This window comes from Lepisosteus oculatus, chromosome 3, assembly GCF_040954835.1.
Source record: "Lepisosteus oculatus isolate fLepOcu1 chromosome 3, fLepOcu1.hap2, whole genome shotgun sequence".
Lineage (NCBI taxonomy): Eukaryota > Metazoa > Chordata > Actinopteri > Semionotiformes > Lepisosteidae > Lepisosteus > Lepisosteus oculatus.
Window position 1 is genome coordinate 62,851,329 of NC_090698.1, and position 72,089 is coordinate 62,923,417.

At 35.1% G+C, this 72,089-nt stretch overlaps 1 protein-coding gene across 1 annotated transcript; it reads right to left on the reverse strand.

Moving 5' to 3' along the window:
* Positions 1-24,447: 24,447 nt before the first annotated feature.
* On the reverse strand, positions 24,448-49,699 carry si:ch211-161h7.4 (enolase-phosphatase E1). Its single transcript, XM_015364043.2, has 17 exons — positions 49,428-49,699; positions 46,866-46,912; positions 46,497-46,561; positions 41,486-41,619; positions 39,384-39,432; positions 38,824-39,028; positions 38,375-38,491; positions 37,067-37,285; positions 36,086-36,795; positions 32,462-33,283; positions 29,185-30,130; positions 28,947-29,015; positions 28,738-28,832; positions 28,502-28,636; positions 27,804-27,967; positions 27,178-27,268; positions 24,448-24,709 (listed from the first exon to the last, which is right to left on the reverse strand). Exons 1-17 carry the CDS (start codon positions 49,449-49,451, stop codon positions 24,612-24,614), a joined length of 3,990 nt encoding a protein of 1,329 aa, XP_015219529.2. The 5' UTR covers positions 49,452-49,699; the 3' UTR covers positions 24,448-24,611.
* Between the last annotated feature and the right edge of the window lie 22,390 nt (positions 49,700-72,089).

The window sequence follows — 72,089 nt, forward strand, 5'->3', positions numbered from 1 at the left end:
TTAAGACATTTTTCCAGTATTTACTTTGTTAAGTCAACTGGTTTGTCTCATCATGTGTCACTAAATCAGCCTCATACCAGCAACTGTATAATGTTCAACCATCCTAAAACTTTTTGTATGTTTTCCCTGTTGATGTTTTCACAATAACTTTGTTAACATTTAATTTTCTGAGACACTGTTCACTATAAGCAGAGCATGATGACAAACGTGTTGGTTATGAAATCTTTATTGTAGCTTGAGACCATAGGTTTACCAATACAGATGAAAACAGCTACAAGTCCTGAAACCTGGGTTAATTGTGGTGCTTTCGCTCAAGTACAGAACACTGAATTATGGGGTCATGCTGTGAGTCTACAAGCAAATCCAAACCACATACAGCCCTGCAGAATGCATCCTTCATGGCATAACTGTGCATAGTCACGTGTATACTGTATGCAGGAGTAGCTTTCACTGAAAAAAAAAAATAATCCTTAAAATGTGTGTGCACACTTTAATGGATGGAAAAAATGATCCACATAAAATTCCTAGGACCCATTTATTCTCTGTTGTTTTTATTTTCTTTAGAAAAGTAATTGTTCTATGTTTCAGCAGCTAGTTAAAGAAATACTTAAATTATAAAGCATTTGAAGCATTTCTACAGATGTGGAGTCTTATAAAAGTCTAAAATGAGCACTGTGGGAGGATTGAATCTGGCATTGAGGACCATTATGATCAAATGACTAGTGCCTCTGTAACTGAAAAGAAAAATACTTCTTGTTAAATATTTCTTGTTAAATACTCTAAGACATTTCAGGCACACACAAATATAAAGTATTATACTGCACACAGGTGACCCATAAAATAATTAAATACACCTGACAGATACTGTAGGTTTAATTTGAGACATGTTCTGACTATCGATGTTCTTTATTCTCCGGCATCATGCAAACAAATATTTATCGACAATAACACAAAACTAAATGACACAAAATTGTGCACTCATTTTACTATTTACAAAACAAAGCATCTCAGAGGCCTGTGCTCTTAAGACCCAGATGACCAATAATGCTAACACTGGAACCTGAAACACTATACAAAGCCTAAGTAGGCCAGCAAAAGAGATAAACCTTGTATCCTAAGTAAAAGAATATGGCCAAGCGCTAAATCGCTAATTCTGATGGCCAGCGTTAATGAGAATCTCTCCCCCTGTTCTAGATGCATCATCAACATGGAGAGTATGTTTTTTGCCTGAGGATTCCACAATAAAGGACATCAGAATTTATTTTATTTATAAGAATTCCTAAAACAAAGCTAGGCAATCTCACTAAAAAACATGTCTCAAATCACTTAACCAGAATCTTGTCTCCAAAATTGATCAGAACAAAGTACTCTCGCATGGTACAAACTTGGGTGATGGTCATTCTTCTCTCTCTATCTTTCTTCCTTCCATTCTTTCCCTCTTTTTCTATTCTTCCCACCTCTCCTTGTTATGCTGTCTTTCTGTGTGCTGAATATTTATTATGATTAAACAAAGTAATTCACCAGAATTAATTTGATCATTTGTATTGACCTTTCCTGTAGCTGGGCAAACACCTTGAGCTTTACTCATTGTTTTTAGGCTCTGAGAACTTGGAGATGTGATCTTTCAAGTTATGACCACCGTAGTACAGTGGTAACAATATTATAAGAAAAGACAAGAGAAGACTTGGTCCCCTTGTCTCTCTGTTTTTTTATTTACTCGGTTGTTTGACCTTAAATCCACTGACATGTGAAAGGGTGAGCTGGACAGGGCAATGAAAAAGATTACTGCAAGCAACATAAATGCGCTCTGGGAAACGGTGAGGGCTCAATAGGTAACAATGGAGAAAATGCACATTTCTACAGTTGTGTGATGGAATACCTAGATAGTGTGCAACTACCATGGTTAACAAGTGGCTGAATTCTGATGAGAAAAATGTTAGGTATAGCATAACCACTATTCCATTTGTGCAAGATTAATAAATAAATATTTTCTTATTTCAACATTAGTAAAACACATACCAATAATTACAAATAATTATGTATCATGAAGATGTATAATGTATATGTATAATGTAATTATACTCAATATGTATACTGCATATACACTATACATATCACATGTATAGAGACATTGATTGATATGCTTTTGATTGACACTTTTCCTCACAAAGCAAAAAAAATGATACTTCTTTTTTATGCCCCCTGCCACCTCATTCAGTTTTCAAGTGTCATGAAAAGACTGTTTTCAGGTCGTTGTTGGAGGTGTATAAGGAAATCAATATGCTATGAAATGAGGCATGTGGCGTTCTGCATGTATTGATCTGTCTGTTTACGTGATATAGTGTTCTTCATGAAACACCATTTTGCTGCTTCTTATCACATTATGAGTATCATAACCACAGGAATCTGCTATCCTGCTGGTTACAGACACCTTTAAAAGGAGTTTGTTAATATTTAGAAATGAATCTACTGGGCAGGTATTAACATGGAACACTGTTGTGCTTTATTTGTCAATGATTCTTAAGTATATTCACAGCATGTCAGACCAATCCAAAGTGATTCATACAGTAAGTTTAAATTTAAAAAAATCATCTTCAAAGGAGAGTTTAACCATAATGTTCTGTGAATTTTCCAGGCCTTCTGTGGATGTCTGGGTTCACATCATTTTACGGAGTCCTGCTGAGTACAATTAGGAAAGGCTTGTTGGACTAAGTTTAAATAGTAAATGCAGGGTAAATGCAGACATCATCACAGCTACAAGGCAGGACTCTCAAGGTTTATCATATTCATTTCTAGATGTCAACAGTTGCTAAAGTTTTATGAGCACTATTTCACAAGTCCTGAGAGAAAATATTAATCAATTAATTTGTGTTATGAGCAACACAGAAAGCCTTAAGAAAATATATCAGCTAGGCCAAATATCTTTGGAGTATTAAATAATTTGCCCACAGATTATATTATAAGAATTAATTCAACTCTAAACAATGGTTCATATAATGTATATAGTTATGACAAATCCATAATTAGTCATAGTACAATTAAACTGAGATATGTTATAGATTGCCTTCCACACATTTTCACTTTACTTAAGCTTGTTTCACTAAGGCAGCATGGTCAGTATAAAGAAAGATCTTTTTCTTCTATCACAGATTCCAGCGTTACCAGACCAGCCAGTAATAAGCTTAAAAATACTATCACAAGATCTAATTGTGAACTTTTTAACTTGACAGCTTTCCTAACTAGTGCCAGTTTGTCTTAAAGTTGTCACCAGGAGAGGTACAAGCCACCAAGCCACAGGTTTTTGAGACCCAACAATCAAGCACCTGGTCCATTCAAATTAAATACTAAAGATCGCACCTGGACAAAATAAGGTTTTCCATAAGTGGGAGCTGATTTTTGGATCTAATCCACCACCTACTGGTGATCATTTTACAGCTCTGCCACTCCTTTAAACAAGTGTTTGAATTGTCACAATGTTCTATAGTACCTGAAGCACTTATTGGCACTTTTTTTAAAATATGGTTGTCATTATAGAAAATCCATGCCAGCACATGAGTACAAAAATAACTCACTGTTCAGAGTCAGTTAATGAGTGTTGATTTTCCCCATCAACCCCTTCCATGTATCTCCTTCACCAAAAGGGGCAAAATCTCTGAATTGTATTGGGTGGATAATTGCTGTTGCCCTGTTATCTACTGGAATAAATTCCATTTGTACAGTATCCAAGTGAAAGCCTGTGTATATCTCCACACCTGCAACTCTGGAGTAAGAAAGAAATCAGCTGAGGTTTTTGGTTCCAGAGCCAATGCTATTGTGAGAAGGGAGACCAATGATATCTTAAAAATACTTTTCCATTTCTTCCACCATCTTGATTCTATCTCCACTAGAGAAGTGACATTCCACATTCCTGTAGCCATTCTTCATTACTAAAGTCAGTCCATTGTGGCCAATTCCTCTTAATACCATATTGTACATGATTCTTACTCCATGTTGTTTAGATGACTGTGGGTGGCTAGTTTCCTGGACCGTTCCTGTGAAACATCTCCAAAACCTTGATCCAGATGGGTTCCAGTACTCATGGCAAGGTTCTAGAGGTCTTTTATTAACCTTGAACATACTGTAATGTCCTTTTTCCTAAGATTGGTTTAAATATACTGTAGCTCAAGATTTGAATGTCTAGTTTAAAGAAAAGTTAGTTTACTAATGCAATTACCATAAGACCATAAAACAGGTTGTGAGGTTCAGCTCATCTGTTGGTTGCTATTTATTCAATATGATAAGAATCTTAATGAGTCACTTCTTAGAGGATGACAGAGAATCTGCTTCAAGTCCATGACTTGTTAGCCTTTTCCAAAATAAGACCTGAACGTGATGCAAGTGTTGTTGTTCTGTCAGCACCCATATACTGTCTTTAGCCTGCATCAACTGACCTTTTTAGCTATCCAATGTTCCAGGTGTGTATTAGCGACAGACGTTTGATAAGTGGACAACTACAAAGATTATACTAAACAATCCTCCAATGTTACATCTGGATCCAGTATACATAGCTCTCTAGACACAGTGGAGCCACTCAGCAGGTGATCTGTGTGCACTATCTGTGCGCCATCATTGTTTAACCCTGGTTATTTGTTTTTATGGGACAAAATATTCAATGACTATACCATAATCCAAACGTGTATTCCCCAAAGCACCTAGAAAGATATTGTGGAATTATTTTAGAAAAACTTGGACATTTCATAAACACTGTCATAAAAATGTCATAACCGTTGCTTATTGTTCAAAGTTGCCATTTTACAGTTTAAGTTAAACCACTGCAAAACAAGAAATTAGTAAATTTTTAAACAATAATATTGGTCATTTTTATGAAAGCCTGCTTCTGTTTCTTTTTTGAACAGCTTGCTTGAAAACAGCTCAGATTACATTATGAAATGTTAGCCATTACCAGCCTAGCTTGAAGATTCATAAACGTGCCATGAAAATAAATTACTAAGTTAGATATGCATTACACATACTATGGTAAATACCCTTGCATTTTTATTTTGTATGTAGAGCTACAGATTTCTACTCTTATGAAACCCCACAGGTGCAGAATGAATGTAACTAAATGAGTGCAATTACAGTAGCAAATGTATTTGTTAGATAAAGGAAAGATAGAGAAAAGCACCAACTCAGCTCTTGGCTCTAGAATTAAATAGACAACCAGTTTTCATGTTTATATTGTATATTCAATACATTTCTGCAAATGTTTGGGTAATTATTTAATGCATACAAGTTGGTGTTAATCATTTGAAGACAATGATTGTGAATAAAATATCAGAATAGATAACTGTTAGAAGAATGTTTTACTACTTTTATTCAAATTAAAAAGGAATCTCAGCACACATGTGACCTACAGTTAGAATACACCCCTGGGAGGAAACTAGCCAATCACAGGGCACACATACAGTACATGCAAATGGACAAACTAGAGATGCCTGTTAGCCTATGATGTTTTTGAACTGTGGGAGGAAACCAGAGCACTGGCAAAGAACTAGGACTAGGACTATTGGTAACAATATAACTTTACATAGAAGGCACCCCAGACCATGATTAAACCTAGGACCCATGAGCTGTGAACAGAGCTAAACCACACATTCATGAAATGAAAAAATACTATGCATGATTCAAATTTTAACATACTTTAATACCTTCCAAATAGACTTGAAACACAAAATATGGAACAGGATGCAGAGCCTTGTGTCACCTTTGACATCAGCTTGCGCATGGGAGGAGTAGAAGACACTGAACCGAACACTGAAATGAAATGAAAATTTTTGGTAAATCCTGTCTAATGATAAAATGGGTTAGAATTATATACAGTTTAGGCTAGTGATAGATCACACAGGGTGTAAGATGTGCACAAAAAATGCTTTCAGTGTAAATTTGGTTTAATTGTGAATTTGACACATTGTTCATGTAAAATGACCAAAAGGCAATCAAATAAACTTTTTCAGTTTTTCAGTCAGTAAAACTACCAGAACCATTTTTTTATTAATCTGGACCAGTGTTGAAATTACCTAGAAACCGAGAAAGCTACAAGCAGCATGGGAGTTGTGCTTCCGATGTGGTCATGACTAATGCTGATACTCTGGAAAATGAGGAGCACGGTGTACCACTCGATGCATTCAATGAAGAGGACAACACAACTCAGGTGCTTCTGACTGTTGGGACTACTGAACAGTTTAAATTTCACCAAACCAAACATACATGGCTATTTATGGAAAGCTAATCTCAACAGGTTGACATGGTTAATGGTAGGCCCTCTGGGTCCAGCAAAATAGCCAGGCACAAAACTACTGTACATATAGAGAGGGTAACATCCACTGTGATCTTATATCTGCCAGATTTTCAAAGAAACATAGGCACATGGGAAAGTTGTGAAAAAAAGTTGTGCAACACACTCGAACGAAGGTGCATTTAGAATTTAAAATTTAGAAAGCTAAAGGGGACACTTTAGTGCAGAGCATCAATGCTCACTATGAACAAAATATACACCACTGCAAGGGTTTACTGCACAATTTACTATACAAAGAAGCTAAATACCATAAATAAACCATACACCCACATTCAGTATTGTTTTCAATGTGAAATTGTCAAGAATTGAATAAGATCAATAGGGGACAGATCTTACATTTAAGTCCTCAAACATTGAACAGCACATTTGCTCAGAATATTGTTTGAGAACGTTCTCCTTAATTCTGTTTTACGACAGATAGAATTAGAATGTCAGATATGAGCTATATACAGTATAGTATAGGCTGGTGGTAGATCACACAGATCACACATTATGAAACTCTACTGACCTGATGAGAAGTTCATCAGAGTATGATTGCTTCAAAAATAAAGTCGATCTGATAGCATATGATTTTGGTATTTGAAATTACTTATTAAAATATATGTATATATGTTATATATTATATTACTTTGTTTACATGATATTGACATTGGTGACAGTGGTTATAGTGCATTACAGTACATTAATATTACTTGCATGTCACAGTATAGCACCTTGGTACCGCCAGTGTCCCTCACAAAATCCATTCTCTCCAGTTTATATTGAGCTCTGAAACCTTGTGATTTACAAATTAGACTGTGAAGTATCAGAATAACCCACCACAACACCCAATCTCAACTAACAGGCTTCTAAAAATCACTGTGAGTGACACAATGATAACTTAAGAATAGTTGTGCGCATTTTGAAGTTTAATCAGGTTAGCAAAATGTGCAAAACAGAAATGGATACAACCATTTATATTTCAATAACAAAGGAATATAATACACCAGTAAAATTTAAACGAATATCAGAAAACAGTGTGTGATATTAGAAAATTGTGTCACAGCTGCTTTGAATCACACATTTTGGTGACATGCACATCTAAATAAAGGAAATTCAGATTCTAATGCGTAAATATTTATTTATATTTATTAGAATTCCTTCTCTCATTGCAGAGAAATTAATTAAAATAATTTGTATACTTGAACTTCAAGTAATTGATTAATTTCTATATTGGTATTAAAAAACTAGAATTTTTCACGTGCATTGCATCTTTGTGTGATTGTTTTATTTAATTGCTTTTTATAATTGTCTTGCCTACAAAGCAAAACAAGTACTATACTGTACCCTACATCTGTTTAAATATTATACAGTACATGTGTTTGTTTGCAGAAAAGTATACTTAAATGTCGGGCATTTTTTAAAGTGGTATTCCTATTGTCATCTTTCGGTCTGTAAATAATTTTCCAAGATAAACAATATTACTTTTGTAATATATTCTAGCTTTATACATAAAGTTATTACAATCAACTAATTTGTCCTCAATATCATTTATGATGAATGAAAAATGTTAGACATTATCACAAAAGCCCTGCAGCCATTGTATATGCTTTACTAAATTACTGATTTACAGTATGCAGAACATTTTATCTTTAAATGTTCAATTGGTGATCTTTCCTTGTTTGTGAAGGACATCCTGTAAAACTTTGAGGACCTTTAATCTTTATTTCCCAAATTAGACTGTAAAAGGCAACTAAATAAACTGCATTGCTTACTCTTTAAATAGATCTAAGTTGGTGTATTAAAGATACATTTATTTTGGAGCATGGTGTGAGATTTTTGAAAACCTTACTCCTAATTAAAAGTTAGGTAATACTTAACTTGCATTACTAATTGGACATTCTCATATTTGGGAAATACATTAAGAAATAGAATAGCCAGTACAGACTGTATATAAGTATAGGCTATATATATGCCCTGAGAGAAAAAAAAAAGTTGATTGGCTACTTAAAGATATTCATTCCACAGAGAAATTGAAGGCAGATGGGCAACTTACCCTACAGTACCTCCTTATTCTACTCGGTCAAGAATGACTCTGATACCATTCTGTTCAATACCTGAATGTGAGTATGGGTCTATGCAATATTATTGATATAAAAGAGGTGATGTACACCCGTGCCGCTTTTATTAATCACCAAAAAGTTAAGTATATAATAATGGTATCACAGAATATGTTTAAAAATGTTTCAAAATTTTTGTCTTAAAAAATAACACCAAGAGAGAAGTGAGACGCAAGAATAAAGAGAAGTAATAAGTAGAAAGCAAAACAAGATTAAAAATGGCAAAAAAGGTGGTTAAGCTATAGAAATTGCTGCTAAGCTTTTATAGAGTTAGAAATCACTTCTTGTAAGTGGCTTATGCCTATTATAATCACCTTTTGCTACATTGAGGCTTTTAGTTCCAACAAGAATGAACAAGTTCCTAGGGGATTCCTTTGTATGCCATAATGTTTCCCCCAGGTAATCTAATTGGTTTATTGGCCTGCTGGAGTCATCCTCCTCAAATTCTCAGGCAGATCAATCGCATAATAAAAACGCTCATTGTTGAATTCTACTTTCAGCCACAAATAAAAGGGATAGTGCCAAACAAAATTTTATTTTTGTGTTTATAAACTTACATATATAAACCCTTTTAATTTTATGCATTCATATATACCTTAGAACACATACAATTTAAAAGAGACATTCACACTTTACTAAAATAAATATTTTCTAACCTATATTTCAGTAGTTTGGACTAACCCCGATATAAGATACAGGAGTAAACAGGTGAGATTGAATTAGTATGTGTAAAACATACAGTACTTACAATCTCAATGAAGACATGGATGTCAGAAAAAGTCCCCTCCCTCTATGAGCCATGAAACTGCTACAAAGGCAAAGATTGCAAAATTAGAGGAGGGAGGATTGCAAAATTAAACACACAAGCTATTAAGCCAGAAACTAAATATTTACAAGTAGGTAGGCAGAAGTGGGCAAGATTAAAATTTGACCACTTCCTGAATTTTCATGGAATATTTCATAAATATAAACTGCAGGTACTATTATAATGTGAATGAATTTAACTTAAAAAAAAACAATTAGTGGAACTTCACCAGTCTTTCCTTTTAATCTGTAGAAACGTGTTTCTTTCAATTCTGGGGGAATAAATGAATGAAAGACATCCATAACAATGAGTCCATAGGGGACATTCAGTACAAATCCGGGTCCATAAATGCACCATTGAGCCAGTTTTGAAAGAGCCACAACATGTGATTTAACAAATGTGGCAGCAAGAGTTCCTTATGGGTGTCACTTCATGCTTGTTATCAGATTTGTCACATGACATTTATACAAAAACAAAGATTGTTTTCAGCCTTTTGGATTTCTGTATCCCCCTACATTTTTGTCAGATCATTAGGCTTCAATGAATCACCAATTAATTCTACCATGGTTGCTGTTGCCATCCTGATTGATAGGTGTCCTTGGATCTCTCTCTAGGACAAGCCACAACGGCAGGTCCTTGTCACTGTCAATCATTTCTCCCCTCCTGGTGTCCTGTGCCTCACTTCATTTAACACTAGCAGCATGTCACTCCTAATATAGACCAAGGAAAACAATTAGCCATGAGAGGAGGTTAAGAGATAGCTCGTCTTTCTCAATCCCCGGTCACAAATTGCCTCATTTAAAACAGGAAGAGTTGTAGATTACCTTTTAACACTTAATATTTCAGCACTCTGTTTCCTACATTGCTTGGGGGTATTTGAGACCTGGATAATGTTTTGTTCAATAGGAAGCTGCTGTTCTTATGTCTTGCAGAGAAGAACATCAAAGAAGAAAACTATACCATCTTATAAAATATGAATAAATAAAACATACAACATGTTTTATATGTACAGATTTATATTACAGTTCAGTAATTTTGTGAAATAATAGGGGAAATGGTTAATACATAATGCAGCAGTATTTTTTAATTTCTACCATGTGTTATATTACTTGTTCTGTACCCCTATGTATATGATTCTGAAGTGTAGGGAATCACTGTTTAACATATTGTGCTGTTGATTCAGATTTTTCTAACGCAATCATGACCTTAATCTCACTGAATAGGCATTGAGCATGAAAAGAGTACACTGCAACTACCAAAAATATGTTCTTTGAGGTAATTGTAACTGAATGGATTAAAAACTGCACATTCAGTATTTGCATACAAATCAATGTTTTATGCTGATTCCTTTTTATAATTCATATGTCATCCACCAGTGAAGTGCGACACCCTCTGTGGAATGTAATTGTGCACCTCCAGATCACTACATAACACATATAGTAGGAAAAAATATTGTTTGAACTAGCTAACCTAAATAGAGAATTTGTAAGTAGAAATAATTGAAAACTAGTTAGTGCAGTATATAGGATTCATTGAACAATTCTTCTGAAATGTGTAATTTGTCAGGACCTCTTTTTACATTCTAAAGCGTAAAACCCCCATTTATTTTAATTTTTGTGATGCGGAATTAAAATTGACGCTTGTTGGTCTAAAACCACCCCCAGGAGCATTCATCTGTTTTTTTTAATTCAAGGTTCCCTTCTACATACTGACTATATTCCTTCTTTATTTAGATTTCTGACAAAATCAGGCTTCAATAATGAATGATTAGAAGCGAATCTATTTAAAAATTTAGCCTTAGAAGAAGAAATCATGTCATTGACTATAAACTGGTCTTTCCAATCCATCTCAGATAGGACATTGCAATATGTACAAAATAAAAGGATAAATGGACTTCATGCTGAAACAAGGTTTCAAAACAGAGAAAAAATAAATAACTGAACACAGGTACATATATTTTAAACAAATAAACCAAAACGTTACATGTGATTTTTTCTTTCATCACTATTCACACACTGTTAATCTGATAGAATGTGCTACTGTATAAATAGTTCATAAAAATCTTTATCCACTGCATTTAGTAATTTGTAACATCCATACCAGCTTCCTAGTATTACATCTACCAGGATAACTGGAGCTGCCATGTTGGCTATTGTGGGAAGGAATTCTGATATTAATTTGGTTCTCTCACCAAATCAAATCCTGCCCACCTTTTCACATAGGCCGTGAATGATAAAGTCTCTAAACATTACTTTCTTTTGTTACTGCAATATACTGTATAACAAATTATAATATTATTCAGATACTTTACAATAACGGACAGTAATTTTACAATATGAGATTAAGCAAATGACCAAGACTTGCTTGTATAAAATGACACAGGTGGTCATCAGAATCTGTAAAGCCACTGCTGTATTTTAACTATAATATTCTACTGTTGAAAATTTACAAATCTACAGTACTCAATAGTATGGTCTCACATATTTGACATTACTGACCATATTACTATGGTCAAATAATCAGGAATGTTTTTAACTAGTTGAAATAAAGTAATGGTGTGCTTTCCTTAACAGACATACAATATGTAATATATGTAATATGACCAACTCCATATATTAAAATGTAATAAGTACTGAAAATTTAATGCCATTCTATATGTGTCTAAGATTGTGAAAAATGATATCAACATCCCCTTAAACATACTGTACTTTGCTATGCACAAATATAACATATCTAAGACACAATTGAGAGTTACAATATGTACTGTATAGGTTATAAGCTTCAACTATTTACTCAAAAGCACCCTCCAGTGTTGTCTACTGTAATCACACCTTCGTTACTAATGAATAGTGTTTATTAGACAGACTTACGGGAGGAGGTCAAATTCTAATCTTGCATTTTCACTCTCCTGCAAAACAAATACTCCCTAGCTGGTCATGGTTTTGCATGCATCTTTTCTAGCACTCAACATTTTGTTTCATTAAACAGACATACTCTATTTTGCGCTCATTGATGCTAGGACCTTACTTTTATTGCATTTGACTTCTACAAGTCATGACTGGAGTCACTTTCTCACATATTCAATCTCAGACCTTCTACTGAAAATAAGCATCTCTGCTGCTGCCACACTATCTGTGCTTTTCTTTTAGTTCTCCTGATGTCAGTGCTTCCAGGAACTCCAAACAATGTAGCCATTTTGTCTGTTCTCCCTTTCTGTTTCTGATTTTCCACTGAATGGGGGCTTCCACGCTCACACCCCTCACTGTCCCAAGCCCATGTGGGCCAGGCTGGTACAGTGATGGGCTTGCCCCCTGACCCCTTTACTCCCTCCCTTGGTTGGTGTCCAACTGACATAGTGTCAACCCTCGACTTTTCTACTTCTCTGAAAAACTTCCATCTGAGAATATAGCTGATATTTCTTCTTCTTTTGATGATAAAACTTCAAATATGTCCACATCCATTCCATCTAGTAAATTTTAGCAAGTGATAGCTCACTTTCTACTTCTATGTCGTTATTTGTCTGGGTCACCACAGTTTCTTCCACGGCCTACCACAGAAGTCTTATCTCAAGATAGCTACTGCTGCTAATGCTGTAACATGATTACTTACTGGCATTCACATCATAGGGGATTCTCAAGGACTTTTTTCTCCAATAATGTTACTCCAAAACACTTTCCAAATTTACTTAGTCAAACAAGCTCAAGTCTGCATCATACGCACTTCTTATTCATTCTATGCTAGATGCACCCTTACTTAGCTCTTAGCTCTTGGGGATACTTTTGAGGGAATGTGACAACACAAATCACTGGCCAGGGCTAGAACTACCATTTTCTCATAAATTTGAGATAAATTATATACAAGCAGCCAATATGAAGTGGAGAAGATAATCCATCATATTTACCAATTAAATGTAAATGACTCATAGCCAGGTGTTCATGGTTATTAGCATTATTTATTCCTCTCCTCACAACCTTGAAGCTAGAAGGCTACATTTCACTACAGAACACAGATCTATAAGGAGAAAAATTAACAAATTGGTTAATATTTCAGCAAGAAATTGCCATATAATTTTATTCTGCAGAAAGAACTGGATAAAGGCATTTGACACAAAAAATGTTGAACATTTTTTGCACTGGTACCATATGTTATGTCATAGTTTAATAGAAACAGATTTTGAACATAGCAGGTGGGCTTTATAAGATTGTTGTTAGAGAATTAGGAAATATAAAAAGGAAAATTAAACAATATTATGTTATTTTTCAAAAAAACACAACTTATGGTTTAGACTTGAATTATAACACACAAGTATTCTCAACAGCTACTGTATGTTGCTTTCATTCTTCGAATGGCTGATCTGCAAAGAAAGCACATACAGTATACAGTCTTTTCTCACTCCTTCTTTACCAGTCATCGGAAATGTATGCAACATCTCCCCCTTGTGGTGCAATTTAGTTATAGGAACATGAATTTCAAAATGAAAAGAAGACATTCCATCCTTCTAGCTAATTTGGTAGAAAGTAGCTAAGAGAACAGAGAGGACCTCATCTAACCAGGATATTGGGTTCAACAATATAGCTGGTTAGTGTGTTTCAGCTCCCACAGCCCTTTATGTTAAATTTCCTCTGAAGAATTCCAGAGGCTTGGCTTTGAATTCTTGAATTAGCATCTATTAAAGGCAGTTACAGTAGATGACCTAAAACAAGTTAACTTTTTTCTGTCCATTATTTCTGGTGTCACATTACTTATTTTATCTTATTTTTGCAATTGTCATTTATGCAATAATATTCAGATTCAATATCAAAGGAACATTAATTATAGTTGTTTCACTTTCTATTACACAAACTAAGCAGTTACAAAAGAGTTGTATTTTTTCTAAGACAATTGTAACACAAATAAAACACACATAATACACCTGGTTAACAAGGATACCACACTATGAAATTGTAATTATTTTAAATGATATGTTTGAAACTTTTAGCTGCCTATATGCGTGATAAACTGTGACATGCCCGAGAATTAAAGAAAAACTATTGAAATGCATTTTTATGGTGATGGTATATTAAAAATATTATACGGACAGTTATAATCCCATTCAAAACGTAACTCCTCCACATACTGTACCACATTATGAAAATACAGACAAAATGGTTACAATGTTATAATGGAAAGGCAAAATACAAGCTTTGAAGGAAAAACGAGAGATTATTCCTTTAGGTATACTGTATATGCATATTATACATGTACAGTATAGTATTAACTCAGTTCTGGTTTCCCTTTTGCTTTTTTTTCCTATCTTTATCTAAAGAGACTTCCATTTGTACTTCCTTCTTATACAAGTGACTAACATGGAACTTTAACAAAGAACTTTAACATAATAATATAAACAACAGAATGTTAATCATTTTAATCAGTGCCATTTACCCTTGATGGATTGTAACATTTGACTGTTTCACTTAACGAGGATCGTTAAGCTGAACAATATCTTCTGTCATTGCAAAAGTTAGACTTCTTGTACTGCAAGAAAACTATATACACCCTCCTTCAACAGTACTATAGTGATATTTGTATAACACCTCTCTTGCCTGCCCTCTTGTAAGTCCTTTGTCATACAATAGCTTCATGTTAGTAGCAATAAAGTGGCACAGAATAGAATCAACACTTTCTTAACAAGGCATTAGAAGGCCAACTGGGAATGTTCACACAGAAGTCCATTACTTAGTCACTGGGTCATATATCTATGTCTCCAGATGGCTTTTAAATCCTTCCCTTTTAAGTGTCACACGACACCTTTGCTACTTTGATACAGATCCCTCAGCTTACTTAGTCATTACTCTTTTTTGGCTCTGCATAACTGAAATAAAGCTGTTAAATCTATCGTCCTGTATTCAGGGACATATGCCTGGTTTGCAGTTTTTTAGAAGATGTATTATGGACTTCAAGACACATTTCCAGTGCATTCTGATGAACTAATTCAAAATTTGTTAGCACTTTCAAACAAAGTGGGTAGCCTAAGGAAACACAGAAAATTCTGATTTCTTTGGATAATAAAAGCAACTCAATTGTAAATTAATAATATCAATATATTATTAATATCAGCTAATTGTAAATTCGTGATATAAATATGATTCATTTACAATCATGGTGAAAATGAAATGATTAAAAGAATCCTTACGAGCAAGTGTGGAAAATCTTCTGGGGTATTACTGTCTGAAACGGACGGTTTTGTTTTGCTTCTCAGGACCCTTTGATTAGGTCAGTGGAGTCAACCTACAATATAACCAACAATGCGTAATGTGTAATTTATTAGCTCTGGATCTGTGTATGGTTGAGCTCTGATCTGCTGTCTCATGGACAGAAAGCTAAAACACAGGTATCTTGGCCTTTTGATGCTCAGTGCACTTGAGAGTCTCGAAGAGTGATGTCACTGTTACACAGTGTTCGATTTTCACAATTTACACAAGACCTCTTCCTCCCTCTCTATAATCCACACTAAAATCAGTGATTGTCAAGTATTAGTCCCATTGATTTTGGTCACAGCAGCAAAAGGGGTCCTGACTACTTCATCATTAAAGATCCTGTGGAACAGAGTAGGCCAAGAGGAGAGGTGTTAACTCCAATGTCCTGGATAAATTTAACTTTTTAAAGTTTTGCTCAATCTGGCTTTTCTACATTACCCCATTAATTCAATTAGTGAAGAATTTTCCCAGATCTCCAGTAGATTTATTATGCTGTGGGACTACGAGATTGTAGACGTCAATCTCCATGCAGGTGGGTGTTGCACTGTGGTTACCCCTTCACAGTATATTCAAAGCACGTTGGGGTCATCAAAAGAACAAACCACATCAAATTAACATTTTAAAATACTTTACTCATATCTTTTCATGTCAAACACAATAAATATGTTTGTACAACATAAACATTTTTTAATACAAATGTTCATCCATTACATTAAATATTCCCTTACATTTCTACATTATTGTTTCTGTATGCTTTTAAAGCATATTAAGAAATCTATAATTCAGTGAATTGTTAAAGATAAAAAAAGCAGTCTTTAAGTCACATTAATCAAAATCTTTATCACAACAAAATTAAATAAACTCATTGTCAGGTATTCTTCATCATCAATATAAGTTATTTCAATCTACATAGCCAAAAAGCAAAAAATGATACATTGGAATATGAGAATTGTTACCTGTTTAATATATCATGTGATATATATACAGTATGTCTGTATATACAAGCACTGACACAGTTTTCAATAAATATACAGTAACACAAAAGGTTTCAACCATCCAGTTTCAACACAAACCTCATAATTTTCAAGAATAGAAGTAAACATTCCATAAATATTGATAGTTTCTTGCTATTCTAAATATGGAAATCATCTGCATGCAAATCAACTCTATGAAAATCTAAAGATTTATTCATTATTCCTTTATTTTACCTTGGTAATCAATTAAGAGCAGGCTTTCATGTCTAATTTCCTTGGAGTTGAACTCATAATTCTACTGTTTCCATGCTGCTGCCTTGAATTTTAAGTATGTTGTTATACAGTAGTGAAAACAAATGGTGTTCTTATTTTAACACATCAGTCTTTGAGTCCAATCGCTCTGCAATGTTTTCCTTTCCTTGCTCAAAGAAATCAATAATTCACTTTTGCAAGCATCTTTGTTCTTCCACTCTCAGTCACACACACTTTAGACTTCTGCTCTTTCACTCAATATAATGCAGGAAAGTATTGAAAACTTTCTTGTCTCTGTCAATGGGGTCATTCCAGTATGTGTGAGGTCAACTATCAGCAGGCTATCAACTAAATTATCTCCAGTATGCAGTACAGCAGGGACATGCACACACTTCTAAAGGTCAGACTGAAATTTAATGGAAGGATTTTTTTCCTACAGAGTTTTATACAGTATGCTAGTGTGGAATGTACACTTAAACAACTCAGTATGGACTTAAGTCTTATTATATTGTTATACTGTATATAGTGCATTGTATAAAAAATATTTTACAGAGGTTTTAAACATTTAGAACACCTAGCATTTATCCAACTACAAGACTGTTGGAGGTACTGTGGGTCTTGCTTTAACAGCTTATTATCACCCTAACTTCACTGCCTACAACAATTTGGAATATACCACGTAACACTGGTAGGCAGTCTTTTCCAGTCTCTTTGAGTGTCTTTTAAGATGCAACAGAAAGCCACTAACTAGTTTGAATGTACAGTAGATTAGTTTGCTAAGCAAGGTATAGTTTAAATCATTTCAACTTATGCAATCAGGCCTTTACATTGGTTACAAAAGAACAAGTAATAGGTTTATTCCATGAAAACACAACATTTTGGCCGTGGTGCCTTCTTCAGGTGTGAGCAACCTGTGCTTCTGTCTTCTCTTTTCAGCATGGAATAAACCTTTACTTGTTCCTTTGCAGCTTACGCATGCTGACGCAGCTACCCATCTGAACTTTACATTGGTTATACTGGCATTTTAATAGTTGTGCCCAAACATAAAAATTAAGGAAAGCTTTACTCTCCAGGATTTAGTCTGAATCAACTTCTTGGACTTTCTATATACACAATGTGTTACTAGCATAAAGGTACAAATTAATACCGACTATTATTTTTCCGGAAAAAAAAAATGTCTTCTAGGTGGATGTTACCCACAAAAACATGTACAGTATAGCAATGTATTGCATTTTATTAGGACAGTTTAGATGACGTACATTATAGTATGTACATTTTGCTCAGTTGATTCTTTTTTGGGCTATTTTGCTAATTTCACTTTTAAGACAGCCTTAATGGAGTTTCAAGTTTTTTAAACAAAATTATCATGCAGTAGCATGACTTGCAAAACAATTTTTCTCTCTGTCAGTGTAGAGCTTGCCCAGGTTGGGGAGAAAATCGGGACTAATATGTTGTCTGAAATTTGGTTTAGTTTGTTCCAGTGCAACTAGCTGATTTTGTGTCCTAAATACAAATTACATTTTCATTTAAGATTTGTTTCAATACAGTGGAAACTAAACGTCTTTTTAAAAAAAAAAAGCTTTCCAAAAGAAGCAGACGCTATAATATTCCTTATTGGTGCACTACACAGTGTGATTTGTAGTATTAAGACAAGGTTAATGAAATATTGACAATTGACTTTTTAATTACAATGATTAAAAAGACATTTAAGAGTTCACTTAGTGTATTCATTTTGAATTATATCATTTTCTAGAGTCCTTAAAATCTTCAAATTTGGACAGATCAAATTAATATTTAGGCCAAAAGGCCTTGTTAAAAATAATTTAACATTTGCTATTTCCTGTAAGCTAAAAAGAAAATATGATTTTAAGCAGAAACTAGATATTGGCAGCAGGATATTTATTGCCCCTTTACACTTCACCCTTAAGGAATAAAATATTGCTCTTGGGACATATACTTCCTATGAAGAAAAAAATGGATTATGTATTAATCTGAACCCAAATCAAAATCTATAAATTCTATTTATTTTATTAGTTTAAAAATCATCAACTAGTCTATTGTAGTACTGTATTTGATTGTCCAGGTTTTCGTTTTACGACAGCTGTAAGTCGTAATTTTAGATAAATATTACGACTGCTGAAAGGGGCATCACTGAAATACAGGAGTTGGGAAGGCTTCAGAATACGGTATGCAAAGTTGTTAGCTCAAAATGCTTTGTTAAAAACCCATACTCGACAATTTCAGTGATTTTTTTTTTGCCTGCCTATGTGTTTATACTGTACTGTATTTTAAAGGGGAATGTTTATTTTGAGTAAAATACGCAGCATGTTGCATGCAATATTATAATCTTTTATAATATTGCAACCAAGTTGCCAGACATCGATTAGGCACAATTCAAATCTAGAGACTGTTTAAGTCATTACCCTACAGTACTGTAAACACGGGATGTTCATAGATATAGAGTACTGTTAAGCTGGTTGAGTTACAGAAGTATTTATTTTTTGTTTGATCTCTCATTTGAAATATGTGCTGGAAAAGGCATTGGTTTAGAATACGAAATGCCAAACTGTTAGCAGGTGGGTGCAAAGTTCTGCGTTCATGTTGTTTTGTTAAATGGCGACACTCCCATCTTTCATTAAGTCTCCTTTTTACCTGTATGTGCGTGCCTAAAATACCATTCTCATAACAGTTTGTGATCTGAGACTAAGAACTCTTACTGGATAACAAGCCACCTGTGTTTTAGATGTTGGAGAGAGATTGTCATTTATTATTTCGTCTAAAATGTTACTTGGACTAAATGGATCGTTTTGTGCATACTTTATTGAAGACCAAAGATCATTATGTTGTTTCTGATACATTACCTTCCTGAGGCATAGGGGACATATTTTTTTAATCATATACTGTATGTTAGGGATTCGGTAAGAGAAACCGAAACTGGCGAATGAACCCACTTGCAGGAGCTGATAAAGCCTAGCCGTGATCCAAAGAAAGCCGTAGTCGAAGAAACAAGCCGAGAGTCCAGGGGAACCCAGAGATCCAAAACTAAGCGTGAGCACCGAAGCCAAGCCGTGCTCCAAAAAAACGTCGTCAAAGGAGGAAAATCCGTAATCCGAAAACCAAGAATGATACAAGACAGAAGAAGGAGCAGCACAACCAGGAAGCTCGAAAGGAAAACCAATACTGAGCAAGGAGGTAGGGAAAGACAGGTGTTTAAGTACAGGATGAGACGGCGGTGTGGTGGTGAATAAGAAAACTGATAGGTAAACTGATGGAGTAAGGCTATGCCTTCTTCTGCCTCTTCCGTTGCCGGGAGGCAGGGATCGTAACATTATCCCCCCCGTCTACGGGCGGCTCCTGATGCCCTAGCGGGACAATCAGGGAAGTTGAGGTGGAAGTCTCGGATGAGGTTGGGATCCAGAATATCCTTCTCTGGAACCCACGAACGCTCCTCTGGACCGTAGCCTTCCCAATCAACTAGATATTGCAGGGATCCACGAGACCATCGGGAATCCAGGATCTTATTGACAGTGTAAGCAGGGAGTCCATCAATTACACGAGGCGGTGGGGGTTTTTGTAGTGGTTTCGACAGGGTGGATCTGTGAAAGGGCTTAAGGAGGGAAACATGGAAAGTAGGGTTGATCCGAAGGTTAGGAGGCAAGGCCAGCCGATAAGTTACTGGGGTAATCTGGGTGAGGACACGAAAAGGACCAATGTACCTGGGAACAAGCTTGCCAGAAGGTTGCTTTAGAGGAAGGTTACGGGTAGATAACCAAACAAACTGACCACGTCGAAATCTGGGTGGGATTCGACGGCACCGATCAGTCACCAACACTGTAGGCCTACATCGGATGGTGGTGCACGATATAAAGAAAAAAAAAGCTTATAGAGTATATTGGCGAATTTGAGTAGGTCTACTTGCATTTTCACATGATAATTGTGAATTTATTAATTCGCATCTAAGTTCATACACGAGATATTACTCTCCTTTTCTGTACCTTCATACTAAATAGAGGGGTATTTCAAGTTTCCTTTGTTTACATCATAAAAAACGTGGTAAACTGATATTTGATTCAAACTAAATCACTTGGTTTAACTAAAGTGCGCTTCAGTTAAAAATACACAATTCTTAATTTTGAACGCAAGATAGTGTACCTGTCTCTGACCCTGGAAATAAAATTATATTTAACCACCTACAATACTGAATGTATTACTTGCTATTCTTTAGCCATAAGTACATTACTTCTTTCAGTTGTTTTCAAATTAAAACAGTTTTTTAGTTTAAATAGTAAATACACACAAGTATATTTCAGAAAGAGGCAACACTTGTCGTCTCTGCTGCTAAGTAAGCGCTCCTTCTAGAATTTAGTGTGTGTATACTGCCCTCTTGAGGTTTAGTATTCACTTAGATTTAGCTTCCTAAAAATTGAAATGGGATTGCTGAGAAATTCTTCTGAAAATGATTCGATTTTGGTTTGCATTCATATATATAATACAGTATAAGACAGTATAAAAGCCTATAATAGTGTGAACAAATAATCTCCTTAAGATGCTTTTCCATTTATTGCTTTATGGTTTGAGAGAGTTCAGGTTATAGCAGATTAAAATAAATCAGTTTGTATAATGTACAAGTGGAACAACATTAGGTAATGTGAATAGTTTTGAAGTAAAACCCATGTTAAGAAAGAATGAGGGTGAAAAAGTTTGCCTGCTTTTCCTAGTGTATTCACCTCTCCACCCTGACAAGCACATTACTTGGAAAATAATCCAAAAATAATAAAAAGTATATCAGTAAAAATATTTCACGCACAATAGGATGAGCCAAACTAAAACAAAGCTTTCTTGATGGTGATGCTTCCACTGAATGCAACATAATCGATTAATGCTTCAATTCTCCAGTCATGCATCATCCATGACCTCTGCTGTCATCTTATGTAGGCTCCTTAAGGAACCAGGTATAGACAGGTCACAGGGGAAGCAAGTCAGTGCTGAATGGACAATGCTGTTACCTCAGCAACACCACCTACAGAATTGTTCTTGGAACTCATCTGTTATATGTCCTCACAGGAAATGCTCTTACCCTCAGCTTGCCCTCACTTCAGCACCTTTTCAAATGGAATAATTACTGTTCTTGGCTCAATATGACATTGGTTTTGCCTAATTAGTCCCATAGCTGACTTAACAGTTTGTCAGTATGTGGACCAGGTCCATGGATGATAAATTGTAGGAAATAAAAATACTTTAGAATATCCCTGTCAGTAATGCAGATATCCCTCTCAATTTCTGTATACAAAGGAGAACTTGCAGCATATGAGGCTGACATTTAATATAACTTTTTTAAAATTTGTATGTAGTGTCTTTTCGGAAACAAAAGGACAAAACTTTAGTTAATGACTCAGAGAAGTTAAAGAGACCTGGCTTTCAGAAGTACCATTATTTTTTTATATCCAGAAGCAAATTAGTTCTTACATATTGCATAGTGTGAGACACAGGGATGTTTTTCTAGGAAGGTTAAAATGCTATGTAGCATCCTGATAATGAAATAATTCAAGACAGCAGTCCCTGCCATAAGCACATTGAACATGTCCTTCCTTGCTTCATGTTATTTTATGTATAAATATATACAAATAGAGATCCAGAATGTGATCTATGCATAAACAGCACAGAATCAATATACTGTACTAATAAGGACAGGAAATATTAGGTGTTAATATCAAAGGTTGTAATATCAAACATACACAATGCACAGTAGCCCCTACAGGTTCTCGCTAAACCTCTCCTTTTAACATCTATTTTTGGTATATTAGTGTTATTGTGTGTAATTGTATGCTATTATTGCCATTTTCAATAAACATGTTGTAGTTAGCATCAGTAGTACTGACACTGTAAATTTACAGCACTACTATCCACAAATTAAGTGGAATTCAGTGAATTGATTTGTTAATCTGTGTTCAACAATTATAGAGATTATAGAGATTTGGTGAGCTGATCGAATTGAGAATTGAGATACACTTACATACCCCCCTTTTCAGGACACTCTACCCAGAGGAAATGGGGACTCCCCTCCACCACCACCAATGGACAGCATTCACCTGGATGATGCAACGGCAGCCATAGTGCACCTGAAGACCCACCACACATCAGCTATCAGCGGGGAGGAGAACAGAGTAATGAAGCCAAATCATAGAAGGGGATTATTAGGAGGCCATGTTTGGTAAAGGCCAATGGGAAATTTGGCCTTACTCTTTTCGAGAAACACCCTAGGATTTTTAATGACCACAGAGAGTCAGGACCTCAGTTTTACGTCTCATCCGAAGGACGGCTCCTTTTTACAGTGTCCCCGTCACTAAACTGGGGCATTAGGACCCACACAGACAGCAGGGTGAGCACCCCCTGCTGGCCCCACTAACACCTCTCCCAGCAGCAACCTTAGATTTTCCCAGGAGTACCTGGTCCCCCATCCAGGTACTGGCCAGGCTCACACCTACTTACTGTAGCTTCAGTGGGCAGCCAGTTGTGAGTTGCAGCGTGATATGGCTCCTGGCAGAATGTTCTTTGGCAATGTAAATTAGAGTTCCACAGAGATCTGTACCAGTTCTGCTGATCTCCCAGATTTATTTCAATGATCTAGACTGTAATATAATCAATAAAATAGGCAGGTTTGCAGACCATACCAAAAGAGGAGGATTAGTCAACTACTGTATATAAGCAGCAAATTAAATTGAAAAAGTTGTTGTTGATAACATTCAAACTGGAAAACCATCTGGCAGATGACAGTTAATATAGAGCAAAACGGAATATTACACACAGTTGGCAAATACAAACTAAACAATGGGTATCATTGATTTTGAAGAGGCTATATATGAAAAGGGTATTTTTTGTTGACATCATTTACATCTTTTAGACAGGGGAATAAAAAAGAAAAAACATTAGGATACATAATGCTAAGCATAGAATGTAAACCAAGATATGTTACAATGAACAAGTTAGATCACCTTAAAAACACTATATAGAATGTTATAATATCACCATATTATAAGTACAGTCCTGGGTTTAAAGGAATGTCTGAATGTCTTTATTAGTCTTGAACAGAGAAGACTGTCACCTTGAACAGATTGGAGACCTGATCCCATCATTCAAAATAATCAAAAGAATTAGAAAAAAGTCAAGCCAATGGTCACAAACCAGGGGACACAAGTGGAAACTGTGTGCAAGTGCATTTAAAAAAAGGTACTTCTTTGTGCAAGGCTGAATAAGCTAACCAGCCATGTTGTCAAAACCAATACATTGGCTTCTTTCAATAAATCACTAGTTAAGATCCTGAAATCAATGAGCAAATTACCAAATGGGCTAGAGGAGCAAAACTAAATTGTCTCATTTGTAAACATTCTTCTGTTCCTACATAAGGCAATGAGAGCAATGTGCTTTAACCAGTAGCAGTTATCTATTGACCATAACATGTTTTTGTTACTAATTTTTCTATGCTTTACCAATGCAAGGCACATAACAGATACACAAAATATATAGAGGTTGGAAAGTCTGTAGTAGGCCACCTATTTTCCATTTGTCCAAACTCCAGCTACTAGTGGAAACTAAATGTAATAAGGAATAATCACAGAACTGAATCAATAAGAAAGGCAAGGTGTATCCTGAATGTAGCTCCTAAAAGGTAATTTAATTCTTAAACCACTGAACACTTTTCATGTGACAAACTGCTATATCTAATGGAAACAAACAAGTTCACAAGAGGTGATGTAAAATTTTATTTTACATGTACAAAATAACCATTAACATTTTCAGAAAACCAGTTCTCATTCAAATTTAAAAGGTTTAGCTGTTTTAAAAAGTTATACATGGCTCTTATGAAAGCAGGTTTTGCATATTTACAACTTACATTAAATTAACATTGTTTTTTTAACAGCCCTCCATGTTGTTAGTTTTGGAATACTTCATCTGTGTGTACAGGAGCAATGCAGGTTCTTCACACATATTTAGCACACTGTACATCTGCCCTAAAACGATAAAAGGGGATACAATTTTGAATGACAACAAATGTTATAAAACATGGAACAAAACTCAAAAGATTTAATTAAACCTGCAAGAGCTAACATCTGAATTTTATATCACTTAAGCTATTTATGATTACAGCGAGTATACAGAATTAAATTTATTAAGACACAAGTCAGTAAAACACAAAGCATTTTTTATACAGTCATAATGACAAATACTTCTAAGGCGTGTTTTGTAGTGCAGGGACAAATATTAAGATATTCAAAAACATATACACTCATACTCCTGTATAAGAATGTTCGGTATAAGAATTTTCTCTAAGGCAAACATGAAAAATGTGTACCTCGTCATTCGTTATAAAAACGAAATTTCACTAATCTGAACTTTGAAGTTTGAAAGTGACTGACTTTGGCCGAGAACCTTCTGCAAACATTTGAATTCAGTGCCACCGAACAGCTGTTTCTTTCTGCGCGGACACAAAGCATTATGGTTAAGGACACTGAGGAAGCAGTCCTTTGTTTATGATCACAGCTAAAGCTTGTGCTCTCATTTTCAAAGTGTTTTTTTGTGTATGTTTTGTGTTTTTTTGTAGTTTCTGTTCATTATGGGCCCTAAGGAAGAGAAAGATTCTTTAGCATAATAGTAACAGTATGTACATCATTCTAGCTGATAGCTTGGATAGAGGTCTATTATGAAAGAATAAATGCGAATGACTAATTATTTTACAGCTATAGTTTATAGTTATTTAAGTAAAACTGTGCTGTTCACTAAGCTTGCTATAATGGTCTGTATGGTATTATGTTTAGAGGTTTTTGACATCCTTGTTTAAAACAAAATTTTTTTTTTTTAAATCTTTAGAAATATAACCCATCAGAAGCTTTAGTTAATTTTGTTTAGAATTCATATAAATAACACTGTTAAGTGACCAACAGATACATTATAGATGGGCATGGTAAAATTGATCTCCATGTACAGTATACAATTTACATACACATTCGCATCTCTACATATTTGTCTCTTTTTTACACGTTTCCCAGCTAAGGTGTGTACAAGTGAAAATTTACTTTCTACAGATATATACTGCCTCAAACTACAAAAAGACAATATTGCAATACAAGGAACATCCAGAAAAGTTGGGTGTAATTTTTTGTACCCAAATTCGGCTCAGCTTAAGATGACAAAAGAATGGTTTAAAAGTTTCCTCCAGAATTATCTAACATAAGGGCAATTTCATGGCTGTCAATGATGGTAAGTTTTGTAGTGCAGGGACAAATATTCAGATATTCAAACATCTGAGGTCCTGAGGCAAAAACAAAACATTGGGGCAGCTTTTCCACCTCAAGAAATGTATGGCTTCTTCTGTGGGAAAACTGTTTGGTTTTTACCCAGCAAAATTTAACATGTTTCTCAATGACTCACAACTTCTTCATGCTGACTGAAGAGGCTGACTTTTGTCTCATCTGTCTAGAGAAAATTCTTCCAATAGTCTTGTGGATTGTCCAGATGGGATGTAATTCCCATAAATATATACTGGGAGTTATTAATTTTTCACAGCACTCTTACTACTATGGGAGTTGTACTTCAAATACTATTTTGACACAGTTTACTGGTTGAAATAACCTATGAAAAGTATAAGTGACTTTGCCAGGAATGCAAAAATTTAATTCCCAAGAAACTAAATCTTAGCATTAACCGATCAGAAAACTGTGACTGTATATGAAATAAAGGTTTGTAATGTAAAAGGCTTGTAAAATAAGAGCCAGCTATATGATATACCAATTACACAATATAGAAATGGGTAAGAGTTGTGACAGTGGAACACACCTCCCACTGCACAGCGCATGGGAATGCGCAGCTACCACACCGGAGGCTAATCAAGGCTGCGCTTTAAAGATCCCCATGCGCCTGCAGATGGGGTTCTTCGTAGAACCAAATGTGTTCCCCTCACAGGTGACACAAACATTTACTCCGATCCACGAAAGGATTCTCTCTTATACTAGAGAACAGAAACATCTGCAGACGACTGCACAGAAAACAACAAGCGCTCTGCAGGTGCTCAGGCAGCTTCCTATTACATCCAACACTATCACAGAGTTAATCCTGAACAATGGAAAGAAGGCTCTCAGTACAGAAAAATATTCTGTTAGGGAATTTGTTTAAACATTCTTTCAGGCTATAAAAGAAACTCAATTGTAACAAAAAGGTCACATTTTTATGTGCCTGTAAAAAAACAAACAACAACACAATCAGAAAGTCTTATTAACATATTAGGGCAAAACATACCATTACCATTTTTAATATTTACACCTCCTCATTAAAGTTATAGGATCTTAAATCAAGTATCAGCCAAAGATGGTGTCCAATGCTGGATATTTTTTTACAAAACTATAGCATTGCTAGCAATTACTTGTGTAGCGGCTTACTATAAAAAGTTCTTTAGCAATTACTTTGGTCAACAAAATTCCCATACCAGGTGAAATGCAGAAAACATCTCCTGAAGAAAGATTTTGTTCCTGAAGATCAATTTTTACATGGACAGTCCCAGCCAGAACATTGAAAATCTGAAATAAAAACAGAACCGCTTTTCTTAGAACTGTGATTGAATTAAGTCCAGCAGACAGTATATCCTAGCTTTTTCAACATAAAAGCACACATTCTATAATAAAACTGCTATATGGCAAACCATCCACCTGCTCACCTCCCTGTGTATGAACATATAAATTACAAACGCTGTGTGAGTGACAATAAAGACAATTTCATGGGCAACAGAGATTTATGTCCATCTAATGCTGAACTCCGTTTAGCAGCTGTGACACTGCCAGCCCACACTAGCTGTGTCATGTGTTAGTTTTGGGGTTTAATATTTTTTTAGCTGATATTGATTGGTTTAAGCATAATTGTGTCTTTTGTAGTCAGATTATTACAAACTTTATTACAAAATCTTAAATATATCTAATTCAAGCAACTAAAATTGAGCAGCAAAATAACATGCATGCACAAGGACCTGGAATCAATTTAAATAGAGTACATCAACTTACAAAAAAGCATAAGTCATGTAATTTTGAATTAAGCAGAAGAATTTGTAATACTACTCACCATCGCATCACTGACAACTAACTGACTATTTTTTTTCATGAATGGCCCCAACAGGATTTTCCCTTGTGAGAATAAGGGGCATTTAACATTTTTAACCAGCCCCACAAATTTTCCAGAAGATTCATACCAGTCAAAATCATCAAGAACAACAGATTCAGCAAAACCTAGAAAAAATGGAAACAAAAAAAATCTTCATGCTGCCTACTAAAAATCATATCATATGCACACCTTTTCTTCATACTGCAGCATACTCTCGGACTCATAATTGTTCTTAGACTTCTGGCCTCTTATTATTGCCTACAATATCTTGCAATGTTTTTGCTTAATTGTACTGTGCTGTATTCTGTAATACAGTAGTAGGAATACAGCAATAGGAATAATTGTAGTAATATAGCTACATATTTAATTATTTACTGGGCTACATAATTAACACTTAATTGCACATTTTAATATACCATAATCTATTTCACAATTGTACAGAGATCACTGATGCCACTAAAAACTCAAAATATTTATAGCCCAAATTAACACCAAAGACAGTTTTACTTATTCTGCCATAGTGGTGTCTGTGTATTAATTTTTTTTTCCAAGAAAACTTAAATGCAGATTTAATGCATTAATAAAAATTTGCAAATCTGATACAAATTAAGGATTTCCTAAACATTTATTACTATAAAAAGCAATGGTAATTGTATTACATGTGATTGTTGTTGTCCAAGATTTTTTTAGCCAAAGATAAATCCTTTCTTTTTCTGCTGTGGTCAGTTCCATCTGATTTAGTGACATCCCACTTGCTGGATTCTCTGAAACTTGGAGGCAGGATTTTTTGCCAGCTGATGAAAAAGATCAAAGGAACTGTGTCACTTGTTTATCTGCACAAAGGAAGATTCATACTAATGAATTTCTAAAAATATGGAAGCAGTTCAGATCCTACCTAAAAAGGAGTTCTCTTGTTCACAGTCTACAAGTACATCATCTTCATAGTGAATGGTTCTCATTGAGGAAGGTCCACTCTCATAACCCTGATAACTATCAGAAAAATCAATTTGAAGATAATGACAATCTTATCCAAATTTCAACATTCAGGCTAAAAGCTATATATACACAAAATGAACAAAACCAAATTATAACCACTTATAATACCTTGCGCATCCTGAGTGCCTTCCTATACGGAGATGTTGTAGACTGGATCTTCTTTTTTGTTGCTTGCCTCTAATGATATAAAAATATCATTAGGCAAAAGAATGAAGCCTAAGTGCAAAGTTTTAATTGTAAACACTGTAAAAATGGTAAATAAGTTGTAAAGATAATCATACATATTTAAAGTTCAAAAGGTATTACTTTCTCTTTATACATCACAAAAGCGCCATTGATAACTCACATATAACTGACAGAAGGCTGTGCTTCTCTGAAGTGGTGTGCTTGATCACTTGGAATGGAAGACAGCATTTCTTCATTAGCACCCTGTGCTTCAACAGAGACATGCTCTTCACTCACAGGACAAAACTCAGGTATAGACACACAGTTCAGTTTGAGTTCAGAAGCTGGGAAATCTCTAAGAGGAGAGACACCATCCTGGTGATAATCAGCAAGTGGTAGGAAACCACCCAGCATCTCTTGTGTGTTCGGCACTGGTTGGCATTGTGTGTGGCCCTTGGAATGTTGGTGTACCTGAAATGATTTTGGAGCTGCAGATGATATCTGATCTGTTTGAGAAGGAGAGAAATAAGTTTTTTTGGACTTCTGCTTACAGAGTATCTTATTTTTCTTTTCAGATGCTGCTCTTGGAACTGTGGATTCCTTTGTTCTTGGTGTTAATCTCTGCGGGACATTAAGAGGAGTACAGATGGCATCAAAAGAAGCTAAAGAGGCTCTTAAGTTCCTGGGGCCATTAAGGTAGTCCGCTATGATTGGTTGTTTAATTTTTGAATGTTTAGGTTTAAAATTTGCTGCAGTGGGTCCGGAAACAGTATCTGAAAGAGTGTTGCAATCCTTCCTCTCTTCCCCTGAACAAACTTTCTTTAAGTTGACATTGTTTGCTCTCCTTTCCATGCATTTATTTACACTACTTCGTTTAAGTATGGACGCCTGTTTTCGGCTTGGTTTAGCTGCACTTGAACCAGGCTGACCAGGGTCTTTTGGTTCCCACCAGTTGCCAGGAGGCTTTCTCTGACGTTTTTGGTGCACTGGGCTAGAAAAATACCCTCCTCTAGGTATCTCTAGCTGTTTCTGAATTGTCGAAAGAGTCTTCAATATATGCCGTTCAGGCAGGCTGTGCTCTTCCGAGGGATCTTCGGAAATGATAGCGTGTCCTGGAAATGTCCTCTCTACAGCATAAAAAGAAAGAGAAATAAACGGAATATTAAAAAGCAAATTTACTTAAAGACATGAAAACAAACCTTGCATTAGTCAAAACTTTTGAAAGCTGTAATAGATGTCATAATACAGAAAAGTCAGTAACACAGGTTTTATTTTTCTTAGTTTTGGCCAATGTAATACTAACTAAGAAGACTTCCATTTATTTGTGGGTAAACTATGCCCTCTAGAGTTTTTTTATCATTATAACCCGCTGACCAGTTAATACTTTATACATTACTTCTTTATACTTCAATAAGCAAAAAGAAACACATTTGAAAACTGTACTTCTTTATCTTTTAGTTTTGTGTAAACACCACAATAAACAGCAATGGCATCACTTTAGAATATCAAATGAAAAGCAGAGGCTATTTGAAGCTCATGTACACATTTTGTATTTCCATATAACTGGGAGTACCTGGAAATTATAGCAGATTAGGGACTACTGCTCTGTTTTCCACCCCACACCTTCTAGCCCTGAGTGTCGGTATGTAGTTATTATCTGTGTATGTGTTTTTGCTTTGGTGATGTACAGTGGGTATAGAAAGTCACTACCCCCTTTCAAAATGTGTAGCTTTTGTTGTATGATACTCAGAAAATAAAAACAAATTAAATTAGGCGTGTTACATTTTTATTTACACACAGTAACCCACATTCGCCAAATGAAAATAAAATTCAACAACAATCTGAAAATTAATATTACAAAAGTAAAATACCTTATTTGGATAAGTGAAAACCTCCTTTACAATTGCATTTGTAAACTTGCTCAGGTATAACCAATCACCTTACAGATCACACAACAAACTAATTGGCTCCCACCTGTGGTCAACTGTGGTGATTATGATTAGTTCAGAATAAAAACAGCTGTTTCCAGAGGATTCCACTACTTGGAAGTGCATGTTAAAGCAAATAATCCACTATGGGTGGAAAGGTGCTTTCAAAAGAACCTTGAGATAAAGTTGTGAAAAGGGCAAAAGTCAGGAGATAGGTATAAAAGATTTGAAAGGCTTTAAGTATCCCATGGAGCACTGTCAAGACCATCATCAAGAAGTGGAAGGCGTATGGCACTCCAAACTGAACGACCGAGCAAGAAAGAGACAGGTCAAAGAGGCTACCAAAAGGCCAATGGCAATTTTTAAGGAGCTACACGCCTTTATGACAAAGACTGGTAATGGTGTGCATATGACAATATCACAAGTGCTCCACAGATCTGGCCTGTATGGGAGGGTGGCAAGAAAAAAGCCATCCCTTAAGAAAAGCCACATCAAGTCTCTTTTATGTTTTGCTAAAAAGCACCTTAAGGATTGTGGCCAAGTGAGACCAAAATCAAACTTTTTGGTCAGAATGCAAACAGTATGTCTGGCGAAAACCCAATACATCTTACCATGCAAAGAACACCATTCCTACAGTAAAGCATGGTGGTGGCAGAATCCTGTTGTGGGGGTGTTTCTCTTCAACCGGGATGGGGGCACTTGTCAAGATAGAAGGGAAGATGGATGGTGCAAAATACAGGCAAATGCTTGAAGAAACCCTGCAGCCCTCAGCCAGGAAGTTGAAAATGGGAAGATAGTTCAACTTTCAACATGACAATGACCCCAAGCAGACCGCCAAAGCAACCGTACAGTGGCTGAAGGACAGGAAGGTGAATGTCCTTGAGTGGCCTAGTCAGAGCCCCGACCTAAATCCCATCAACAAATCTTTGGAATGACCTGAAGAGGGCAGTCCATCAATGGTCACCACACAGCTGGACTGAACTTGAACAATTCTGTAAGGAGGAATGGGCAAATATTCCTCTCTTCTAGGTGTGCAAAGTTAGTATAGATGCATCCAAACAGACTCAAGGCTGTAATTCAAGCAAAAGGTGCTTCTACCAAGTATTAACTCAGGGGGGTATTCTCTTATCCAACCCAGTTATTCTTTTTTATTTATTTTTTCTTTCTTTAACTTGGATGTTGCAAGGTATAATTTGTAAATAAAACTGGAAAAAGTGGTGACTTTCTATACCCACTTTTAACTATTTTAGCAAATTAATTATTTAACATTTGCTAAGAAAAGGTTTTCTTAGACGAAACACTCCTGCTGCATCACTAGAGCCCATCCCAAGACTTTTCAGTGAAACAATTCACAACTCCATATCATATTCATTTAAGTTCTTTGTTGATAAGCACTTGCACGATACACTGGTTATAAACTCAATCAGATCAGTGTAGAAACAGTGAACCAAGAGGCTACACCTACTGTATGCTACAAAACGTATTTAAGTTATTTACAATGATCCACCGTTTGATTTAAGCTTTCACTACCTGGTGTAGAAGCTAGCTCCTTGGTTCTTGAAGATAATGGTGGTGATGTGGAAGAAAGTGCTTCTTCTTCATTTACAGAATTAGTTTGCTCTTCACAGATTTCCATGGCTAAAGATGCCGCGGCTTTGTAATTGCTTCTGGTCTTTGAAAGCTTTGACTGTGTCTTTCTTGGCTGTTTAGGCTTTGCTTTTTTGCCCTTCCTGGTGTTAACCTTTAACTGCTGTGCATCACTAATTATTTTTTTCCCAAGCGGAGCCTTGGACAGGTTAGGGCAAGAAGAATGGAGGGGGCTAATAGAATGATCTTCTTCATTAATGTAAGCATCTGAGATTTCCTGTCCATCTCCTTCATGCTGTACTCTCACATGCATTTTCAACTCATGCTCACTTGGTTTTAAAATATCTGAAATTGGTTCTGTATTAGTCTTTTTCCTTTGTCTGGTTGTCTTTTTTGCTTTAGCTTCTGTGGAATTCGAAACTTTGTGCCTTGTATTTCTGGTATGTTGTTTCTTCATCACTGTCTGTGCCTCTGATGCTTGCAAAACTTCAGTCTGCTTTGATTTATGCTTTTTTAATGTGGCTTCTTTCACTCCATTTCTGTTCAAATTCACATTAATGCTTTCTTCCTGACCCATAAGCCACCATGGCTGTGGAGGTTTGCATTGGCGTTTCTCGTGAGCTGGCTTTAAATGGATTTGCTCAGGACTTGTGAGAACACCTATCAATGCTTTCTTTTCAGTCTTGATGTTTTTCTTTAACAATTCTTCTTGAGTTACTTTTGCAGATCTGCACATCCCTTTGGAGTCTTTACTTTTCTGTTTAACTGTATGAAAGAAGAAAAGATGTGTTAGTCTAAGCCCAAAAAGTCTAAGCCACAGACATCTACTATAATTATATTTTCTAATATATTCTATATATTATATTTTCTATAATTCTAAATATATAAATTATCAAAATGTGTAGGATGTGGTCCAAAAATTCACACCTGAGGATAGTCAAAGCCTAGCACTTCAAATGCAGATTGAGTTTTAATAGTCTATTATTTTTTCTAGAGTATAAATGATAAGATTTTCTAACCCTGTGCTTTCTAAAACAGGAGTAAAAATGCCTGAGACTTTCACCTCTCAGCCTGTGTGTACATCCCTTCTTCGCTATGCAGCAAAAATGCTGGTATTGATGGGTTACAGATATGTGGCCACTGACAAGACAATACAAAAATTTATCACTACAGTAAAGTCAGTATGAGTATGGGAGTTTAAACGCCTTGAGAAAGAGGGAGGTGACATTTTAGGTTTCAAAAACACCTAATAATGTCAATGTCTGACTAATTTTATAGTGACTGTTTTCTACTGGTGTCAGTAGCATTTCTGTAACAGGATGCAATTTATAGGGCTTGGTCTTTTATTTCTACCACAACACTATAATATATGTGAGGCTCTAGGTTTCACATTGTCCCACTTTTACTTTAACAGTCAAATCAATCACTCTGCCTAACTCAGCCTGCCCACTGCTCCCGCCTTCTCAACTCTCCCGGCTTTTGTTCTCCTATGCTATATCAGCTGCTGACTTCCCTGTCTTTCTCACACCTGAAGAAGGCTTCACAGCCGAAACGTTGTTTAATTTTTCTCTTTTCATTTTTGAATAAACCTTTACTTGTTCCTTTGCAGCCTACACATGCTGATGCAGCTACCTACTGGAAGTAGATCAATCAGATGGGTGAACATACTTTAGAGATAAAAAAAACATTTTAAGATTTCTCACTGAAATAGTCATCTCTTCCAGCTGGTAGAGGCATTTAATACTTCCAATACAGCTAGTTGGCACTGTAGTTTTGATCAATACCTATCAGAAAGTGGTCTAATTTCAAAAAGTGCATTTGTACACTTATGTTCTTTTTTAAGATTTCCGGAAGTAGGTAAAGCTCAATTATTTCATATTACGGATATGAAATTTCATTTCATAATAGACTGATCTGAGCATTTAAGGCATAGTAAAAGAAAAAAACATACCAAATTAATTAATAATCCATTAAAAACTAAACAAATTAAGTTATTTTTCAGATAGGCTACTGGAATCTAAATGAGATTTCCATGATTGATCATTAAATGGTAAATGTTTTAGGGGTGTTTAATTGATTAATCCTGCAAGTGTATCTTGATAAAAATGTTGATAGATTCAAACTAAACTTAACAATGGCTCCTGAAATGTTCAGTGTCTTAAAGAAAACTGAAAATTCATAAATACTAAATGTTAAACAGTTATAACTGCGAAACTGTATAAACTACTGGTTTGTAAAGATCAGGTTATGCACTGAATCGATGAGGATTATTTTTTAAACTGCTGAGTCTCTTGCAGGGTATGGTTCTTTGGAGTGTTGTATGATGTCATGCAGCTATTTCAACAGAGACCAATTCAGATTCACCACAGTCCAGCACAACTTTGAGAAGTAGGTACAAATGTGATCTTATAATAAATTAATGTTTTAGGCCAATATGGTACTAACATCTGCAAACACTTAAGTCTGTCTTAAAAATGAACTTAATGTTTTCATTGATTGCCGTCATATGCTACTCTGTTCTACAGTAAGGTTTGGAAGGGCAACAATCCTGTTCTATGAGTACAAGGCCATTACCTTGTTCATGACTTCATGTGCCTCTTAGTGTTTCCTTCTCTCCTTACTGGATAAAAGTACTTTCATATAGGTCTTAGGATACAAGGAACATAAGCGAACAACATTCTCCAAGATTAGAAATGTATTTTATAACAAGAGTAACACAATGTTTTACTATTTCTGTAACTAGGAGCACTTGAATACAATATGTAAAACCTTGTTTTCTCCCCTTTATCAACACCTAAAGGGGAGCTTGCATAAATTACACAAAGCCCACTAGAGGACCATATTAAACAACTTTTTATTACATAAAGACCTTTTTAACAGACACTACACTGAAAGATTAATTATACGTCTACATGAATAAAACCTACATTTGGGATAATAAATTATGCTACTGGTTATCAATCTAAAACTATCTAAACCATTAATAGCCAAAAGGATATTAATTGAATTAAGCATTATATAATGAAATAAAATCCTGAATACAAAAAATTGTATATGCACTGACAATAAAAACTCAGCCTTAGACAGCTTAATTTAGATTTTTTAATAATGAATTAAATCCTAAAATACTAGTTAGAAATTTTAGTAAGAACTTCTGTTGGCTTTGTTAAAAAAGTCAGCAGACCTGAAACACTCTGAAAGTGATTAGCAACACTAGTCAGTTGCCATCGTCTGCTGCAAAAGAAAATGATTTTTTAATTGCTATTTCTTCCATAATATTTGAATAAACATTTTAAAATGTATCTGAACACAAAAATTAGAATAAATGATTGATAATGCATAGTAAAATACTGTTTGGCTTTGTACTGTAAGAAGTTATGAAGAAGGGACAGAATATATCACGGGATGTACAATATTACAATACAACGACTGGGTCTGCATGCAAACAGAACCAACAAACTACTTCTGAGACAGTTACTCTTCATATTGTTTAAACATTAATATATACCTAAAGCCTGTGAATATCTGAAATTAACTTTGCTCCAGCACAAATTTTAAATATGGTACCTGGTTTTATAACTGCATCCTCCGTCTCCGAAGAGTATGATGGACAGTGGTCATTGAGATCCCCATCTTTGTTTAAACTTTTGTTGGTTTGTGTTTCTGTACCCATTGTGTTTCTACGTGCATCTGTGAATTTTATTTTGGCTTTTACTGGCACTGGGGCTTCAGTGCTTAATTTCCTCTTTTTAGCTTCCTTTGCTTTTGGTGCCGTCTTTATTTTGTCCTGAACTTGGGCATCTTCATCAAAATAATCATTTTCTTGTTTTTTTGAACTGCTGTCCTTGATGCGTTTCTTCCTGCTTTGTGTACGTTGGGCTTCTTTCTTTTTATTTTGAACCACATCTGCATCCACGTGAGTATTTTCCTTAACAAAATTATTTGTTTGTTTTTTTTTACTGTTCTCCTTAGTCTTTTTTTTCTGACTTTGTTTACCTCGGTCTTCCTTCCTTTTATTTTCACCCGCAGTTACATTTACTATGTTATGTTCATTTTTTGGAGATTTTGCACTGGTCTTTGACGGTTCGGCTTCCTTTGCCGTTTTCTTCTTGACATTCTCATTTATATCATGCTGAGGCTGATTACTTGAAGTACATTTCTTCTTTGGGATGGAAATCCAATTCTCCCATTTAAAATTTTCTTCTTCCAGAATCATAAAATCCTCATCCAGTTCAGGCAAGGGGGGATCTTTCATAGGGGATTCCTTCTTCTTGGTCCTGTGAAAAAGGACAAAGTTATTCACTTCACATTTCTGCCAGACAAGAATAATATGCAGAGATTATATAAACCCGATTTATAAGCCAGGAGATATTGCCACTTAGCTTCCAAGTCAAATAAACTTGTAATTTCCAAATGAGATCAATATTTCATGCAGCGATTACAAACTCCTATAAAAACAAAACCAATTTATCATCAACCATAAATATGCAATTTGTAATGCAATTTCCCATTCCCAAAATGTAAATGTTTTTCTACATATAATCTTACCTCAAAAGTTCAGAACGTCCACGGTTTTTCAACTTCTGAAGGAATGAAGATGTCTCATTTGCCTTTTTTGGTATACTGGTTGTTGCAATGGGGGAATTTTTAGGTTGCTTTTCCACATCCAAAAGAGACTTTTTCCATTTCTCGTGAGGCAGTGCATCTGTGATCTTCAGTTCTTTGGGTGATGGTGAGGGATTTAACAATGCACACTCATCATCTGAACTGAAACAAAAATGTTTAAAACGTGTTAAAACCTTCACCTACCAAGAGCTGATCAGAAGAGGTGCACAGACAGTTTAGGACAATGTAAGGCAAGGCGCAGGTTCGGACGAGTGCGGAAGAGTTCCTAAACCAGATCAGTTATGTGACAATTTTAACTTGCATTTTCAAATGTCCTTATTTGACAGAATTCTTCTGTGGAAGAAATCTAATATTCCCATGCCAGAAACTGCCAGGCTAACAACCACCATCTCACAGAAACTCTCAAAGAATTTAAATTTAAACCATAACTTGATAAAATGGGTCCAAGACTTCTTAAGCTAAAGGTCTCAACAGGTATGACATTCACTACACTTCCAATGGATCACAAAAGGGCTGTGTTTTGTCCCTCCTCCTGCACATTTTGTACACTAATAAGTGTTAGACCAAACATAGACAGCTCAATAAGTTTGCTAATGACACAGCCCTGGTTAGGTTATTGGATACCCAGAAAACCATGCACCCATTCTAAATAATTTTAATAGATGGTGTAATGAGTTATTTGAAGTTAAATTTCTTGAAAAGAAATTAACATTTTAGGAAAAATGCAACACACCTTGAACCTACTGTACTTGGGAAAGGATTAATTGACACAGACCTAAGAGTTGACAAATGCTGTGACACCATTTATAAAAAAGGCCAAAATAGACCCCTTTTTTCTTAGGAAACAGCTATTTCAAGTTATATAGAACTATTTCTACACCTATACATAATAATAAGTTATGTATTAAATTTTTTTTAACATACTGTATCACTTGTTGGTTTGGCAATATCAGATTTATTAATTATAACAGGTTGGGAAAATTAGGTTAAGTAAACAATAAAATCATGGTAAAACAGAAAAGAAAGCTACTTTTTATTTTCTAATACTTGAGTGCCGATAAGAGATGATACTTCTGTGCTTTTATTTGTTTTCTTGAAAGTAAACTTTTACTTTTAATGAATTACTTATTTTTGAAAGTAACAGTACTTTTACTCAAGTAACAATTGAGTACTTTTTACACCCCCGATTCTTGAATTCTTTACCACACCTATGCAAAATCCCATACTCACCTTGTCATCTTCTTAGGTTCTTCATCTGAAGAATGAGTCTCATGTGATGGCACACACAAAGGATTCTCTGCTTTCTTTTTAGCCAGCGATTCAAATTCATCATTGTTGGAACTAAAACTAAAGGAAAATTTCTAAAAAAATCAAACATTTTTCCAAAACATCCGACAGGATCTATTGAAGTATCAGTAATCATACGTGGATTCAACAATAAAAAGGGGCAGATTTGTTATTTACAATTTCTATATGTAAGCTTTAGAAAATTTATCTTAATTAAAAACTAGTTTGTAAAACCTTAAGATTTGTTAAAATTTACCTTTCTATACACTCCCATAGCTATTAAATAGTACAATTTTCATTTGTGAGAATGTACTGCTACTATAAATTTTGAATCCTTGGCACGTGTTATTTTAATTAAGATTATAACAAAATCGAATGACTTTTTTTTTTACCTTTTCTGAGCATTTTCTTCTTCTGGTAATTTCCGACAACACATGGACATCCCTTCTGCTTCTGTGGTTGATGGAATTTTTTCTAGAGTACCAACCTCAATCTCAATAACTGCGGAGATGTCACTTTCTCTACTTAAGTCAGTTTCACAGGCAACTTGACTTGAACTCTCCATTTGCAAAGAGCCTTGGCCTTTTAACGGACTTGCTGTTAATTAAAAGAAATAATGAAAAAAGTGTCTGAGATGTTAAGAGTATTTTAGTACTCAAGGTGCAAAGTAGTCAGAGATGGCAGCAATTTGTTTTGCACAATATCTCCCCCCTTCCTCAATTCTTGCATGTGTCATCACTGTAAATAAGGGTCATTTATAAAGCCACATTGCTTGAAAGATTTTCCTTCCTTTCCCAGTACAGTATTTTCAAGTCATCTAGTGATGTTATAAGTATTGAGAAATGGAAGCACGCTAAATTAAGCTACATTTACACCACTTAAAGCAGGATGATACATACTAACAATTTTCACGATGCTCTCAAGTTTTCATTTTTTTAAAAATAACTTCTACCTCTGTTCTGTGATGTCTTCTGTACCACTGCCGAGTCTTCATGCGATACCTGTAATTGAAAAAATTAAAAACAGTTATGTCCTTAACTTACAATTTAAGGACATAACTGTTTCAATTATAAAATCAATATTATATACAGAGGACTAAAATATAATTTGGTATTCAGCTTTGAAGATGCATAATTTTTATTTTACTTCTCTGCCACTATTTTAAGTGTAAGCAAATTCAAGCAAAATGAAAAGAAAAGGGCTCCACAGCTGAAATGTTTAATCATGTGTTTCTAATTTTCAGTGTGGAATTATTCAATCGTAAGCTTACATTATTTTAAAAATACAGTTTCACATCTGTTATTCACAAGAAACAGAATATCCATAGTCCCATCTATGTTTATTAAGACAGGAGGCAAGAAACTATACTTGAATGTTTTTTTTCATCTTGAGTTTCCTGTGCAACAGCATCTGTACTGTGTCCACATGCTGAACTATTGCAGGGACTAGTACTGAAAAAATCATAGTGTTGTTTCTGTACATCTCTGGCTCTATAGTCACACAGCTCTCACTGTGCTTTTCTTGAAAATGTACTGATTTTACACGGACAAGTTCTGTCTCATATTTTTCCCCTTTCATTAATTGAACATAGTTATTCTTGGCATTCAGTCACAGACAAAAAAAAGGGCATCCTTCACAATTCCCACCGGGTAAACAGCTTAATGTACAAGCTGTTCCAATTTTATTTGTTTTTTTATTTAATCTACTTTTTTTTCATTAGTCTGATAAAACATACACAGCTGTGCAACTGGCTTTAATTAAAAAACGGTTTATTGACAAAAAAACTAAATACAAAGGAAGTTTAAAGTATAGCATGCCCCAGCATGTTTTGTGTATTCTAAAAACTATATTTGGTTTTGTTGATTAAACTGATGGATAGAGTGTAGAACATGTAATTTAAATAATGAATGTGAAAAAGGAGCAGCATGAACTAAAAAGGTTAATAAAACACACACTACAGTGAACAGCAGACAACCACATAAATGAGCCTAAACTGGATCCAAACACAAACTGTACTAACTCAAGTTAGAAGATTTCACTGGTGCCTAGAACAATAACAGTAGAACAATAATATTTATAATGAATGATAGTGTGATCACCACTACAAGTAATTATGTCAATGCCAGTATGAGCTGCTATACATAAGGACATAAGAAAAGGTTACAAATGAGAGGATGCCATTCAGCATATTTAGACCATTTGGTAAGAGTTAATATATATATATAAGGATCTTATTCAGCTAATTCTTGAAAAAAAGTCATAGCCCTTTCTATACTCTCAACCTTAAACTCTGTAGTCTGTTAGTCAGTACAAGACACAAACAATGTATATTTGCATATAATACCCTACACCACATAACACAGCCAAAAATAAAACTAACTGCAGTAAGATAGTGTTGAATGTTACAGCAAATGTTAATATTAAAACATTTTTTTTCATATGACTGTCATTAATGTTCGCATTTGTTACATGAACAAATGTTTGGGCACAACCAGACATTTAGATGGCCCCTTGAGTCTTTGGACACTGGTATAATATTGTAAGCAAAACTTAAATTAACATATATTTTACATAAAGCTAATAGTAATTTTCCTGCTGCTAAATTGAACAATTAAGTAAATATCCATACAGAAAAGGGATGCTAAATGCAAAAATGAAAAAAAGTTCAGCTGTGAAGCTTTCTTCAGGTGTTAAATATTGATAGTTCTATCCACAAACACTTTCATGTAGTTGTTCAATATTAACTTGACTGACTAAAAAGAAACCTTCCTGAAAAATCTGTCAATGGAAAACACCACCCTTTCTAATTATATTTCTGCACTCTTTTCTCCAAATTATTTTCTTTCTGGTTGAACATTGATACTCCATTATCCTGGTTTATACTTGAAGAAAGTCTGTTCTTACAATATAAATTTCAAGTTTTCAATCATATGATGTACACTGGGGTATCCCTTAGATATTTTAAATTTGACTTGCTTGCTCTATGTTTCACAACTAAACACCTTTGGAAAATTATTTTGTTCACAAAAAGCACACCAAAGATGTGAACCATACCGGAATCTGATATTGTGATTCTGATTTTTGTTGACTCAGTAGGATCAATTTCTTGTCTAAACATCTGGGTGTAGAAGAACTCTTAGGGACTGGAGATGGCATATTCATATCACAGAATGAAAGAGGTGAAGAATCTGTAAAAAACAAGATACATTAGACTTGCAAACTTTTGTAATTCTACATACAATATGATTAAAAAAACATTAGCAACACAATTGTTTTTTGTTACATAACCAAGTACTGGGTAAGCCCAATAATGAAAAGCAGGGAAGGCTATTCCTTTAGTTAAGTTACAGAAATTGAGATGTATTTCCTGCTTACATTGAATTCCAAAATTCAAAACCACTTGCATTCTTTGTTTTTTTAAATGAATACAGGAGGCACTTTTATCAAAAGCACATATACATTTCAAAAGGGGTGACTGCTAAATATATTATTCCCAACAATGCTGCTAGAGATATTTAGCCAGGACCCCATATCAGTAGTCTCCTAGGAGGTGAGGTGGAATGATATTAACCAAGATTAGACAGGCTCTTAGTGAAAGCAGCATGCCTCCACTAATGCAGACTCCATTATTATATTGGCGTAAACAATGCTGACATTCATAATTTCAAAAAAACCTTGGAAACAAACAGAAGAGACTACTAATTGTCTAAATGATCCTGCTTGCACAACCCAAAGAAGAATCTAAATGTTCACTATCAACAACTCAATACAACACTTGCATGATTGCATATAATAATCATTACTATTATTCTTATTTCTAACACTTATATAGCACCTTTTCTGGACACTTTACAGGTAATGTGCAGCATTACTCTCATCACTCTGTTCTCCACCACCACCAATGTGCAACACCCACCTGGATGATGCGACAGCAGTCATAGTGCGCCAGTACGCTCACCTATTGCTGGGCAATAATTCGATAACGATAATTATCGTGATATAATTTTAACAAAAGTTAGATAATGTTCGATATACATGTTTATGCTTTGTGCATGATATACGCAAGCGCACAAAATACTGCGCGAGTGCGCGTGCGTGTTGCAGACCGGGCAGCTAACATGGTGGTGTTTACCCACACGGTGGTGGCTGACAGGATTGTAGTTAAAGTGGGGAAATGAGCGACACCGAAGCAAATGTAGTGCTGCCAACGACCAGCTCGAAGGACGATGACATCGTCGACAGAAAAGGTCATTCAACTTCGGTAATTTGGAGATATTTTGACTTTTTACAATCAGACATAAAACAGAGCACTTTAAACTTTGCAGTCTGTCTGAGCCATCTTCTATGTGTGTTTTATCACACTGCAGTATTTCATTTTTCTATTAAGATTTATTTTGTAAATTTTACTCCTGCATATTGTGACATAAAAAAAACTTGAATACTCTCTGCCTCAGATTTGTTTAATGTTTCTGCTGTTTGGCAAGTGTTTGTTGTGTTCTTAAAATAAAGAGTTGTTTCATTTACCAATTAACTGTCTGGTTTCTTCAACTTTCACTCAGGAGAAAAAATCTGCCTTTAAACTTGAAAGAAATAATGATTTGACATTTATTGTGATAATTATCGATATCGACTGATATGAAATTTTTTTATTGTGATAATGCTTTTGGCCATATTGCCCAGCCCTACGCTCACCACACATCAGTTATCAATGGGGAGGAGAATGAAGCTAATTCATAGATAGGGATTATTAGGAGGCCATGATTGGTAAAGGCCAATGGGAAATTTGGCCAGGGTGCCGGGGTTACACCCTTACTCTTTGCAAAAAATGCGCTGGGATTTTTAATGACAAAAGAGTCAGGATGGCACCTTTTTACAGTATAGTGTTCCCGTCCCTATACTGGGGGGGCTTTAGGACCCACACAAACCACAGGATGAGCGCCCTCTACTGACCCAACTAACACCACTTGCAGCAGCAACCTTAGTTTTCCCCAGGTCTCCCATCCAAGTACTGGCCAGGCTCACACCTGCTTTGCTTCAGTGGGTTGTGAGCTATACGGTGATATGGCTGCTGGCACAGTGTGCTTAAATAACAGTCCCAATATCTGACTGGTTATTAAATTGCAAAATTTTACAAATTCCAAATTAACTTTGTGAACTTTGAGAAAGTACTGTATGCTCGCCACACGTTCGCAAACCACAGGTCTTACCACGGGAAAGAGCAAGAGTTCATGCAAATTGTGACCAAAAAAACAGCTCACCTGCTCACTTATCAATAGATTTACATTGAATAATCTGCATGAGACTAATTTATTCCTATATGTTCCTTGCAATTTACCGTACAATTTCTGATTTCTGTTATATTAAATTAAAACCTTACAACACCTACATTACAAACTGCTAATTTGTCACTTTTACTGTAAAAAAAGCAAAAAAAATCCCAATCACAAAATGTCAAAAACCCAAAGTGAAGCGGCAATGAAAACTCAACATTCCTGGAGGGAAATCCAAATAGAAAAGAAAGAAGAGTGAATGGGTCCTGATGCTGAATTCGAATTAGGCGCTAAACTAGATAACAACAATGACGATGATTATAGAATTTTTATTCTTCTTTTAATATTTTTTTCCCGAATTTTCCGCTTAATTTCAGAAGGCTAAGAAAACCATGTCAGGACCTAGCTTTACAAAACCTATTTCAGAGTTTTTTTGTTTCTTTGTTCTGTCAGTCTCAACTTTTTATCTATACTAGTAGACATTTTGGCCATCCCCGGAAAGCATTCGGGGTTCATACGCGTGCTACAACTTGAAAAACTGAATTGACATATAAAATTGATATTTCAGACTTCTTGGAAGTCCCAATCATGCCACTTGCATTATTTTTGATAGTAGCTTAACTTTCCATCTTTGGGATTGTCCATGCAGCAGTTGTTTTGTCCACTAAGGTAACCACAGTCACAATGGACTTATGAACTCCTGGATCTGCAATAATGCCTTCTGCAATTGGTATTCACATTGACATACTGTGCAGTGAAAATCAGCAATAACCATAAGTGGCACATTAAGTTCCAGATAGCAGTCTCAAAGCTCAATCGGCATACAAAATCACCTTCAACAAGCATGTGCGTGCACTCTAATATCATGCTGTACATCTCTAATAGTACAGTCTGACCTAAAAATTTTGAGGTGGGCAGCGTTTAATGTGGTTCCATATAGTCAATGATACACCGGAGACCAGCATCTTTTTTATAATTGAAACGACTGATCATTCAGAGCCATTATATAATAAGTAATTTCTTCAGCCCTGACATCTTCAAATTTCTGTGATCGTTTCAGTGCTTTGTGTCATAATTGCATTCCACTTTTTCAATGATCAGAAAGAGCGACACACCAAGAAAATGAAAGTATAATGAATTGGAAGCAGGAGTACAAAGCCAATAATGGAGAATTTCTAATGACCAAATGCATAAAGCTAATACATTACACAAATAATTCACTCAAGTGTTGCCAAGGAAGAATCTGAAAACATGCCTCACACTGAGCATGGAAAACTCTGTTTAATAATATTAACACTGAAGAGACAGAAGGGTTCTGAGACTGATAAGATTCCATAAATTGAACAGGACCCAGTGATATCCTATAAATAGCAGGAAATTAAATACTCATTTACTGCTATCACAACTTTTACAAAAGTTACTCAAGACAGTTTATACCCATCAACAAAAAAATACTAATATAACTCTTATCCACAGATAGGGCTGCAAATCAATATCAGATAGTTACAGACCAGTAGATCTTACTTATAATACAAATTCAGTTATGGAAATCATAATTAGAACTATACTCAAGAATCACCTTTAGGAGAACAGGATTCTAGGGGATAAAAAAGAGAGGCGTTGCTTAACAAATATGTTAGAGTTGTTGTGAGAAAGCAACTGCAGGAATGGATGTCAACAAAACATACAATGCAGCTTAATTTTCATAAAGTTAAACTGTACATTGTTTAAAAATAGTTACAATTAGCATTCCCTAGTAATTGATGCTCGACGCCATCAAAACAGACACTGGCTTAGGCACAGAACAGCTGAAAGAGAAATTCCAAGACCAGAAAGCGTGGCGAGAGATGGCCTATAGAATCGCCGAGAGTCGGATCCTACTGACCGGATAACATCATCATCAGTGATTATCTAAATGAATACATTTTCAGTTATGAACTGTTATGATTCGTTCACTATATATTTAGGTGTAAAATGTTTTAGACCATTTTGATACTGTCCAAAGGAGGAGGGGCTTCCAGTATAAAGGAGCCCACCAGCCCACTCAGTGGTAGAATAATGTTTGTCATGTGATAGAGGTAGCTTCGTCTGTGTAATTCATTGATTGTTTGCCCGTTTTTCTTACTGTATATAGCTCTGTTATACTGCATGAATGGGCAAGCCACAAAAGCTTCAACCAGGTGGTGAATAATAGATTATGATGACATTGCAGGGATAACTTTAAAATTATTAAGTGTCCTCAGCTATGCCACAGATTATGCTAGTGTTCAGATCTGAAAGTGCTGAAATTGTCGTATTGGTGTCATTGGATTTTTAAAACTGGACAGAGTAAAGTTTTGTTGCTTTTAATGCATTTTACATATACAAAAACTGTATATGATGAAATAGTTTTTAATTTAAAAAATGTAAAAGTCTGCAATGAAATTGAAAAAAATAAGGACATAAGTGCAGTACATATGGTAAGTTATTATAATTTAGATGAAACTGATAATTAAAAAGCTGTATTTAGTTTTGAATGCTAAAATTCAACACATTCAATTAATACAGATCAAATATCATGCATGATAAGTACAACATATTATACCAAAATGTTCACTGAAATACAAGAACAGAATATATGTTAAATAACGTTAAAAGGTAAACTATTAAGTTGAGCTACCTGCTACCAATTCCCTATGGAATAATACACTTCCTCAAAATATCATTAATGATTGCATTTGTACATCTTCAATACTTTTTTCCATCTGCACTCACATTTTAACTGAACAGTAAAAAGATTCCAACCATTTTATTACCTGAATCTTCAAAAACATCATCTAGGACGTGCATATCTCCTCCTCCTTTCTGTATTGTTTCAAATCTGACAGAATAAAGATGAAACTGTCTTACATAAACTGCCAACTTAATGACAAACTGCTTTTAATCAACATCTCATATCTGGAAAAAAAATAATCTGACTGCAGTAAAATCATGATCAAATCAGACAATTGAAAAGTTTACGCTTGACACATCTCAATTATCAAGTTACTGTGTTGAGCAATGTCTTTGCTCTGTAGCAGAAAAGAAAAAACTGAAAAACATTTTATTTGTGTCATTTACATTTTATGTTTTTTTCTGAACACCAGACAGCTCAACATTTAACAATAGTAATACAAAAAAACCACCTTTCATTCTTTTGGGGGAAATACCGTAGTTTTGGAGATGCCCTTCCCTGCAATATATAAGGAAAATGAATAATATTGTTAATACATATAAAAAAATAATATACGGTGTGTTATTGAGAAACGTACAGTATCAGATATTTTAAAAAATATATCTAAAGCAAAAAAACACCTCTAAAGACTCCTTAAAACATTAGACTTTTAAAACATGATTAGTCTTCTAAAAAGAGGGGATAAACAAGTCTATAACCTAGAGCATTAATACAGAAGTCTTCACAAGTCCATGCTAAAGGTGTGCTAAAAAAACCAATTGAACATGAGTATGGCCCTTGATTTTTGTCAGCATAGGTTGAAAAGAACATTAGAAAGGCAAAGTGAACAAAAGGAATATTGCAATGGAAGATAAATCAATAAAATATTTTTCAGTACTATAACAGCGAAAGAACCATAAAGGATTAAATTAAATGTATCCGAGACAAAGATGGCAAACTCCTAGATAATAAAAATGACATGACTGATGTATTTCACACGGAGATGTGTTTCAGGTTCTGGCACGACCCAAACCATTCTAAAGCTCAATAGTATCTTACCAATCGTAATAAAAAAAAAACGGATGTTATTCAGAAGGCACTGATGCAACTGTTCCAATGGTAGTCCACACAGTTGTACTCCATTCAGCTAGTTATGTGACTTCTAAAGACAAATGGTTGCACCAGAACCTACTTAGGTGTATCATAGGAAAAGTGGGTTAATACTTATACAATCAGTTATTTTGTTTTCTTTTTATAATTAATTTATAAAGGAGGATCTGCATAATTTTGATTTCACTTTGACATTAGTGTTTTTTGCTCATCGATGGCACAAAATCCAAAAACATGATGATTTCATATTGTAACACAAATTGTGAAAATGTCCAAGGGGTTGAATATATTTTAGCTGTATCTCGTGGAAGATGAGATTATTTTTATTGCAAGGATTTTATACATATTTTTTCTTTAGAATATTCTTCGGAAAAGACCACAGATACAGAAGACAAAAGCATAAGTGCATTCATTACCATCTAAATAACTTTTTAATTAATCAATCAATTCAATGTTGTGTTGTTCAATTTTTTGAAGGTTTCAAGTTAACCTGACAACCTTACTGCTTAAAGGTGTGCTGTGAGGTGTTTTTCAGGTGTTGCAAAAGCTTTTTTGTTTCAAACTAATCACTTCAAAAAAGGATAGTATTCAGTACAACCAAAAACACAAGGAAAACAACATAACAACACAGAAGTGATGGAGTCTGTTCAGGTGAAACTATGGACTATTTTTGTAATTACCCATGAAAGTAAAGAAAATGGTATGGACAATTATTTTATGTATGTTTGAAACAAAGGTACTTCAGATGTATAAGAAATTTTAATGCAGTATGAATTTAAAACAGTTTCAACAAATGGCTAGTTTAAAACTTCAGGTTAATGAGCTAATTACATGAATGCAATACAAGTACAGCAGCAATAAAGTATGAATGTTATACAACGTTCAAAGAAATGAAATGCATAACTTATTTTTATTATTCCCTATAAGAAAATAATGTTTTTTTTTATCAGTTCCAAGGTTCAGTCTAGACAACAACACAATATAATACCATACAACACAGGCAAATTTGTCTGAAAAATTTAGTGTACATTTTAAAATATATATACATTAACATACATAATTCTTAGACTACAGTCTAGAGCAATAGGCCATTTAATACAGAAATGTCCAATGGTAATCTGACATTCTCTTGTGCTTCTTGGTAAAAACAATTCGTTAGGATGGAAGAATGATCCAAAATCCATCTTTTACATAACGTATTCAATATACAGTTGCCAGAATACATGTCAGTACACTTCACGTAACAAAATACAGGGTGTGAATACTGCTCTCTAAAACACTACAGGCCATAGAAAGAATAACTTGCATATACTTTGCAGAACCGAAAAAAATAAGATGCACACTGCTCAGACATAATATAAAGCTCTAAATCCTAGTTACACCATCAGCAAACACTTCCTTTTAACTAATAGAACACCACCATGATGTGATAAACCCACACAAGATTACTGAACCATAAACAAGGAATGAACGTTTGTTATTCTACAATCAAGCTTATTGTTAAGGAAACCGATTTAACCGCTTCAAATTCATTGATTAACATCAGCCGGACGCTTTTGTTACTGTATGTTTCTGCCAAGTATTCGGGTTGACATTCACCGCAGACACGAAAACATCAGGTAAGGTTACCAGCGACAGGAAGACATTCAGCACCTATAGTGCTTCTGGTTGTTAGCAGATTACCATAAACCCTTTCCCTGAAACAAACGTTTTGACGTTTGAAATCTCATGTCAGTCTGCCACTGCCCAATTGTGAAAATGTCTCCTGTCCGAAGAGACACTTCAAAGTGCATGTCAAATTAACGCAACAAAAACTGTTAAAAGAGCTCTAAAACAGGAGTAGGTTCTGTTTATTATTACGGTTTTCCTAAACATACCAGTTCAGTTTCCGGAAAGTGAGGGTTTGATTTTAAAGAGTACTCACCAAGCTTTGAAGTTTGTTGTCCATATTGTAACGTTTGTTTTCCCAGCTCTTCCTACAGGCCACTATTTTTGAGCTAATTATACAACGAAAAAAAAGTCCAAGCGCAGTTAACCGAATAACCAACTCTTATAAAAGTGTCCCTAGACCACATTATATTCGTGAAAAAAATGGCTTCACATTAATATTAATATGATATTTATTTTGTTTTCTTCAGAGATGTTCCGATCCCCAAACTTCCGCGCGCTTTGGCGGACGACCCACAAACAAACCTTACGCGCATTGCACCACGGGACGAACCAGCCAGTGCCCCCGTAAAACGTCTAAGCTTACCGCATATTTAATTGTAACGTAATTTCCATGTAAAATAGTTTCACTGTGAAATTCGGGCAATGTTTCGAACAAGACGCAATATTATTTGGGGGGTGGCACCAGACTGCAGTAATTTGAGTGTGATCTGTAAAGCTGCCGATGTATTAAGAAGACAAATGTTGCTGAAATGCTCTACCGTAAATCTTCAAAAACTTAAACTTTTACTTTTATCTTGAATAATTGTTCTTCGTGGGGCTTATGACCGATTTAACTTATAATTTTACGAGAAACTCGCGTTTGATACATGTTTCTCTCTTATTAAAATGGATTGAAAATTAAAGTCAAGCTACATTTTAAAATATTCCCATCCCACCAACATCAGCTTTCCATCTTAAGAGACAGGAGAGGCAGATTTAAAAAATGCGCGCATATATTCTTGTATCCGTTTTTGCTTTTGATTAGGACTGTAAGGGAAAAAAAAAATATTTACTTGCGGCGGTGGGTACAAAATTCATTCAGGGTTCCAACGGTCATGGAAATACTGGAAAAGCTATGGAAAAGGAAATGTCATTTTCCAGACCTGAAAAAGTTTTGAAATGTTATAAAATACACATTAAGTTTTGGAAAAGTCGTGGATTTTTTTTAATTGATCCAAAAGTATAATGCTCCATCATGTAATTTTTTTCGTAAGTTGGGAATTTTTTTAAAGGGGGCTGTGGCGTTACCGTTGCTAACATTACACATTATTGTCGTGTCAAACCCTCTCGCGGGAAGTTTCTAGTGAGCCGTAAAAAGATGAAGACCCAGGACGTGCGAGGCGTACAGTACTGTAAATTATGCGGGAAAACGTTTGACGTGAAGAATATGGGTGAAGCTGCGCTAGCAAGTGACGCAAAGGGTAAAAAACACATTCACAATGATGAGGCTGCAAGAGAAACAATTGGAATCGGCACCTTTTTCAACTCATCTCCAGCTAGCACAGCGAAGCACCGCACGGTCACCTTACGCAGTGAGACAGCCCAGCAGACACAGACATCAGTGTCTAACAATGATGCGCTTTCTGCTGAAGATTTGTGGGCGCTGAAAGTTATTGATTCACAATATTCGTTCAAATCGTGCGCCAGCGTTGGGCAGCTGTCTTTTTCGTGTGGCAATGTTCCGTGCCAGCGAAATCGCAGCTAAATTTTCTTGTGGCGGAACAAAATCCGCATATTTGACAACTGTGGGGATCGCTCCCTATTTTAAATCGCTGCTTGTCAGAGAAGTGTCACGACAAGCAGGATATGGCCTGCATTTTGATGAGATTCTTCATCACGCACTGCAACTCATGCAAATAGATTTACATGTGAGGATTTGTGAAACTACCTGTAGGTACGTAGGCTCGGGAGTTTATGGGGCACGACATTATGGAGAAGATGCACAACACGCTCTAAGAGGGTTGACTAAAAAATCCGTTGAGACTGATCTGATTCTCAAATGACACCTTTCAATACTAATATTGCACGAACTATGTTCAGTTTGTCAAGATGTTGAGGTACTCGAAGTTATTCAGACAGAAAAGAGTTTGTGTTTACACAGTGAAGCATTTCAGGGATGAAAAAAGCCATATATTTTCCTAGCCTATGTGGGTTTAATGATGAGGGATGTCGCTCATGTTCTAGGAGTAAACATGCTGTCCAGGTAAAAGAAAAGTAATGCCATGCAAGAATGTATTTCAAATGAAAGTTTTGTATCGGAAAAAGGTATAGCAACTGTAGACACTTGTATTTATGGTGTGTTGTATTTTGAACACACTTCCTAAGAAATAAATCATAAGTGTGACCTTAGACTCAGATATATTTGTCATTATGTACTGTAGGTTTTAGTCCACATATATGCTTAATGGTATTGAACTGGCCTGCGTATTTTTCCTCTAAACAAGCTCTTGCACACCTGAAGGAACTGATCACCAAACCCTTAACTGAATCAGGTGTGCAAGAGTTGGGTCAGAGGAAAAGTTTGCTGGACAGGGGCCCAAGGAATGAATTAAATACCACTGCTCTAAATCCCACAAATTATTGTAGCAGTTGTAAGGCCAATTTATTCATGAAAGTGCTGTAATATAGTCATGGAAAAGTTTTGGAATTGTGTTGTAAAAAATTAGTGGGAACTGTGTTTGTTAATATTCATGTTTCTGAATAGTATTGTAAGCTCAGTCCCTGAATAGTGTAGGACTGGGGGAGGCACAGAGAAACCCAACAGGGTCAATTTATAGAAGAGAAGCAGCTGTTGAGTGATTTTTATTAGTGAATTTTTTTTTTTTTTTTTTTTTTTAGATTTTAGATTTTAGATAAAATTAGGGAGGGTACGAAAAGATAACAAATTATAAGTGGGAAAATAGGATAACGCATTTCTAGTAAAAGACACTACGATAGGTAGCTCCACCAAGTTTATGTTGTATTGTCAAGTGATCTGTAGTGGTTTTGTTTTTAGTAATCGTGATGTTTTATGGAACGGAAGAAAAACTGGATTAAAAACATTTTGTTCATTTTTTAAACCCACTGAGTAGCGCATTACACATGGTCTATAATATTTGAGTACTGCAATCACTAAGGAACAGTGCTAATAATACAAAACAGTAATGTATGAAATAATACAGACAGTAAAATAATTCCATGTTCCACGAAAAAAAGGTGGATAAGTGACTTTTCAAAGAAAAAATCTCTGTCAATTAAGAAATGCAAACAAAAACTGTTAATCAATGAATACTACGTTTGGAGAAAATCTGGACAGAAGAGCCAGTCTGTAAAGAAAACCAACAAACAGAAAACAGAAATCAAACCACAGTCACTGTCCACAGTCACATTAATGGTTCTTGCCTCTAAACCAGATATAATGACTTTTTCCTTCAGGATGACATTTGTTCCTAAAATAAATAAAAAAATGTAGGACAATGACAAATGGAAAACATAATGCTAGAAAACAGTGGGCCCTAATAGATTAATGAATACAGTACATTGAAAAATACATATAAGATGGAAAGCACTTGATAAAATTATTAAATAAGAACCGTACCAAGAGAAAGAAAATGATTATAATGAATTGCAAGAACTTGTGAAACAGGATATTAGAAAAGTCAACCGTGAAATAGAAATGAATATTGGAGTGGAAACAAAAACGCTATATAAACTGTAATATGTGTTGTTTTCACTATTACAACAGCTAAAGAAGGAGAAAGGATGAAGTAAAATTCTAGAGAACGAAAGGTAAATTGCTGATTTTCAAAATAAATATGAATGTGTTTTCCATTGAAGAAATTAATAAAATACCAAAAACTGTAGTTGGATATATATTAAATGGTGTGATAATTGAAGAGACAGTATTTCTATACTGTAGGTGCTAGAAGCACTTAAGATAACTCTACAAATTATTGTTAAGAAAACGAGATTGGAACATTGTAAGTGTATTACCCATCTATAAAAAGATTACAAAATAGAACCAATTTATTATAGGCCCTTAAGTTTTACTTATATATGACTTATACAGTATATAAAGGTTTTTGGATTAACAACTAAATTAGAGGACTGTCTGTTTGGGAATAGGTTCCTAGTTGACAATCAACATGACTTTAGAAAATGTAATTACCACACAATTTGTCCTTAATTGCTTAGTAGGCTTAAAAGTTATAGAGAACTTAAACAATTCTTTACTACTTTTTGTGCCCTTGAATGTCTTTACAATGCGCCCCCACTCACTACTTACAGTAAGTCTCCTCAAGTAAAGGAGGTGTCCTGGGGCTACCAGGAAAATGTCCGCTGCTGCCAATGGTTGCCCTTATCTCCCCTCCAGAGCAACTTCAAGAAGAAGGCAACTACTGCAGATTCGATTTTCAGAGGGTTTTTTTTCATAAAGTTCCATCTAAAATATTAATTCTCATTTTGCATGCAGTGGGCGTTCAAGATAACGTGCTTGGACTGGAAACGGATGAAAGAATAACAGACAGTGAATAGAGGTGAATGCTATAAGGGACCTCTTGTGTGGCTCAACAGGTAGAAAGCGCAGGCAGGACTTTTTGATCACAGATTTGAATCTGGGTTATGAGCCAGCTGTTCTTGGGACTCTCTAAGTGCCAGTGCACAATTGGGTAAGCCCTGCAGAAGACAGGACTGGATTTGTCCACCAGGGCTGTCTCATCACTGACCACTGTGGCCACCCAGGCATTTGCAAGCATAGGATGCTTTCAGTGAGGGACATCCCTCTTCTCCAGCCAGTACTGAACCTAGTATAGGGCTTTGGTGCCTGTGACGTGTTAAAAAAGAGGAATGTTTCCCAGATGCCAGGGTTGGAGGAGTCTGCCTACCTACCGTTCATCATCCTCCCCTGCGTGGACGATAGCCGAGAGCCAGGATGTGAAAAACACACCATGGGCATGTCAATATTGATTGGGTATAACAAAAATAATTGATGCTCTAAAATTTAGAAAACAAAAGATATGAAGTCCCCCATTGGGGGGTAACAAAGTACCAAAGGAATATATTCTGTACCACTCCTCTTCCTAAATTATTCCTGATCTAGATTCTGATATAGTCAATAAACTGGTGCAGTTTGCAGGTGATACTAAAATAGGAGGACTAAGAAACACTGTAGAAGATGCAAAGAAAATTCAAAACAATTTCGACTGAATTCAAGACTGGGCAGAAAACAAGACCTGGCAGAAAACAATGTCAACAAGTGCCGAGTATTATGTACAGTAGAAGTAAAAAACAATATACACTGAGGTTTCAGTACTTGCAGATTTAACATTCTTAAATCCTGGCATTTAAAGTGGAGTTGCAAGTCTAAACTGCAAGTATAATGCTTTGTTTCAGATTTGGAACATGAGGACATAACAACATTCAGTAAAACAATGTAAGACATTTATTCCATATTGCTTGTTGCCGGTTTCTGAAATATTCTAAATTTAGAATATTCAGTATTTTATATGCAGTTTTCAATGTCTACATATTTTGTGCCTGAGGTACATAAGGTATGTGCAGATGGGACTTAGGTAACAATGGGGTTAACAGAATGAAAATAAGATCAGTAGAATGCAGCCAGGCAGAACAAGCCAGTTTCTGTTTCGTTCTTACCACTAGGTGTCGCAAAAGGAGCATGTAGGTAAAAAGTGAAAACTGGCTAACGTAAAAAAATTACAAATTGTGTGTTTTATTATATTAACATTCAATAGATAACTAGTCCACGTATTAATGGGATTTATGTGCAAATATATTTAAATTTCAATACAAATATTAACCTATCTTTTTAAAATGTTCATCATGTACATTCTTATATTAAACTCATCAAAGGTTTGTGGCATAGAGGGATAACCCAAAGGCAGGTCTTAAATATAATTACACTGACAGAAAACTGTAAAGATAACATTCCCTTGTTGTTTTTGTTAATGCACAATTGTCTAGAATCCAAATTCTTTTCAGTTACAGGAAGAATGCACACATTTGAAGTGCCCTTAGAGAAAGACAAAAGACAAAATTCAGTGTTTCAGAAATTAGTATTCTGGCATCTATCTTCAAAAAAGCAATTGAGAGTACATTATTTTCATTTGTATTCTACTTAGGTTTTGTGTTTGCAATGGTTAGTCTGCTGTGCCCTTGAATCAAAACTGGAGAGTAGGACAGTAGCAATCTTTGACAATACTATGCTTAACTCAGAGACAGAAACACTCAATAAATTCTAGTTTCTGAGAGAAAATGTGTGACAACATTAAGCTGCAGAAAGAAACACTCATAAAAACACACCATACTTACATGCAAACTTCAAATCAGAGAGATGTGGAACAAATGGAAAGATTAAACTGTCTAACAGAACTATTTCAAGAAATGTGTAAATGAAACATACACAATTTGGAATCTTATAAATGGTGTGATCGTTGTGTGTTTATGGTGAATATGAAGAAATTAAGTCATCAGCAAGAAGGTTTAGAAAAGGTAGAAATCTGAAATGCCATGAAGACATGGCAAAGACATCTTTTTACCGTTTGTTATGAGACAAAACGTTATGATAAAACAGGAACAATTGAAGTGAAAAGAGAGAAGTGTGGAGAGAAACTGTAACAAAGATGCAAACAGAATAATTCAACAGATGATTTGAAACACTTGTACTAAAATGCTGAACACTAGGATAAAGTAAGAATGTTGATATCCATCTCATTTCTCTTTCTGTATAACCAGACAGTTTGTCTGCTCCTAGTAAATTAGAAGTTTAATGAGGTTCCTAGGTTGCACAAACCCCCTTCTCAGTGCAAAACTGGAAACCAAAAAAAGAGCAACTCCAGGAGCAATGACAACCCTACCTCAATCAAGATAAATGCTGGATGAGATGACAGTCCAACACAGGGCACACACAGATACACAAACTCACACCAGGGCCAGTTTTCCCAGAATCCATCTTATCTCTATTTCTATTGTCATATGTTGATACTCTAAAAGTTGACAACCTATTTTGTAGTTCACACAGATGGATCTATGTGTTTTACTTGCTTTTTTAATAAAAGGAGAAAAATGCTCTAGAAAAATTGTTGAAATATATAAAAGTATAAACACTATACAGAGGACTCAATTCTTTATGTAATACAATTAAACATTAAAATATACAATTTTAAAGTTGCAAGGAGCTTGCATTCGTTTGCTTGTCAGTGTCCTTGGACTCAGCAGGATACAAGGTATTTAATTGAATGTATGTTTGTAAAGTGGATTTATAGAATTATCATGGCCAGAAGCTTTTCATTTTTATTGACCTGAGGTGTCTCTCCAGTTTCTTGCAAAGCATAAATATTGCTAGAGGTTTGCATGACATACAGTACATTGATTTAAAATATTTGTTACCTAACCAACTTTCTGCAGGTTTAGATTTAAACAACAAATGTATGTGTCAACATATACAGCATAAAAGTAATTAAAATTATCTTTATTAAAAACATACAGATTTCCATTTACACTGCTGTCTTTAAAGTTTAACTTTAAAGGGTATTGACCATAGCAGAAAAAAACACAGGAAGAATAGTACAGCAGCTGTAATAGGGATATAAGCCTTGGTCATTAATACATTGTGCATATTTCTGATGCTTGATGAGGCTGTTTAGTCAAAGCTAATACCCTAAAAAAGCTGTCCAATGATTTTGTCCAATTTATGACAGTTCATATGTTTTTGTACTTTGCAAATAAAAATTTGACCAATCTCTGTAACCAAGGAGAGACATTTGGAAATGTTAAATGGTGATGGAGGCATGTTTCCATTAACATTTAAAATTCTTTTTAAAAAGGCATGTCTTATAAAGACAGTGATCTAGTAATGTGAACAGGAACGCATAAACAAAATGGCAAAATTGCCTCAGAAATTGTGAAAGCGGTAAAAGAGCCACAGAAAAAGCCACACAAAAAGAAATTAATTTTCTGAGATTTAATCATTAATAAATGAGAAAAATTATTTTATCTGCTTTATATATACAGGAATAAATAAAACTGTAAACTGTAAAAAAAAGAATAAAACTAAAGTAATTTTCATGAAATCTGATTATTGTAGAATAGATAATGCCATTTTCATGATAATTACATTGCCTATTGTTTTGATAACCACTACAAAATTACTTAGTGTCAACAAAATAGTTATTTACAAGAGAATCAGAACTAATTATTGATATACACATTTATATATAATATGTAATTCTTTTATTGTATCTTTATTTTACATCTTTGAATTTTACATTCTTTAGAGTAGATAAGCTATAATAAAAAATAAATAGAAGAATCAGAGACAATAAAAATGGCTTTCATTTATCTATTCTATTTGATTTCTTGCCATTGAAAGCTTATTCTACTTTCAGGAGCTAAAAGTTTATTTGATTTTTTCAATTATGAGTTATATAATTGGTTTAGTTCTACGAAAATGAAAGACTAAAGCTATACCATACTGCTCAGGGACAATGCTTAATATTTTCAGTTGCTTTGTTACACCATTAAACATCAATAAAACCACATACAAAATAAATTGGAGAGAAATTTTCAGCATTTTAATTATGGGGATGTGTGCTTTTAAAATTAATGTTTATTCTGGCCTTTCTGTTTCCCATATATACTGTATGTGCATTGTAAATGTGAATATCTGTCATGTAAAACATTGATACTGTACAAAACCCTCCATAATAGAAAAATATTAAAATAAAAGATCATCATACACATACTGTAAATTACATAAATTAAAAACATATATATTAACATCACAACAAATGCTGTTAGTGCCAATACTCAATTTTTGCATTTTTCATGCCACTCAGTGTATGAAAAATGAAACTGAGGAGAAACAATGTCTTGGGTGTAGTAGCTTTTTCCACATTTGTCATTTACGGAAATAACTTTTTTTTCCAACATGTTTTCTTTTTCCTGTAATCAGATCAACTTGTCATTATTTTATGGTATTCACACTAAGTTCCTGGTTAATGTAACAGTCAAGAAAATCTGTCAGAGGTCTTTGAAATACTCACAGTTATAGAATGTAATGCCTTAATCCTTTTGCAGCAAAAACATTGTGTTTTTTCATATATCTTTTTACTTTTCAGAGTGGAATTAACCTCTGCTTGTTTAATTCATTCTTATAGGCTCCCTGATAAACTGAATAAAGAGGTAATCATAGTCATGTCTACCATTTCAGTTTGAGTTGCTGACATCCCTGATGTTTTTTTTTTTAAATCAACATGAAAGCACATTTTACTTGATAACCACTTCTCCCTTTATTCATACATGGTATTAGAATTAATGTTAAGGGTAAGGTCATCATGAATACATACAGTATGTATCTGTTATGTCTTCAAATAGCATATTATATCTTTAAACAGTGGCCTTGATGAGAGGTCCATATCCAGCCCTGAGTATACAGTAGTTGTAGTGTTACCTCCACTATAAACAAAAGCTTCTACTGACAGCCCTCTTAGTTTATTTTCTAACTCCAGAGAAACTGTGATGTCTTTTAAACTAATATGTGTGTTTTGTTTTGTGTTTTATCTTGTGTATTCTTTTTATTTATTGTTGTTGTCATCCTGTAAAGCGCTTTGAGAAGCCACCTTTAAAGGTGCTATATATAAGTTTATTATTATTATTATTTGTACACCTTGAATAACAAATGTTAAAGTAGAAATGGACTGTTAAAACCCACAATATTTATAATTCAGCCTTCCAGCTGGAATCACTGGATCTTATTTGTTAGGATTGGACTTCCCCTTACCAGACAATCAAGTACAGTAAGTATTAATTTGCTTAGAGAACCTTTAGCCTCTTTTCATACAGAATTCATAAAATAATTCAATTTTAATAAAGCATAATCCCAGACATCTCATTCAAAAGCTATAAAACCCTATTAACAGAGCAACCACTTTACCTATTATATTTGTATATACAAAGGGAGTTGTATAAGGTCATTTTTTTCTTGAAGAAATGGCTTCGGTTATTTGTCTCCTTTTTCTTCCAATTAAAGCTGTATCATTTTCCATGGATTATAATGGTATGAATGAATTCCCTAAGGTCTTCCAGTTACCAGTGGAGTGGTTATTACTTTTTTTTTCTTCTGTAATTAAGCTTGCTTAACAGCCAGTATGTTTGCATGAATTTTATTTCACACTTGGTTTGCGTCATGTCATCTTTGGATTGATGAATTTTGTTATGTTTTAAGCCATTAAAACCTATCCTTGTAATTAATCTAGAGCGATTGGCAACATCTTAAATTATGCAACAAATTTGAGACCTTTTAAGGCTGTTGTGCTGATGCTTTTCAGTTTGAATTCCATCATTTGCAAAAAAGCACACTACAGGGTGTCACCTCTAGCTTAATCTCATGAATATTCCATAAATTCATTAGGGCATGCACATGCACCTGCAGTATCCTGCTGGATTCCAATGTGACCTGAAATCACTGCATTTATAAATGATAATTATAAATAATGTTTACACTTACAGTATATAGCGCTTCTCTGGACATTCCACTCAAAGCGCTTTAAAGGTAATGGTGACTCCCCTCCACCACCACCAATGTGTAGCCCCACCTTCATGATGCGACAGCTGCCAAAGTGTGCCAGTACGCTCACCACACACCAGCTATCAGAGAGCAGGAGAACAGAGTGATGAAGCCAATTCATTGATTGGGATTATTAGGAGGCAATGATAGGTAAAGACCAAGGGGAAATGTGTCCAGGATGCCTGGGTAACACTCCTACTCTTTTTTCGAGAAACGCCCTGGGATTTTTAATGACCACATAGAATCAGAACCTCAGTTTTAAATCTCATCCAAAGTTCGGCACCTGTTTTGCAGTATAGTGTCTCCATCATTGTACTCAGGCATTAGGATTGATACAGACTGCAGGGTGAACACCCCCTACTGGTACCACTAACACCTTCCAAAAGAAACTTTAGCTTTTCCAGGTACTAGCAGGGCTCACACCTACTTAGCTTCTGTGAGTTGCAGGGTGATATACCTGCTGGTTCTTCGTTTTTTCTCCTGCTGTTATAGTTTAAGCCCATACTGTTATATTTTACTATTTTACCATGCATGTTTTAAAACATGTATGTTTTAGAATGCAACTCCCATTTCTTTCCCTTCACCTACGTCCTACTGTCTAAGGTCATTAACCCTTCTTCATTTGTCAGGGTTTGTGACAGCGTTTCTCCACCACCTCCTTGCTCTTGCTCCTTAGGTTCAACTACCTTGTCAACATAATCAGTAAAAGAATATAATAATTAAAACACATTAAAAGCACAGAATGTTATGCTTATATCTGAGTACTAATCGAATAAAATGCTTTTAATTATGAGCAACAACAAAAATATCTAAAATATGTGGCAGACTAGTCCTGCCATAACTAACTACATCATGCAGGTTTTGGTTTGTTTGGGCTGCCTATTGGCTAATGGGCTTGCGTGAGAATGTAGAGTACAGTGGGTGTGTGCCTTCTTCACCCTGATACAGTAATCAGTCATTTAGCTGCTCAACTGACAGTCTCCAGGCCTGAAACATTTTAGCAAGGGACCCTCTTTGCAGTTTGGTTTGGGGTTTGGGAGTTATTTATTTATACTGTACATCTTGTCCCTCCTTTTGCTATTTCTACAATTTGTAAAGGAAAAATTGTAGAACTAAGTAAAATGTGAACTGCGCTCTTTTCCTTAAAGACTAGGTCCTTTTTTCCTAGGTCCCCATTTGGAACCAGTCTGTCACAGAAGATCATACAGAACATAAGGTATTATTGTTACACATACAGTATATACACCTACCTGTAAACCAGATTGAATAGACAGCTTATACAGTATAAAAAAGATAATCACACTTTGAGCATATACATTTCAGTTTTTAGGAACAAAAGTCAGGATTAATACATTTTTAATGCCATTAATTATTTAATGAAGAGTTACCTTAGTTCAAATCTCTTTCCTGAATCTTGTCTTAGTGTCTTGATCACTAAAGCTGTTTGTGAAATGGAGTGGACTTCAACATGGTCACCTGCTCCATATAAGTGCACTGACTGAACACAGCCTATAATTCTGTTTTTAATAGCATGACCAAAATAAGGTAGCTCCTTTCTAGAATCTATTATTTTCATACATGTCAATGGATGCTATAGTACAGTAAGTCTAAATGGTTGGGAAACGGGTCATCAAGGGCCACAGGACTCTTATTTACAAAGTCCACAACAGTCTATAACACAAGTCTACAGTCATCTAAGCCAGCATTCACACCCATTCCCTTTTTTTGAGTTTAACCTCATATCTTAATTATTAATTGAAACACTTATTTTGTGAAGTCAATTGACATTTTCTTTGGTCTGATTCAATTATTACTTAAATGCGCAAATGATATACAGGTTGTAGTATTGGAACTATCCAGTGAAATTAAAGTATGTAGTGCAGGAAAGTAATCATAATACATTACATAATAATACATTACACATTATGGCAGATCAGGTGGAGAATTGAGAAATTATGTCTCACCATTTAATCTCAGCATTTAGAATTTAGATAGAAAAATTTCATTAGTTTACATCCAGGTTTAAGCATGGGGAAACAAGATTTTCTAGTGTCTGTTCCTGGAAAAGTTCAGTAAGTTATGAGGGAGAACTCTTTCATTTTTCAAAACCAGATATTATTTCAAACAGTACTGCAGAATAGTAGCAGTGTTGTGACTTAGTCCTTTGAATGCAAAATCCTGAAGGTTTTCTATGGCTTTTTTCAACTCTACTCCACAGAGAATAGTCAGACTGATGCAATAAAGGTTTAATCAGATCAATTTAATCCTTCTCCATAGCTTTAAGCTGTTGCTGCTTTAAAGATGAATAAAAAAACTGTACACTGTATATTGGAACAGGGAAAACCTGTGCTACTTTGTATTTAATTATTAAATTAAAACTATTACGTTTTTATCAATGCATATGTATAATGTCCAGAAATCCTTAAGAGAACTAGAAATGAATAATACTTCCTATATATTATACAGTTAAGCTGTCAGTTGAAGTCCATATCATCTGGACAGTTTATGACAGGATTAGTTTTTAGTTATGGCTAAAATAAAATTTTGATTTACTGTCAAGTCTTTTCTAAATCCATATTAAAATCCATATGAATTACTAATATACTGTACAGTGCATCCATGTTTAATTTTCAATAAATAAAAATGAATACATTGGTGTTATTTTATTACTTTATTTCATCTTCCCATGTTTTGAATGAGCTATTCATCTTATCTAAATATATCACCCTAATTTGCAAAGATTCTTCCTGATTAAATGAATAGTATTGATCATCTGCTTGATACGGAGACAGAATCCTAATAGCTTTTGTCAGCATATTAGACAAACATATTACTTACTAAGTTCTGTGTCAGTAATGAACACATTTCACAACAGCCCTCTGTTACAGGGAATTATTTTAATACACTGCAGAATTATTAGAACAGTTAGGAACATTATTCAGTTTGTAGAGTTGTTCTGCTCATGTTGACCAAACAATAACATAATTTAACAGGGGTTTAATTTTATTCAATTTTATATATCAATTTCTTTCAATTTTAGGTAACTTGTGACAGATGGTGGTAAAACCTACCCATAAACTGATACAGTACTTCCTTATTTTTTGACTGAAGCATACTCGTTAACCCATTCATTTTATGCAATTAATCATCCCAGTTTGATAAAAGTGAGCAGACACTACAGTATGTTCTTTTCTCATCCCAATTTGCCAATGATAGAGTAAAAGTGTAGCAACGCAAATGAGCTGCGTAAGCAGCTGTAGCAACTAAACTTTAGCAGAGACAGATTGAAATGTAGCTGTTAGGGCTGCTAACTTTATTTGGAAAAATAATTAATGTTGTTTGTGATGAATCTATAATTAATGAGAAGGAACATGATGGTGCAAAGGCTTTGCAGTATATCTGTCATACATGTATCTGTGTTACAGCTAATCCAAAAACAACCAAGTGTGGAACAAGTTTTCTGGGAAATGTTGCAGCAAACATGCTGTCTCTGTCTTTTGCCAATGAGCTTTAAGAAAGATCAACACTTAAGTTCTTAAGCGCTCTGGGAAATGATTTCGACAGTTCCTCTGCATAGATGAAATAGAAATCTATGTAGAACTTGCTGACTATAACAGCAGCCTCCAATACATATTTGGTAATATGTTCCACATCATCCTCTCTTCCTGACCTCAGTGAAAGCAGTTGTCAAGGCAATGGAGCTTCTTAATCTCCCAACTCCAAGCCTACATCAGCAATTTGAAATGCACGCATAACCGATTCAGCTTCTTGTTAGCAACACAAAAAAGACACATATTGTAGTAAAAATAGACAGACAGACAGACTGTTTCTTCCTGCTAATATTACTTCAGTTTCAAGAGATGAAGAATCTAGAAAACGGTTGTACAACAGTAGTCAGAAATGCTTTACAGCATTTACAGATTTTACAGTCTGATGTTATGGTTATAGGGTTAAATCTTGGGAAAAATGAAGATAATTTTAGGAGACCAGATGGGAGCTAAATGCTCCTAATCCTTATAGTGTTGGGGATGGGGAACTCTGAAGAAAGTTGAAAGGGCTTGAAAGTTTAAAAAAAATAAAAGATTCTCAGTTGCTTTTAGCTTTCTATGCCATTTTATGAAGTAAATGGAAGACTTATTAATTGGAAAAAAACATAAAGAACCACAAATAAATTAAAATCATTCTGATGATAATGACGCGGCAAGGTGAAAAGAAGCTCGTTCAGACAGAGCTCACGAGCAGGTCTCAGGGAACAGCGAGGTGAAGAACACTGCGACAAAAGGGAAAAATGAAGCCAAAAAGAGAAAGACAGAAAAGTAACCCAACACTCGGGGCTGCAGAGAGGTAGTTGAAAAGAACAAAAAAGCATTGCATATAATTAAGTAAGCACAAAAACCGTAGAGGAAAAGAAAACTGGCGTAAGGAAGCTACAAAGTAGCAATTGGCGCAGTAGCTCGATTAATGACAGAGCCCTGCGTGAATGGCGAGGGAAGTATTTCAACAAAATTGCAACTAATAATTAAATAATTAATTAATTAGCTGCCCGTTCTTTTCACTTTGCCAGTACAAGACCAGTACATTTCTACAGTTTATAGTGCAGTTAACTCTCCAGCAATAAGGACATACTGTGATAAAAATTATGGAGAAGATAGTAGGTTTAAAGTTATATACTGTACATAGAGGGCAGAAACAGAAATGTATGTACTGTAGTTCAGGCATCCACAGCTCTGGTCCTGTGTATCTTTTGCGTTTTCACTCTAGACAAGCTTTAAATGGCTTAATTGGATTAACCTAAGAAAATAATGGATTGATTTAGAAGACAGTATTTGTAATTTATTTGAAAATATTTATAGTTAAATTAATCCTTGTATAAAACATACATTTAAATGATCCATTATTTACCAGCAGGTGTCACTTTTTCTTACAGTATATTTTGGCACAGGAGGATGAGTAAAGTCACTGCAATGTGTGAAGAGGGATACTATACAGGTACAGCAGGCACTAACTACTAATCATTGTGTTACATGATGAACAAAGTCATTTGCTGGCTTCAGAGAGATCACAAAACAAGCACACAACATAAGTATACACTTACGGTATGTGACTGTTCTATGAAGATTTGCTAGATTAAAATAAATAAAAACTAGCATAAATATTTATATTGAGGCAGAACAACATTGATAGTTTTCACCATACTATGAAAGCAATGCCTGTGTGAATGATGTGACAAAGCCATATAATACATAGCAATCTCCTGGCATTTTCTACGGCAAGGTCAATATATTCTGTCATGATTGCTGCGGCTGAAGCTGTCACTTATAGCATTTTCTATTTGGTGGTTTAGGGCATACACTCTATCTTCTTTTGTTAAATGGGTGTCACTGCAGGTTTTGTGCATTCACTTCTACAATCACAAGGTTCCTTTCACTTCAACCTTTTACTTGATGGAGAAAGTAAATAACTGTTTTTTTATGTTAAATATGTATAAACAGTTACCGTATAGCTTTAGCAGATGTAACACTTTCATTGAAAGAAGTGCTACTGTAAGCGGAGTATTTGCTTTGCTTTATTAGATTACACTAAAGTCATTTACATTCAATATTTTCACAAGTAATATGTGTCACAGTCCATGAGAGACTTGAGAGTAGGCTCGCTCTACCACATGATAATAAAGATTATTGTATAACCCTTGAGGAGGGGGTAGCCCTCAGTTGTGGACTCCCGGAGGTTTCTAGACAGTTAAATTAAGTTTTTCCTCCCCCCTGTGCTGTGCAGCTTATTCTACATACTTATTCTGGTACTTTCTTGGTCGATATTCCTTTTTTAGGGAACGCTTAATGTCCTGCTTCAGCTCCTTGCAGTACTCCAAAACAGATCCTGGTAGGAGTGTCAGGCAGCATAGAAACTTTCTCCCTTCTTTACCCAAGGAGGACTTAGCTCCCAGTCATGAGGCAGCACTTCTCAAACCACCTCTCTTAGCGAGTCACTGGTGTTCATGTTTTTGGGTCCCAGAGGCAAACAAATCGTGCAAACCCACAAGGACCACGATCGTGCTACCCATGCTTAGAGTTACGAATGCAGTCCAGAAGCCCCTTTCTATAATCTACAAGCCCCGGCTTCTCACAGTGAAGTGAAGAGCTTGCGTCAAGTCATGTAGCAATGTAACTGTTTGCTCTTAAAACACATCATAACACACCAGGGAATTATTCAGTTGTTAAGTATTCCTTGTGAGAAAGAAAATGTGCATACAGTACACCCGTTTTACTGGTGCAAATCAGTTATAGGTTATTGAAAGTTAACTATATTCCATTAAGGAGCTCTAAAAAGGTTGAACAGCTGTTGATAGTTGATGATTTTGATTTTATGCACGCAAAGGTGTATTACAAGTCTATTCAGATGATTTGTTGCTGTGTTATGAAATGGCGATAGGTAATTATATCCATTTCCATATCATTGTGTATAGTGGCAAAGAAATTATTTCACTTAGAATTAACTGTTATTAAGATTTCTGTCAATCTTTTTTCTGCCTTGACCAAGCAGCTTTGTGCCTCTTTATAAATGCTGAGAAATGTGGCTAAGAGACCCCTCTGATAAGAGGCTTCATAAAGCTGTGTCCAATGCTGAACCATCTCTATATGCAGTATATAGATGATGTATAATGTACAGTAGATGGACAAGTCTGTAGTTTGTTTTTCCCTACGACAATGGATCAGAGCTCACTGTCCATCAACCAAAGGAAGATCCACCAATTAAAGACCTCCAGGGTTGGTACCAGGACAATACCTGATAATATCCTCAACCAATCACCAATTCTGATGTTGTATTTTAAAGGATAGCACGCAACTCATTTTTTCATGAGTTAACTCACAGGCTCTATCTTCTCTTCAGCTAATCTGACCCTCTGACTTTTCCATCCATGTGAGTGCAAGCATCCTGAGTCAGGACTTAAACTTTTCTCCAATATGCCAGGCCAAGAAAGTGGGTCAGTAAATTACAGAACTTTGGCCAAGATATTCTTTCTCCAACAAAAAAAAAGAATCCAATAGAAGCTTTGTGTTTGTGAACCCACTGTTATTTTTGCCTGAACAATCCTTGTATATATCAATCAGTCCTTGTATATTCAGTAATGAGATATAGCCAGGGAACCAAGTTTTCCCCATCCATCTAACTAACAGAGAGACGACCCAAGCAGCAGAAGGGGCATATGCTAGTTTGATAAGATATTAAGATATAGTGCTGAAAATAACAGTTGTCAGTAATGCTAAGCAAAGCTCCCTAACCCTTTTCTTATCTTCCCTGCACAGAGCAAGCAGCTGCCAAGTCAGACCACAAGCCGTTACATCAAGGAAAGTTTGACCAATGGATCTTTGAGTATAAAACATCTTAATTCACATTATAATTCATGAGAGTTAAACTATTAGTCCAAATATGTGTGATGTTGAGTTCACAGCAGTAAATGTATATTTACTGGTCTCTGAGAATCTAACCTATAAGTTAGATTTTAACTATAGATTTTAAAATTATTTTAACTCTTTAAGTTGTTAACTCTGATCTTTGTAATCCCTGAGTGAACTATCAGCCTTTGGTATCACAGCAAATCGTTTCACAAATTTTTGTTGTTTGTCATGTATGTTTTAGGTGTTATATCAATACATCATACATTGTATGTTCAGAATTCACATGTAAAAAAAAAGAGAAAAGGTGAATTCCATACCTTATGTAAATATAACAATACAGAAATGATAAATTATTAGAATGTATAAGCCTTCTTCCAAAATCTGTAATTTTCTTTTCTGTGAGGGAAAATAATTGAACCATTAATGTCTTAACTCAGTGTTCTTGTATTCAGTTTTATTGAATGTGTGAAGTTGGTTTCCTGCTAATTGCAGGGTAAGGCCTTAGACAATTAAAATGTATACTTGAGTTGAGTAATGCGATTTCTCATTACTTAAGTAATGGGATTTAACTTAATTCTTGTCAAATACAAGTTAAATATCTGCAGGTCCTTTACTCCATCACATTGATTAACAGTCACTTAAGTCTATGATATTTGTTCAGGATTATGCTGACCCCATGACCAACCCATGACCTGCATAGTATACAGTAAAACTAAGAAGGTAGGTCAGAGAGTAGTGGAACAAAGGAGGGATATCAGGACATCTGGGATTGAAGAAAGGGATTAAATTATATACAGTATACACCAAGGTGAAATGGGGTGAAGTGTGAAAGAGAATCTGACGAATATGGTTAGCCTGTGGTGATTTGAAAAAGCTGAGGAATAAACTGTTATAGGAGAGAGAGAGAGTGAGTAGATAGGGAGGATTTACCTTTATTTGAATAATTAGTTCAAATAAAGGTGGGGGGGGGAGTACTGTAAATAGACTGCACTTGTTTGCTTGGGTACTTTTGCAGTGGAGCCAGTTTGAGATAAAACGGACCTACTTTGGCCTTGTTCAGGACATTGTGTGACAAATCAACCTGCAAAGCTTTTTTGTTACTTAAGTAAAATAAACCCCTTGGCCACACTTCTCGTTATATTTTTGGCTGGTTTTCTGAGTCTGGTTCTAGTTGTAACTCTACAAGACAGGTTCTACCTCCTTATGTTATAGACTCAATAAGGCATGATTGGGAAAACATAACATGTTTATGAGATTAATTTTCTCAGCTGTATAAGATCGCTTTATTAGCCATATACAATTTATTGCATTAGGGATTTGTCTTTTCGCATACCCCAGCTTGCATTGGTGGGTGTCACTAATACAGTGAATAATAGCAATAAGAAAACAGGTGATTAATAGGCTGCCTTAAGGTACAGTTGTGCACACTATTTTATTCAAGGGCATATAACTGTTTATTTTGTTCTCTTGTGCTCATGTTTGCTCTGAAAATTATTATAGCATGTTCAGTTTATTGAAGAAACACATTATCAAATGATAATTGAATGAATAAACAAATCATGCATAGTTCTAACAATATACATGTAGTACTTATCAGCTACAGTAATGTATGCAGGTACTTGCAGAAGCTCAACCACTCATGAATGTTTTGTGTGATGCAGAAGGTTGAAAAATTGTCCAAAACACGGTGAATAGAATAAGAGAAGTTTATTTACAGGGGGGAATGCAATAGCAAGGAAACACAAAGATTCTCATAATAAAAAACAGTGAAAATGATAATAGAGACTCAGTGCAGGGTCAGTACAAAACAGAGAGAAACACTCCAAACTCCAGCCCTTAACACATGACATAGATTCACTTTAAAACACAAAACACTTCCTCCTCATTTAGATATTACTATTGAGACAATTAGGCATTACTTGAAACAATAGAAAGTCTGTATCGCCAACAAAGGACAAACATTCCTGATCTGGATGGCACAGGTAACAAACAATTCTACATACATTTACACAAGACATGGTTGTAGTATTTATGGTCTGCTTACATGAGGAAAACTGTTCATACTGTTCAATTATCATATAAGTATTTCATTTGTTGAGGTGTGTCCCTCCTGTTCTATGCTTCATATACCAGCAATGATAAATACAGTTTGACAATGACGTGACACGCCTGTTTCAGGTGAGTACGTTTTGCATGTGTAGTTTGTAAAATTTCTCGATTGTCTCAGTGACTCTGTCGTGACATTTCGTGATACAGAATTATTTCATATAAGCATTATACAGTACTGTATGTAGCAAGTATCTTTTATCATTCTACAGCATAAGCCTGATTAAAGTAACACCTAAATTAAATTCAAGTACACTGGCGATAATTCAAGCCAATTCAATCTTAAACCAAGACTCAAGTATTTTGCCAAATACAGGAATCCATAATCTGATGTTTGTACGATTATTGCACTAACTAGACAAAAAGTTAGTCAGATGTGGAATACAGGTCATATGCCTGTTGCACCACATGGTGAGCAGCTGAGTGTAAGCGATAAAAGTTCAGGGGATTTAAAGAGTTTGTCAAAGACAAAAAACAACCCTCTTCAAGTCCAGACATTGATCCAGATTAGTGTTTTATGATTCCTCAACAACCACTAAGCGTTGTTGTTGCACAAAGATCTAAGGATATCAAGACCATATCAAGTCCTGCCAACCCTCAGTCAGATGGGCATGGCTACCTGGATCACTTGATGACATTATATTTCTTAAAGGATAACTAATTTAAATGGGCTCTTACTCTATAGGCAAAAATGGGTGCTCTGAGGAACTACACAAATTCAGTCTGATTATGGATTTAAAGGATATTAGCATTTTACTGTGACTGCTAGAAATATAAGACAAATATAGAAATATAAGGTAAGATGCTAGAAATATAAGACAAATAAAATATAAGCCAACAGTCCTATCACCCTGCAACTCACAACTGGCAACCCACTGACGCTAAACAGGTGCGAGCCTAGTTAGTAACTGGATGGGAGATCTCCTGGGAAAAACTAACGTTGCTGCTGGAAGAGGTGTTAGTCGGGCCAGCAGGGGGTGGTCTGTGTGGGTCCTAATGCCCCAGTTTAGTGACGGGTACAAAAAGGCGCCGAACTTCAGATGAGATGTAAACCAAGGTCCTGACTCTCTGTGGTCATTAAAAATCCCAGGGTGTTTCTCGAAAAGAGAAGGGGTTTAATCCCTGCGTCCTGGATAAATCTCCCATTGGCCGTTACCAATCAATGGCTTCCTAATAATCCCCATATATGAATTGGCTTCATTACTTTGTTCTCCTCCCCACTAATGGCTGATGTGTGGTGAGCGTTCTGGCTGCTGTCGCATCATCCAGGTGGATGCTGCACATTGGTGGTGGTGGAGGGGAGTCCCCATTACCTGTAAAGCGCTTTGAGTGGAGTGTCCAGAAAAGCGCTATATAAGTGTAAGCAATTATTAATTATTATTATTATTTAAAAAATCTGAAAATATGTCAAACTATATGTTTTCTGAGAAAACTGCTAAAATCAGCAGATCAGCAATGGCACAATTAATTGCTGTGTACAACAGTCCAATCGATAGGGAAATCCAGGTCTGATGGTCTAGGTAAGAATGTCTAATTACTACAAATCTGTGTTGTAGTGATTGATGCAATTTTGTGACTGAATGCCACAACACTGTCAAATCCTGGGACCTTACTTGCTAGCTATCTGGCAGACTCATCCTGATTTGACAACATTCCAGCAGGATAATGCATGTCCTTGTGCTGCTTGTGTAACAGTGGCTTTCTTCTGAGATTCAGGTGTGACTGTTTGCCCTACTCATCTCATTGAATATTTGTGAGATAAGCTTGGGAGACGTGTGACTTAGGCTTACAGACTACTGATTGGTCTCAGGCATGTCCAGGCTCAGTGTGAGTGCTAGAATCCCTTAAGACAGTATCCACAACCTGGTGCAAATCATGGGTTTCAGAAGTACAGTACAGCCTTTATGAATTCCAATCCTGGTCACATGTTACTAGACTGTTAGGTTTTTTTACATTTGACCCCCTGTTGACCAACAATGTTAGTGAAAAATGTTATAATGATTTTACCTATTCAGTCTGTTCAATGACATTAATACCATGATTAACTGATCACTAACATAACAATGTGTTTGTTGCAAAAAGTTCTTGTAATGCTCCTGATTATTAATGTATGATTTTGTTGTAGTTATAGTTTTTTGATGGTCAGATTACTTTGATCTATTTATTCATGCACAGCGTTAAATAAAACCTCTGTTTAAGAATGTCAGAATGTCCTTTAAATCATTAACGTTTTTCCAGCCCCAGGATACAGTTTTATATAAGAAAAATATATACATACTACAGTATATATAATAGATTTTTTGAGGATGTTTTGACTATTTTTTAATCAACTGTAATTAACACAGTCAATGGAACTTTATCATAAGCAATTGACCTACTGTACCTCTATAGATTACCATTGAAATTCCTGAATTTTACACCTTTGCAGTCTTATACCTTTTTAATTTTTACTTTTGTAGAGATTTTATGTATCTTTGGCAAAGTGTATTTTCAAAAATGATTGTTTAGGTTTTCAAAAAGGAAAAAAAGGAACACAAAATACAATCAACACCCAATGTAAGTAGTTCGCCCAGCCCTATACTAATTGCCCTGCCCCTAGAGGGAATTGTTGCTATTCATGTCTTCTAGACCTAAAGGTATGTTGCACAAAATATGTTATTTATTATTTAATTAATTTTGCATTTTACTTACGTTTCTTACATATTTGTCTCATTTTTGTGTGTATTACTGTACTTTGTTTTTTGAAAATGCATAAAGTATTGTCTCATGCTACATATTGTATACTCTTTAATTCAAACCCTTTAAACCATGA

Coding starts and splice junctions, on each gene's coding strand:
- si:ch211-161h7.4 (XM_015364043.2), bottom strand. CDS start 49,451: ATGGACAACAAACTTCAAAGCTTG. Junction 38,492..38,823: donor GAAGAAAATGCTCAGAAAAG/GTAAAAAAAAAA, acceptor ATTTTCCTTTAG/TTTTAGTTCCAACAATGATG. Junction 29,016..29,184: donor CAGCCTTCTGTCAGTTATAT/GTGAGTTATCAA, acceptor TTATATCATTAG/AGGCAAGCAACAAAAAAGAA.